The sequence below is a fragment of the Agelaius phoeniceus genome, chromosome 3, assembly GCF_051311805.1.
Source record: "Agelaius phoeniceus isolate bAgePho1 chromosome 3, bAgePho1.hap1, whole genome shotgun sequence".
Lineage (NCBI taxonomy): Eukaryota > Metazoa > Chordata > Aves > Passeriformes > Icteridae > Agelaius > Agelaius phoeniceus.
Genome location: NC_135267.1, coordinates 102,999,813 through 103,071,901, shown reverse-complemented (window position 1 = coordinate 103,071,901; position 72,089 = coordinate 102,999,813).

Below are 72,089 nucleotides of genomic sequence, written 5' to 3'. Positions count from 1 at the left end.
GCACACATGGCATCCTGCCCACAGGGCATCCTGCCCACCAAACTGCTCCGCTCAGGTGATGTCAAACAATATCAAAATACATTCAAACGATGTGTTTTCCACATTCTGGCAAAATCATGGCCATACAGTCCACATGTTGGAGGCAGACTGCTGTTGGCAGAATGGGGGAAGCCCCAGCAGCTGCTCTCCCCATGCCTGGATGGCCATGGCAGCAGAGGCAACTCTCCCACCGTGCCCACTGCTGAGGGACCCAGTGCTTTGGGCTTGTTCCCACTGAACTCGGCCTGCTGCTTCAGCAGCAACATCACTTCACACATTTGATAACAAAGAGTTGGAATGGCACACAGGACTTGCCCCAAGTGCTACAAAAAATTTTAAAAACAGGATGGGGCAGGGGAGTTAGAACAGTTAGTTCCTTTTAATACAAGCATACCTGGATTGAAGCAGGGACACTGGGCTAATCATACTGGGCACTGCTTTGTAAGCCTTGTCTCTAGTAATTCCCACCAGTCTGAAAGCATTTTTCACTACAAAGGGTAGCAAAGATTTTACAACACATCCATGAACAAGTCTGAACGAGAAGTCAAAGCACAAGGAAATACTCCCAAATCTGCCACTCATGGGGAAAGGAAGCAGAAAAGCAGATTAAACAAGTGCCCTTGCAGCTAAATTGCCTGCATTGATCCCATTTGTCCAACCTTCCTGTACAAAAGCACCTCAATTCAAGCATGCAGCTTAAGATCAAGGAATAAAAGTGTTTTGAGAGCATTTACCGCCTGATTCCTATTACTTTCAAGGAGAAGTCAATGCTAAATCCCTTAAAAACACAAATGCAGGTCTGTTTGGGACTGCATCCTTCAAAAGCACAAATGGAGGTGTGAATTGCAGAACTGTTTCCATTGGAAAAGACCTTTAGGATCATCAAGTCCTTCCAATAACCTGAGACCCCTGACACTGCCAAGGCCACCACTAAAGCATGACCCAGGACAGGATGCCATTGGCCTTCTTGGCCACCTGGGCACACCTGGCTCACCTTCAGCCACTGCCAACCAGCACCCCCAGGTCCTCTTCTGCTGGGCGGCTTTCCAGCCACTCTGCCCCCAGCCTGTGGCCTTCCATGGGGCTGCTGTGGCCCAAGGACAGGACGGGGCACTTCACCTTGTTCAACCTCATGCAAGTGGCCTCAGCCCATGATCCAGCCTGTCCAGATCTCTCTGCAGAGACTTCCTGCCCTCCAGCAGATCAACACTCCCACCCAGCTTGGCATCGTCTGTAAACTGCCTGAGGTGCCCTTGATCCTCCCCTTCACATCATTGACAAAGATGTGAATCACAACTGGCCCCAGTGCTGAGCCCTGGGGAGCACCACTTGTGACCAGGCACCAGCTGGATTTAATTCCACTGAATTCCACCACTCCCTGGGCCCAGCCATCCTGACAGTTTTTACCAGGGAAGAGTGCATTCAGTTCTTCAGTCTTTTCCTCAACCTTTGTTCTGTGTTTCCCCCCACATCCAGGAAAAGACAGAGATTCTCCTTAGCCCCCCATTTGTTGCTGATGTATTTACAGAAACATTTTTATCCTCTGAGCGATTTTCTTGGAAGAAATTCTCTACAGTGAGGCAGGTAAGGCACTGGGAACAAGTTGCCCAGAGGAGCTGTGGATGCCTAAGGAAGGGTGTTAGGTGAACATGGCTCAGCCTCACACAGAGGTGAGGTGGGAGCTGGGCTGCTCCCTGTTGGGAGGAGGGGTCTTGTGTCAGCCCAGAGAGGCTGTGCACATTGGCAGGGAACAGCTGTGGCCTGCATGTGCCCCCTGCAAGGAGCTGTGCTGCTGGCAGTGCCCCTGGAGCTGTAGGGCTGCTGAGCTGTGGGGCAGGGAGAGGAGCAGGAGGGTGCCTGTGCAGCTGAGGCATTCCTGTAGAGCACAGGGCTCTGGGCTCCCTCCTGTCCCAGAGCAGCCCAGAGGCCAGGCTGTGCCTGTGGCAGCTCTGGGGAAGTGGCTCAGGGTTTTCCCCTGGCCTGCCTCAAGTGTCTGCCAGCAGGAGCATGTTTCCCTGTGCAGCTCTTTGGAAGTTTCCACGGAATCTCTCCCATGAAATATGGAGCTTCAGATGCTTTGGGTTTGCATTGGAGCCTGTTATACTTTGTGTCTCCCCTTTGCAGATCTGACTGGCTTCAGTCTTATCAAGAAGTTTTCTCTGGACACTTCCAATGTTCTCCTTGCCTCCCATCCCCAAGAGCTCTCTTTCCTTCAAGCTCAGGAAGAAGCTGCTGCCAGTCTGAAGAGTGTCACAAGAATAGGATTTATGTCTTGGGCTTCATAGTTACAGATGGATTTATATTCTGATATTTAGATGTAATTTTGAATAAATATTTTGATTGTATCTTCAAATTTTGATGACATCTTTTTAATTGTATATCATTTATTTTGATGATTAAAGAATAAATAAAGAAATTAACTTTAAATAAACCAAAAGGAGAATGTGCAACCATGACCTGCTGGCCTAAGGGTTATAGGAGTGCAGCTCACTTGATGTGCCAGTGTCTTGCCACGTCCTTTCCTCACTGCGCATTCCCTCTTCCTCTTTTGCCATGTTTTCTTTGTGCCATTTGTCCTGCTCTTCTTACTTGGCATTACAACAGGGCCACCTGTTCACATGTTTGGAGGACAATGGATCCAAAGGATCCTGTCAAGTCAAAAGTTTTCTAGCTGGATGAGTTCTGTCCTCACCAAAGGCCTGAGCAAATAAACATAGAGAAGTGTGCCCAAATGGCAAAGCTTTGCTCCTTTGCAATCTCACACAGATCTGGCTCACAGGTGTCTTCAATCACAATTTCATAGGTAAGGAGAGGTTGTGTATTTCACTGGGAAATGGGGCACTGCTTTGGAAAAGTCATTTGTAGGTATATTTACCCAGGACAGCAGCCCAGCTGTGTTGTTTGCAAGTTGTTTGCAGAAGGATGAGTGGACTGTGAGGCCAATAACAAGTGGCAAGGGTTCCTCAAATCTATTTACACTCCAGCCTGGGTACCATTCAGCCCAGAGCTATGGGACAATGCTGTAGTGCATCCCACACACATTCTGCCTCCAAGAAAAGCTTGGCTTGGCTTATTAGAGTGAAAGAAATAGAAGAGTAATAAAATGGACAGTTAAACTCGTCCCTTTGGAATGACCCTCCTGCTTTACAGTGTCAACCCTGCCCCTCATGCTCCCAAGGCTTGTTACAAACAAGTATCTGAGATTGCTTAAAAATTCCCAGGCAAGCTTCAGTAAAAAACAGATTGAATATTAAGCAACAGCCCATGAAAATTCATTGGCAACATTCACACTATTACTTACTAGTTGGTTAGAGCACAACAAGGAAAAAAATAGCAAAAAACAAAATTCAGTCAATCAAATAAGAAACATTCTTAGAATTCTGTGTGTGTGTGTGTGTGTGTGTGTGTCTGTTTAGGTGCTTTTGACAAAGGGACAGAAAGGACAAGGCTAAAAAGGAATATGGCCTAAAAGTTTAACAGCACTCCAGCTTAACAGTGGTTAAACTGGAGCCTCCAGGAGTGGGGCTCTTGGCCCAGGATCCATTGCTGATCGGTGATCCTGACAGTGCAGCAAACTTGAGAGCTCGCTGCCCCTGAGAGGCCCCACTCAGAGGGAGGTTGCTGCTGGCAGCCACTGTGGTCCAGGAGAGCTCCAAGGGCCTCCTTTGGAGTGCTCTTTAGGGGCCACAAGAGAGTGGGCCTCGGCCATAAAATGCTTCCTCATGGCTGCACTGTGGGGCAGCAGCCTGTCTTGGAAAGCAGGAGAAGAAGGATGCCGTGCCATTCAGGCAAGAAAAGTGGTTTCCAAGGCTGTTCCCAGGACACCCCAGGAGCTCGTTAGACAGCACAAGTTCCTGGCAGCACTCCGTGTCCCTGATAAGCTCAGCAGGAGCTGAGCCCAGGGGCTGTTGAGCAAGGCCCAGGCCTGACAAGCGTTTCCCAGATCACCGTGGGGCCGGACAAGGCCGGGCCCATTCACCGCCGCATTCTGAAGCACCAAGTTTTGATGGAGGGGAAAAAGCCATGGCCCAGTGGAAGTGGGCCATGTCCTCAGGCCTGTGGGAGAATCACAATGCAGATCCTTGTGCTACTGATTCTATCTCTCCCCTTTTTTCTAAGTTCTTGGTGGCAAGGTCACTTAGGTTAGACACACAGCTCATAAGCAGTGCACCTGTAGTTTTCTGCACAAATATTTACTTCTTCCTCAAATATTTACTGTGTGTGGCACAGTGGAGAGATTTCATGTCAAAGGCATCGCCCAGGCAATGCTCTTTTGACAAGTTCTGCCCTGAGCTTTCCTTAGGAAGATCTGAAAGGTTCAATGTCACCAGCACGAGCTCCTGCAATGGCTGCTGGCCAGCAGAGCAGGGCTGTCAGCTGTGAAACAAGTGTTGCCACAAGCAGCAGCTCAGCCAGGGCAGCAAATCAAGAGCTGGGAAGGAGCTGATCTGAAGGCCAAAGCTCCTTAGCTCCTTCCAAGAGGGCTGGAACACTTCCTCATCCCAATGAGGTGCAGTGCTGGACACCACAGCTCTGTGGGAGCACTGGACACAAGTTGCTCCCACTGAGTGCTGTGATGGTTTCTGCAGGAGCTCTGGGCTCCTGTGTGTGCCGGACACAATGAGGAGAGAAGGAGCCAAGTGCCCTGTCACACCTTTGCCTTGAGCATAACCCGGCCTGGACCAAACACCCTGAAAGGTTTCCCCTTTGGCCCATGTCTCAAAATGTCAGGTCAGCTGTTTGATGACTCAGGTTGCTTTGGTGTCAAGGAATTTCCCTCAGAGATACTGGGTTTGTCTCCCTCTGTGCCTTCCCCTCAGCAGCTTTGGGGATGCTCCTGTGTGAAGCCATCTGTCTCACACAGTTGGAGACAACCTAAAACAGGACACTCTGCAATAAGTCGTCTCCTCTAATGTGTTCCAAAACTCCCCTTCCAGCAATAGGAAAGTAATATTAATAGATGAAAGAGGAAAGAAACCAACAGTTCATTAAGAAACAGCATGCCTACAAAGCAAGGAAAAAGGCCAGTGATTTCTAGATATCAAACTGTCAGACCTCACCATCCCCCCACTGGAATAAAGACCCAAAATGCCAGAGGAAAATCCCCCCAGGACACACATTCCAAGATGGCGCCGGGTTCTCCCTCAGGAAGAACAGGAGCTATCACGGAGTAGTTCCAGCAGCAGATGAACGTTCAGTGGCTTGTCCAGCGACGACTTTCTCCCAATGGCAGAGCTCCATGGAGCAGCCGCGGCAGGTGAAGCAGCTGGGCTGGAGCCCCTCGGTGTCTTTTCTCCCCGGTGTGGCTCAGCTCACAGACTCTCGGGCTGGGAGCGGGGCCGCTCCCCTTCTGCTGGCACCGTGTCCCTGGGCTTGGACAAACAGATTTCTGCCAGGAGAGCCCAGCAGACTGTTCCACATTTCTCTCATAATGGTCACAAAAACAACTACAAACACTCTGCCTCCAACAGCTTTCACAAAGGGCTGCAGAAATCCAGGACAGCCTAAAGTGAGAGGCAGAAGGCTTTTGTCTTGTTCCTGCCACCAGAATTCTTGATGATCTGATGCAATTTTATTCTGATGTAACATGGGATTTGAGTTTTTTAATTAAAATATTTCATGATGAGTGACAAGCCCTGGGAGCAAGAGGTGCAGGACTGATGTGTGAAAGCATAAGCATATCCTCCAAAATGACCAGTTTAATTGTCCATTTTATTACTCTTGTATTTATTGCACAACTAATCAGCAAAGCCAAGCTTTGCTTGGAGGCAAAACAGGCATGGGATAAACTACAGTCCCTTGCATGATCACCAGGGTTGGCAGAGACAAAGCAAGCAGTCTGCTTCATTGTGAACCATCACAGAGCTACATCCCAATGGGTTTTTAAGTAACACGGTATTATTAAGCCCCCTTTTTCTGCATGAGATACAAAAAGGAGGTCCCAAATGATTTTCATGCAAGCATGCAGTAAAGAAATGATCCTGCTCTCCTAAGGAAGCTTTGGCTTTGGAATTACACTCTTCCCATTCATCTTTTGACACAGACACTCCAGGTTTATCCCCACTCCCCTGCAAGGCTGGCAGTCGCTGTTTCCCATTTATGTTCTTCCCTAGAGCCAGGACAGTGGCTGCTTTGAGACTAAAAGCCCTGAGATCTGGATATCTTGAAGGAGCATGAAATGCTCATCAAGTGTTCCCATTGGTAATACCCAGCTCTGCACTCCCCAGAGCTCTGAAGCAGCAGCAGGAGGACCATGCATCATGGCTGTTTGTGGATGTTCATGTTTCTGGTGTGCAAGAGCAATGGCTTTGAGGAGGGACAAGAATGCCCCTCTTCCAACAGTGGCTGTGAAAGGAGATGTGAAGTTTCACTGCCTTTTCTAGGATATTTTTGAACGATATACAAGAATATTGCAGCATAGAACTGGGAGCTAATTTTGTCTCCAGAGAAATCCCCAAAGGACACATTCAATCTCCTGCTGATGCCAACCCCATAAGCTCATGAAGCAGTTTTCCCTGAAACATGCCACCCTGCCTGGGCTTTACTAGGCCAGGACTAGACCCATAGCTAAGCAAATGCATGCAGCCATGTGACATAGAGTTTTTCCATCAGAAAACCTAATTAACACATTCACATGCAGTTTCTTCTGTAACATCAGAAGCTGGCAACCATGAGGACTTTGCTGGCAAAAGGTTACAGTATGCACTGGGACCAGAAGTGGTTTTCCTTAAGGCAAAGCAAATTGAAATGTGAAGTTTAAAAGCTTCATAAATGATTATGAAAGAAAACTGCAAAATAATTTCTGGATAGGTGTTCTGGTTTGAAAGCAAAACCAGCGAGAGACTCCAAGTCAGAAATACAATTTATTAGAAAAAGGAAAAAATAAAAAACAAAACAAAACAAAAGAACGCCATCCAAATTACATGCAATAATACAAAAGAAAAAGCACTGACAGAATACAAGCTGACACCCTCTTGGTCAGGGTGTTGGTAGCAGTCCAGTTGGATTGGTGGCTGCACTCCTCCTGGAGTGGCAGATGTGATCCTGGAGAAGGGTGTAGTCTTCCTCTGAAGATCCAGTGGAAAAGGTGGCCATTCCTCTGGGAATCCAGTGGAAAGGCTGCTTGTTCTGTCCCCAAACTCCAGATTATATCCAGGTGGGGATGCTTAGTTCCTCCCCACTGGGCACAGCATCTCACAATGGGCTGTTATCATTTCATGAGTCATGGGGTGGGTCCATGAGACAGAAATGGCTCCCAGAGGGAATTACCTCTGAGTCATGGGGAAAGGCATTGATGGGCCCATTAACAGGAGATAAGGAAAAGAACAATGCCACTCCTGGTTTCAACAGCTCTTGAGGATGGGAATAGAATACATCTTTATATTGTAACCAAGGACAATAGGGAGCATTGTCAATGATCATGCAGCCCCCCAAGAGCTGGAGCTGAATCCAGAATTACTTGTTCCAGCTATGCAGGAATTCATTACCCTGGCAAGCACTGCTCCATGGGAACAAATGATGTCTCAGCACTGGACTGAATGGAACCCAGACTGGGGTTTAGATTTGTGGAACCCTTGTCACTTGTTATTGGCCTCACAGTCCACTCTTGTTCTGCAAACAAAGTTGCAAACAACACAGTTGGACTGCTGTCCTGGGTAAATATACATGCAGATGACTTTTGCAAAGCAGTGCACCATTTCCCAGTGAAATACACAACCTCTTCTTGCCTATGAAACTGATTGAAGACACCTGTGAGCTAGATCTGTGTGAGATTGCCAAGGAGCAAAGCTTTGCCATTTGGGCACAATTTGTTTCTTTGCTCAGGCCTTTGGTGAGCACAGAACACATCCAGGTAGAAAATTGTTGACTAGACAGGATCTTCTGGGTCCATGGTCCCCCAAACATGTCAATGTGTGCCCCTATTGTGATGAAACATTAAAAACAGCAGCACAAATAACACAAGGAAAACATGGCAAAAGAAGAAGAGGAGAGGCCCAGAGAGGAAAGCACGTGGTGAGACACTGGCACATTGAGTGAGTTGCACTCCCATAACCTCTAGGCTTGCAGGTCCTGGTGTCACAATCTCCTCTGGTTTATCTAAATTTTATTTATTTTGTTAGTTTTTTAAAATCATCAAAATAAAATATATACCATTAAAATTATGTCATCAAAATTTAAAGATACAATCAAAACACATTTATTCAAAACTACATATAATAATAATTTTAAAAATTAAATAGAATAAATAATAAATTAACAATAACAAATAATAAGAAGAAATAAATAATAAATAATAATAAATAAAAAGATATTTATAAATGTACATAAATAAATTACTACATCTAAATAACATATGTACAGTTGTAACTATGAAGCCTAAAACATAAATCCTATTGGTGGAACACTCTTCGGTCAGTCGGCGGCCTCTTCCTGATCTTCAAGGAAAGACAGCTCTTCTGGGCTGGAGGCAAGGATTTGGTGGATAAGGGAACATCGGAAAGCACCAGACAAAACCTCTTGGGAACATACTGGATCCAGTCAGGCCTGCAAAGTGGAGACACAAAATGGATCCAAGCCTGCAATGCAAACCTAAAGCATCTGAAGCTCCATATTTCATGGGACAGACTTCCTGGAAGCTTCTAAACAGCTGCACAGGGAAACATGCTCCTGCTGGCAGACACTTGATGCAGGCCAGGGGAAAACCCTGAGCCACTTCCCCAGAGCTACCACAGGCACAGCCTGGCCTCTGGGCTGCCCTGGGACAGCAGGGAGCCCAGAGCCCTGGGCTCTCCAGGAATGCCTCAGCTGCACATGCACCCTCCTGCTCCTCTCCCTGCCCCACAGCTCAGCAGCCCTACAGCTCCAGGGGCACTGCCAGCAGCACAGCTCCTTGCAGGGGGCACATGCAGGCCACAGCTCTTCCCTGCCAATGTGCACAGCCTCTCTGGGCTGACACAAGACCCTTCCTCCCAACAGAGAGTGGCCCTGCTCCCTGCTTACCTTTTTGGGAGGCTGAGCCATCCTTGGTCTTCACCTTGCCCTCAGTCTGGAGTTCCTTCAGGCCCCCCATGCCATGACTAGGAAGGGCGATGGAGAGAGCAGGGCTAGATGCACACCCTTCCTTAGTATTTTGTCATTTCTGGCACAGCTGAAAAGTCCCATCCGGAGGTGTCCAACTCAGCACTCGGTCAGCTTTCTGGAGAACATGAAACCTTCACCAGCCCAAGAGGCTGGAGAGGTTTTCCTGCACATGTGGAGGCTTGCTCTCAGCACACTTTATCAGCTGGGTGCCCATCACCTCGCAGAGGGCACAGGCAAGCTTGGTGACCACAGCGCAGACGTTGGCGCTTCGCACAGGCAGCGCCTTGTTCTCCAGGCAGCACCAGAGCACGGGCAGGGCGTAGCGCTGCACCACTTCAGGGCTCCTGGCATGGACCCATTCCACCAGCACTGCCGGGACAGAGACACAGCTCCTTACCCACCAGCCTCAATGCAAACAAGGATCCACCTCTGCTTTTGCTTCTGGCAAGCCTCTCTGGCCAAGAGCAGTGAAATAGCACTCAGAGCCCCATGACCCAGAAACGGGCAATGCAGCTGATCATCCTTGAAACAGAACCACCAACCCCTCAGGACTGATTTCTCCAACCAGAGCCTTGTATCTGCGGTAGACTTTGTACCTTTACTAAATCATTTCACTATTTGTTTCTGCATGAACAATGAATAAAATGTCAAATTGCCTTCTATTTCCATTAACAAGTTGTCTAAACCCACATGGAAGATTTGCAAATGCACCCTAGAGAGGCAATTCAGGGATTTCTAATAAAAGGAATGATTCCATTTTTGTAACTTTGATGTCAAGGGCCAGAGGTCTCATCTGGCTCTTCCCTTTGCTCCGTGGCACACAGCAAAGGGCAGTATTAGAACACACTCCAAAACTCCAGCCCACCAGAGATGGGTGCTGCTTGACAGCTGGATGAGAAACATCAGTGCCTAGCTGGTGTCTTTGGCAGAATGCTTTTGTGGCTGCCAACAAAGAGCTCTTTCACACCTCAGGGAGTCTTAGAGAATCACCCAGACCCCATTGCCCTGGCATTTGGGCATCTCCACATTTTAATGGCATTTCCCCTCTCAATGCTAATGGCATTTTTTCTTACAATGTGCACTGAAATAGAGGCATAGAGAGAGAAAAAGGCTACACAGGGGACTGAAATTTAGCCAGAACACAAGTGTTTCCTCACATTGTCCCTGGAATCTGCTCTCTGCTCATTTTCTGAACTGAACTATATCAAACACAAACAAAAATTTACTACCAACAGGCTCCTTGTATGGCAGATTTGGCTGAGAGATCAAAACCTGAAATGCTCAGGAGACCAGTCTTATTTTCTGATCAGTCAAAATGTTATGTAGTAGCTATTTATTATTCTGTGGTGGAAGAGACTTCATTTTCTCTATGCTATTAATCCACCAGCAGTCATCAACATTCAAACAGCTCCTGAATGCACCCAAAACCAATTCTGCTAAGCAGGAAAAGGGTTATGGCACCCATTTGACAATGGCACTTCATTTGAGTTTAAATGCAATTAAAGACATTGGTCACTATGGAACTTGAGAAGAGCCCCAGTGAGAGCTCAGCCCCGAGGCCGAGCGCTGCCCCCATCTCAGATGCTGCACAGCTCTGCAGCAGCCAGGGAAAGCCTGCCAAATACACCTGCCTTGGCTATTGGGCAGGAGGGACAAGCTCAGCACCTCCTGATGTGGAGGAGCTACTCTGCTGTCTGTCCACAGGCATTCCCTGTCAATACTCCCTCAGAGACCTCTTGGCTTAGAAAGGGAGGCCATACCTGTGATACACTCCGTGACTTCCAGCAGAGCTTCACCACTCAGTTGGCTCCATTGGTGGCTGAGCTCTTTCATCAGTGACACTTCATCTACAAGTGAAACACACATTTCTGCTCACTCTTCTGAGGGCATAGGAGAAAGCACAGTGCGGAGGGAAAGGGCAGGGGCAACCCCATTTTTTACAATAAAGTCAATTTCTGCTGATTTTTTAATCCTTTTCTTCTTTCCTTCCAGCCTTCTTGGCAGGGTTTAAAATTCCAAAAGAAAAGCTCTCCTTTCACATTTGTAAATCCAAAGTTGTCTGCTGGACCAGGATCTATGTTCAAACATTTCACATCAGGGACCTCAAGAGTCCAGTCACATGGAAGCAGTGGAAAGGTTTTGCATCCCAGAGCAAAAAGGAAGAAGCCCATACTTGGGACACAGAAAGGCACTGAGTCAGGCAGTTCATGACTCCACAGAGCAGCTGAGGTGGAGAAAGTGGAAACTGCCCCTGAAGACCTGCCTCTTCAACACTCCATTTTTCAGGCATTTTCAGAGCTGACATAATCTGTGTGGCAGAGGAATTTACAGCAGCCCTTGCCTGGGCAGGTATTTGCTATTGCCATCTTGCCCCATCCAAAACAACATGTGGACCAAGGCATCATTGACAGCTGGAGACTTAGATCCGTTTGTTCTAAAGAAATGAACTTGGTCAATCACAAGTTCCCCTTTGGAAAAGAAGACAATGAAGAAAGGTGGAAATAGGCAGCTAATGCCTCTAATGTAGAGCCTTCCAGGTGGCTGCTCTGCAGAAGCTCTGATGAGCCAGTGTCCCTTCATGCCAACAGCAAAGCTGTTCATTTGGGAAGTCAGACGGGGCCCAAGCAAACTCCAAAACCCCTTTGCCCCTGAATTGTAGCAAAGCTGGAGTCCAGGACTTGCTCTTCAGACCAGTGACTCAGAGCCAAGAGAGCCTGGGACTGTTGGAAAATGCTGCTGCACATTCCAGCCTGTTGGGGATGGTGCATAAGGACTGCACCTGCACAGCTTCTGGTGGGTGTCAGCTGCAGCCTTCCACGGACAACAACAGCTCCCAAGGCACTCAGCACTCTCTTGTGTGGGACAGACAGAGACACAGCTGAGGAGAGTCCATGCCAGGGCCCAGCCTTACCTAAATGAACAACAGATTGGTCCAGTGCGTTCACAGCTGCGGCATGGATCCCGGGATCCTTTGAGTTGAGGTTCTTTGTTATTCCCTCCACCAAACGGATCAGCACCGGGTTCAGGGCATCTTCCAGGAGTCCAAGCATTTCTGCCAGCACCTCCAGCGCCTGCTGCTTCACTTTCTTATGGGTGTCATTTATTCTCAGGACAAAATGATCAAAAATCTGTGAGGAGAACAAACAACATGAAAGCTGGATTAAAATGACCTTGTCTGAAGAGGGGATGCAGAAAGGAGCACTCAGCAATATAAAAGATGAAAGTGATCCCTTCTGTCAGGTCAGCACTTGCTTGCACAATTTCACTGTTTTCCTGTGGGCCACTCACAGGAATGGTTTCACAACCTGATGCTGCTTGAAAGATTTTCATCTGTTTTTAAGAGTTTTGGCTGGGGACAGAAATGTTCCTATGGCATTTCTCTCCACCTATAGATCATTAGATCAATTCCATTTATTGATTCAACAGTCTACCTTTACTTTTGAAGTATGGAAGCAGATATTTACCATGCCCATTTTTCTATACAGTTACCTCAAGTACTGAGGGCAGTTATGATTTTGCCAAAACTGTAGCGGGAGGAGATCTAAGTTTTATTTTGTCTGAATCAGAACCTGTGTCTGGAGAAGGGCAGGCCTCTGGTCAACTCTTCCAGGATCCAGACCATTTCTCTAACTAACAGGTAGATTTCTGAAATGTAATGTGCTGTAAGCTCTCATTAGAGCAGGCTCAGTCCCTTGACAGCCACAGCATAAGGCATCATTTTCTGGAAAAAGGGAAAAAGCTGCTCCTGGGAGGAGAAAGGATGGATCTGTCCTTAGCTGTTTTCCTCTTTTTCCAAAGAGAAAAAATGGCCCCCCAAGAAGGGTGAGCACCATCTTTACCAAGAGGAATAGGGATGAGGATGGACATGAGTAGCCAGAGTTGTGCCTGTGCAAGACAAGATGGAGTTTACGGAAGTATCCTTTTAAAAACATTTTGTTTAAACCAACCCAGCCTGATACTTCTCTTCCCCATGCAAACCTATTTTTTGTCTAGGGAATCATTGCCGTGCTTTCAATGGCTGGATTCCCTTCACTTAACCCAACTGGGAGCAGGAGACAGCAGCAGTTACACCAGCAGAACATTCTGCCATCATCTGATGAACAGCAGCAATAGGCACCTGCCAGACAAATACAGCTGGACTGAAAGAACTTGTCCTGAAGCCTGGACCTCAATTACATTTGTCTGGGTAAGAGGCACCAGCCTGTCCCAAACAGCCAGGATGTAGTGCCAAGACACACTGAATTCACTTCACTTCTACAGGCTTGGGAAAGCAGCTAAAGGAAAGGAACCATGAAGATACCCTACATACTTGGACAATGTTACTGGAGATCAGCTGGGGGCTGCTTTTGCACAGATCTAGGAGGAGTGCCACTCCTTCCATGCGTGTCTGAAACCCCTTGGCTTCCAGGAGATGGTAAAGCTTCTGGAGTGACTCCCTTCCTTCCACAGTTGCAGGTAACGTGACCTGGGCTTTTGGACGGTGGAGGAGGCGTCCACCAGGGGCAGACTTCACCCTGCAAAACAAAACCAAATTAGGACCTGTTGCTGGTAAGACCTTCAGTTAATTGTGAGCAAAACATCCTGAGGAGCTTTCCTAATGATGTGATTTCAAGCTAGAAAATCATGAGGCTCTGAAGGACAACTTCGACCTCATGACAGTCATGATGGGAGACAATCTGCAAGTGACATTCTCACCACTGCTCACTCAGGAAAACCAAGGATGAGATGCATCTGATCTATCTTCAGATGCCTTCCAAGGCACACATGGCTTTGTAGGGACACACTACTTCCAAGTTTAAATGCCTCCTCATATGGGATGAGTGTGTCTTATAATAAGGAAACTCATCACTTTAAAGAAGTATCTCTACACCAGGCATGACAACATGGGAAATTAGCTCAGATGCATCTGAACAGGTGAACAGGGGCATATCTGAAGCATCCAGAAAAGCAGGAAAAGACATAGAAACAGAAGCCAGACAGGCCTGAACTACACTCACATTTCATTTGCTTCCCTAGAGATTAGATGCACAGCTTAACAAACCCTCGGGAATAATCCTCTTGGATCAACCTGTCTCTTCCATGAGCACAGGAAGATGCTAGCCATGCTACTGAGGCATGTGGTCACTTTCCTGCCACCGCTGAGCAGGACAGAGCTCAATAAACCCCCTCTGGTATCTGAGGAGAAGAGGTACAAGTAACTCTGCCACTGGCATGGAAAGACAGCAAGGACCAAATCCCTCTCTTAAATGCTGATTGCAGCACAGGGGGAAATAAACCAAACACACTGTCCATCAAGCAAACTATATGAAGGACAGGAATAGCAAGACAAAAAGTCCACACTGAGACACCTGTTGACAAAAATGGCTCAGGAATTGCCTTGCGCCTTACTACTCAAACTTGGTACTGTTTGAGGGTAAGAAAACCATGAATCACCCAGGCCAAACCACATGGATGGGAACTGCTTGTTTAGGGAATTGGCATCCTGCTTCTAGACTGGGACATCTTGTTAAAACACCCATCTAAAAAAGACTCCACTTGGATGAAAAAAAACCCTGGTGGAATTTACTTGTCTCAAGTCAGGCAGCAGAGACTTGGCCCTTTCCTAGCCTCCACAACACTGCCCTTGCCACTGCTCTGGATTGTCAAGAAGTAGAATGCAGAAGTTGACAATTTTTATCCTAGGGGATTTGTAGGGAAGGGAAACAATCTCTGGCACTGGTCATCTCCAGCAGAAAGATTTGTCTGAGGAAGAGGCATGTAAAGCTTGTCATGTGCTTTCTCACATCTGACAAAAGTGCTCAGTACCGTTTGATAGAGGGCAATGTGGCCTGGGGCTTCTTCGGGCTGTCGTTCCTCTTCTCCACTGGCTCCTTGACAGAGGGGCATTCAGCCTTCTGGTTTCCCATCCCCTACAAAGACATAAAGAAACCCCCTGAATCTTCAGAATATAACATAGGAAATTCCCTCTTTAAAACACAAGTTAGAACCAGGATCACTGCTACCAAGGCTTAGGGAAACATTTCCTAACGTACAGAAAGAGACAGACCAGAGATTCAGTGATGCCAACTCTCTGGTTTCAATAGCCCAAGGCAGGTTATGGGTGCTACCACACTGAGCAGCAGTCTAAAATCCCAAATTCATTAGTCTTGAGCATAAATGGGAATAATGCAAACTGGTAAGCAATGAGTGGTCTTAAAGAAAGCAGCAGAAAAAATTGGACTCTTTCAGGGCAGGCCCATTGTGTTGGAAGTTGATTTGGTTCAAGGCTTACTCTCCCTGCTCCTGCACCAAGGCACACTCCCTTCTGTAATGTAGATGGAAAGAATAAAATCCCCCCAAACAAACAAATGGTTTTCCACTGGATGCTGCTGAATTGACCAAGCTTCTTCCAGATCCACAGGGCTTGACAGCAGGGCAGTATTCCCAAAAGACAGACAGCAATTGCAGTAACTAGGATTGACTTGGACATCTTTTGTATATTTGGAAATTTCCTTGGCACTACTACTTCCAGTCTCTTTTGCAAAGACTCTCTTATGTTCAGAAGCACTATTCTCACTTAGTTGCATTACTGGGGCAGAGTAGGGAGAGTGTGGTGGGGGCATACATGTGAGTGTAAACCCATTTTCTCCTCTTTCCCTTTCCTCTTTCTGACCAATATTCAAAGTATTCAAAACCCTACTTTCCCCCTAATAATAGCAGTTCCTCTGTGGTCTGCAGATGAACAGGCTGAGGATTAACAGCTCATTCTAAGGAGCAAAATGAATCAGCAGAAGTGGAATGAGATAAAGACACATCAGGCATGTTTGATCTCGTATTAGCAGTGGCAATACTTGCACAAAGGAGACATTTCTCCTGCCAAGCACTTACCTTCTTCTTAATTCTGGTCAGAATATCTTCCAGGTCATGTGGGGAAAGAGATTGCTCCAAAAGCTTTTTAAATTTTTGATTATTCAGCAACATCTTCACCATCTCCTGTCCATAATGCCTAAGGAAGGAAGGAAACAATAGAAAATGAACAAAGGAAGAGTGTTAACAGAAGAGGCTGATGCCTTAAACTCATCAGGTGCAATCCTTGCATGAGAAGCCATTACCTACTCAGCAAAGAGGGAGATTTACCTCACTTGACACTGCACAGTGCTGTAGCTGAACACAAGGGGCAAGAGGAGAATGTGGGGCAAGAGAAAAATACCATTTCTCTCTGAAACTGGGGATGTGCTTCTGTGGGATCAAAGGATCCCAGGGAACAAGCAAAACACATCTGCTTTGTTGTCAGAGCCTGTTAGCAGTGTCCTGCTGCCATTGCACAGTAATTTACCTTTCTCACCTCATGCTTGCTTTTGATTATTCTATACTATGTGGATGTACAGGGGCAGCTAGTTGTTCTGGTGTTCTTGGCAGCTATTAATGGGAATTTCATCATCAAAGTAAGGGGATTTTGGTGGTTTGGGGGGATTTTGCCACTAGGAAACCAAAGTTTTCTTCAAGAAGGAATTTGGAGGTCACTGAGCCACAGACAACAGCTTTCTAGAAATCTGCAGAAGACGTTTAGAAAGACTGAATACATTGGCTGAAGACCTCTGAAATATTTCTAGGGAAGTCTTAAGTTAATGTTTGGTGATGAGCATTAGCCAACACTTTGGCTTTCCTTGTGCACCTAAGGCCAATCAAAACTGTTGGATTGGCTAATCTGAGCTCTTTTGATTTCAGTAAAGAACCCTTCAAGTCACTGGAAGTTGGTAATGCTCCCTCTTGCTGGCCAGCCTCAGGTTACCCAGTACAGTCATTTCCCCAGGAAACCCAGAGCAGAAGTCACAGCACCAAGCCTGGCAGAGCTCAAGAAGCGTTTGGACAATGCTCTCAGGCACATGGAGTGACTCTTGGGCTGTCCTGCACATGGCCAGGAGCTGGACTGGATGACCCACATGGGTCCCTTCCAACTCAGCATATTCCATGATTCTATGCCCCGTAGCCACACAGTGACGTCACTCATTATTTCTTTTCCTTTCCACTCTTTTGTGGTTTTATCTTTAAAGCCAAACACAAAACAGTTTTCCTGGTTTTGGAGGTGAAATGAAGATCATTACCTTGTGTCCTTGTGACAGTCCTGAGCCAGTGTCCCTGCCACGTGTGCCAGCCTCTCAGCCCTGGGGGTGCCTGCGAGCGTGGTGACTCCCATTTTCTCCATCAAGGACAGGAGCAGTTCGGCCGCACACTTCCGCACCTGGACGTAGCGGCTCCTGGGAAGGAGAGAGCAAACCCTGGGGCACAGGGACAAGGAGCAGCAGCAGCAGCACAGGCCTTGGCCAGAGTGTGCTCCCTGGCCTTGCTGGGGGAAGGAGCCTGGGCTCTCCCTGCACCTTCCAACACCTGCACAAGGTTCTGTCCTCGGAGAAACACTAAGCTAGCACTGTACAGAAGGACTGCCTGCACGCAAGAGGGAAGAATTCAGTCTCCCTGCACTAGCTGATACTCTTTCCCAAAATATACTCAGGAAAAGACTAAAGTAATAGATCACATATGAATTATTTAGAAATTAAGGACAATTCATGTTGACCCATCAGAGGGCACCCAGTACACAGAGCTGCAGCAGGATGAGGCTCTTTCCACCCATTCATCCCCAAATCTGCAGACCTCTGGAAAGAAACAAATGCAGGGAAAACACGCTGTGGGCCGTGAAGTTGCAAAATATCCAGCAATGCAGCTTGTTTCTTTTGTAAAGATTGGCAAGGGATACATCTGAGTGTTTTCCCCTATTGCCAAGCTGAGGAAATGGTGGCAGTCAGTTTATCAAGGTTGTCCTGATCTAGAGACTGTCTCTTGGGAACTATCAGGCCCAGCACCAACACTTAGGGCAGCATTTGCTTCAGCTGTCCCATGGGCCTCGGCCTGTGAAGGTGCCTGGAAAGTGAATCATCATCTCAGGGCTAACATGAAACATCATTTTGAATAGAAAGCAGAGCTCGAAGGCAGGACACTCATAGAAGACTCCCTTTGGCAGCAGCTGCACCTGCTGTGCAGGCTGGGCCACACCCAGCACATTCTCCCCCATGTGCTCCACACTCCAGCAAGGACCCTCACTATTTCTCAGGTTAATGGCATCATGAGGATACGTGGTTTTCCCCAGGGCCTCTGTGCTTAGCACTGCAAAATACCAACAGTGCTCACAGCTGCAATTGCAATTGTCCCTCTTCCCACAAAAGCACAAGGCTCTACCCTTAGCCTTTGCAGGCATTTTCACTTCCCCTCCATTCACCATGTCTAGGAAACTCTGACAGACTGGGAGAACTCCAGGAAGCAGCAGGAAGCTGAGTCAGAGGAGCTTTAGTTTGGATGTCAGGAAAAAGTTTTTCACCCAGAGGGTGCTTGGGCCCTGCAACAGGCTCCCCAGGGCAGTGCTCACAGCACCAAGCCTGACAGAGTTGAAGAAGCATTTGGACAACAGTCACAGGCACACGCTGTGAGCCTTGGGTTGTTCTGTGCAAGGCCAGGAGCTGGACTGGATGGTCCTGATGGGACCCATCCAACTTCCCATATTCTACAGTTCTGTGACTCTGTAACCCAATGGGCTGCAGGAGGGCAGAAATAGGTGACAAGAGGAAAGAAATGAGGTTGATCAGAGAATCAAGTCCCTGAGTCCACAGAAGATGCTGGATATAGGACCCTTCCCTCCCCAGCATTCCCATTCTCTCTCTCATACCTTCTCCCACCCACACACTGGAAGGTGAAGAACATCACTAAAGAAGAAGAACCTACTTGACTCCCCTGTCCATGAGAACAGTCATTGCTCGGGCAGGAGTCACGTTCTCTACCATCATCCCCAGGCTCTGACAGGCTGCCTTCTGAATAAACTCTGGGGAGTTCCACACCATGGGGAGAAGGACCGCAGCAACCCCATCCGCCTCGGAGTCCATGTCCTTCTTCAAGATGGCAAAGAGCTCTCCCAGAGTGACGATTGCTGAGCAGGACACCTTGGACCGGAGGTTGGTCACCTGGGGAAGTCATGAGGGGAAACATAAGAATCACCTTCAAAAGTAAACCAGTTTCCTGAGACAAAACTCCCAGGAAATCACAGCATGTCCCACTGTGTATAGAGCAACATAAAAGCACAGGAAGAGCAGAAGAGCCCAAGACCAGAAAGGCACTTATTCTGGCACCAATTTCTGGCCTCACACCTGCTTACTGCAGGCATAAAAACATATGTTTCACTAAAGTGTTCTACTTAACCCTTCTATAATGTCAGATTTGCTGCTTTGATTTTAGGCCCTCTGATTTGAAAAACAAAGCAGCAAATTAAAGTAAGGGATGCTTTCAAACCATAAAGGCACAAGTCATAAAGATAAACCAGTCAGGTGCTCCTGTTCAAAAAAGAAACACCTGTAGTTGAAGCACTCAGACAGCAAACAGAAAACACAAGCTCAGATCTACAGACTCATTGCAGTGTTCAATGACAGCTTGGGCAGAGATTGGGACTCTGGCATATAATGTCATTAGTGTCCCCATTTCTGCCTTGCATTATAAAGGCACCACACTCAAAGACAAGTGCCAGATACCCAACCTGCCAGTAAATACAGCTGCACGTACACACAGACCCTACAGATAGCTGACAGACATTAGAAGGTCTAAAACCAGAAATAAGGCAGTCCCTGAGCACACATGGAGATGAACAAGCACATATCTACTCTACAAGCTGTGTATGAAGGATGGGGGACAGTTCAGACCAATGTTCTCACCTCGCTGGTAGCTGCCAAGCAAATCTCACGAAGTCGACCGAGCAGGACTTCTGGATGGGACTCAGCCAGGCGTGGGATGGTGAAGAGTCCCTTCTTCTTCAGTTCCCTGAAAGACAAGTACCAAAAAGACTGATTTTTCTCTCTACCCAAGAACTAGGCAGCACCCTCTGAAATGACCAGGCTGGCAGCTCAGTCAAAGCATGGGAGGTGCTTTTCAAGGAGCACTTAATGAAATCATGGAACACATTGCCACAGGATGCTGTGGCTGTCAAAAGCATACACAAATCCAAGAGGCAAAGAGAGGGCTTTCAGAGTCTTCATGTGTGGCCTTTCTGAAAATCTCTGCTATGAAGTCCCTCTGTCACTGCTTCCTAGAGCTGTGAGGCTGGGCCATGCTGCTGTTTCTTGTCACCTCCCTGTAGCTGTCCCTGAGACACAGTCCCATTGGGCTGTTACTGGGACAGGATTTTCCTTCTTTGTCAGCCCCAGCAAGCAGTGCAGCCCTGAGAGTCTGCACTGCCACTCTGGAGCTGAGTTTCCGCTCAACAGTCTAGGCCTGTGTGTCACCCACTCCACTCCACCTCACCCATTCCCCAAAAATGCAGCAGGATGTCATCCCAGAAAATTAAGATTCCACTCCTGGGCGAGAACTGTTGAAACTCTGGCTTTTCCCACAACACTCCTACCTAAGACAAGCCCCACAACAGCAACATGTTATTTAAAAGGTGCAAACAACTCCAGCTCTCAGCACTTGCTTTGTGCAGGCCCTCAGCCTCAGGAAGGTATGTGAGGCATCAGGGCTGCAGCACAGGGCTGCTGACTGATCCCACGGTCACCCTGAGTGTCATCAGGCCCCCCCACACCTGCAGAAGCTCTCTGCACCTCACAGGGCACCAAAGAGAAATGGGGAAGAGAAAGCACAAGAGAAAGGGCAAAGCAAAGCAGATGCATTGTTGCTGATTTTGCATGTTTATCCCTGTGAGAATGAAGCATCCACCAATGAGTGGATACTAACCCAGACATCAAAAAGACAACCAATATCACCTCACATTTATAGGGTTATCACCTCTGGGCCTCCTTCTGTCTGCGTAGAATTTTGGGACACATTGTGAGTGTTGACAAAACATCTCAGGCCCATATGAAGCAGTGAGAAGGAAAAGTTGTATTCCTAAAGTGCAAGATTCCTAGAGGATTTTATTTCTTTTTCTTTCTCTTCTGCTATGAGGCCTTCAAATAATAGCAGGCTGAGGGACTTGAAATCACAACAACTCAGTCCATTTCTCAAAAAGAGGAGCTCCCTGGAGCTGCTTCTGGGACTCACATGCACAAGTCCCTGCCATTGCTGACAGCAGTGGGAGCAGAGAGGAATCTTACTCAGTCCCACTGGGCCAGCGGCCCAAGGCACCCAAATCTCTACGCTCAAAACTGCTGCCATCCTGCTTCTGCCTTCAGCCAGCAAATCATCTCATCCCACAGCTTTCTCTCTTCCCTCCACATTTCCCTTGCAGCTCCATGGAGCAGCAGGCAAAGCGAGAAACAGCACGGACCTGCTGCAGCTGCAGCACTGCTGCAGAGCAAGGCCAAGAAAAGGCTGCTCTCCAATCTTTATGCTCTCCCTGCTCTGCAGGGCTTTCACCAGTGCCCTTTGGCCCTCTGGGCTCTCGGGGCTCCGAGGCACGAGCAAGACACGCTTCTGACCGACCTTAACGCTCCGAGGGACACAGAGGGAACGGCGGGCCTTTCTTACCAGTCATCGCTGCCCAGCATGGAGAGTGCCTCCTGCAAGGACTGCTGTGGCTCTGAAAATGCTCTGTCCTTCTGCCCACGCCCACGGAGCGGCTCCTCTCGCCGCTTGGCACCAGTGGCCGTCTGCGGGGTCACTGTAAGGAGAGGGTCGGCCATGGGCGCTGCTGCAGCCCCGGGCGAGGCACCCGCCATGGCGCGGCCTGCAGCCCCATCTCCCAGCCAGGCCTCCGTGTGGCACACACTGCCACTGGCTCAGAGACTTCCCTGCTGCCTGGATCCTGGGGCTCCTTGCTTGCTCCCAGCCTCCCCCAGCTGGCCACAGCTCCAGGCTGAACCTGACAATTGCCCCCACGGCGCCAGCTTCCAAGTGCCACAGGTGCCACAGCCAGCGGCAGCTTCCTGAGGCTGCAGAGCTCCCACTCCCTGTGAGACAGTGCCCACAGCAGCACTGGCCAGCCCAGGAGGGAACCCCTCAGGGGCCTCTCTTGTCTCAGCACCCTGATTTCCCCCAGCCATGAGGATAGGGCCACTCTGCACCTCCCTGAGGAAAGACCTGCAGCTGCCTTGTGACAGCACCAAGCCAAGCCTGAACAACCCAGCCCTGCTGGGCCTGGCTCAATCCCCATGGAGCAACAACCAGGGAACAGCCATACCTGACCCTTCCCACCTCACAGCACCTCTGTTTCCATTGACTTCAAATATTCTAGACTATCAACTTTTGGAGTAACTCAAAACTAGATTTGCTGTTCCTTCTCAGGACAGACTATGGACCCAAGATCCCGGCTGTGCTGGCTGAGGCCGGAGGCAGTTTGTGCTCCTTGTGCAAGGACAAACCCCTGCAGGAAAAAGCTGCCAGGGAGCAGACTTACCTGAGGAGCTGCGTGGGAAGCTGCCATCCCCATGGCGGGTGGGTGTACTGGGCAGTAAGGGAATGTTGTCCTGCTTCCTCACGACTGTTTTCTTCATGGCACTACCAGGGGGTTTCCTCTGCAGCCTAGGAGCTGTGCCATGGATAGGTGGTAGGCTAAAGGCTGCAGGGACCAGAGAGGAGCTTGTAAGTGGAGGGTGCTGGACCAGGCAATGATGGAAAAGGCCAGAAAACTTGCTGGAGCTTGGTAACATCTCTTTGTTATCCCAAAGAACTTCAAGTATAACAATGGCACACCAACATGGGACAGGGATCACAGAATGATAAAAACCTAGAGAGTTTGGGTTGGAAGGCACCTCTAACCACCATCTAGTCCAACCCCTGTGAGCAGGGACATCCTCATCTAGATCAGGTTCCACAGAAAGTGCAGATAGCCCTGCGTGATGCCCTCGGGCTGAGTGCTGCCTCCTGAGGGCCCTGCTGCCGCCCTCGGGCAGCGCTCACAGCCCTGCAGGCAGAGCCCCTCAGCCGGGATTCAGCCGGGAACGCCGCTTGCTCCTGGGGCTACAACAGAAGCCCTGCCTGGGGCTTCAGCACAGCTCTACAGCGCCAGCTCCTCAGCAGGGAGCGGCAGGAGAAGGATCTCTGGAGGTGAATTTTGTTTCTTCCAGCCTGGAATTTTGTTGCAGCCTGGTTGAAAAGCATTCTTTTGGCCTCACCTTCCCTGGAGACTGCTCTCCAGGAGACAGTCTGAAGCCCCAGTGTACTTTGCAAGACAGAATTTTCTACTCTGAAAGAATTTAGAGGTGAAGGTGGGAAGCTGATATTCTCTTACTGACTCAGTGAGGCCATGGGCACTTCATACCTCTTTCTTTGGGAAACAGAATTAAATCCTATGCAAGCTTCCACTCAGATGCAAGCAGAACGGCCCCCCAGTCTGATTGCAACATTGTGCAAAGGGCAAGCAAGTGCTCAAAAAGGACCACCACATGTGTAGCCACCACTTACTTGGTCCAGCTGCATGCCTGGGCTCAACTGCCTTAGAAAGAAGCTGCAAGGATGTTTCCTTTTGCTTCCTCCTCATCTCCTTTTCCAAAAGCTCCATTTTCTTCCTCTCAACATTCTTTTCAGCCAATTTTGCCAATGCATCACGGACCTAGGTGCAGTAGAAATACATCACAGACTGGAAGCAGAGACACACAAAGCAAACACAACACCTCATCAGGAGCACAGAGTCCACAGAGTGCCATAGGCTTCAAGGCAGCTCCATATACATTCCAATAGTTTCAGAGGAATGTCTCCAGTCCTCACCTTGGCAATTACACACAGTGAGGTGGAACACTGTAGTGCCACAACCTTCAACTGCTGCAACTGCAACCTATGTCAGGAAGCCCTGCTTGAAGCATGAAACTCATAGGAGTGCTCCAAGACAGATGAAGAGCTCACATGACAGTGAGCAGGCAGTTCAGTTCCTACAGGCCATGGCAGGAGAATAAAGACCATGTGCAATACCCAGCAAGGAGGCCTAATGAGCTGTTGCTTAACACTCATGGCCAGCAATTGCAGCTGTTTCTCACTTCCTGGCTTCTGAAGGCCTCAGCTCTCAAGGACTTGGTCTCTGAGACCAGCAGACCAAAAGGAGGAGTCTTGTGAAAACAAGTTGCAGAAGCACTGATGTTCATGAGCAGAAAACTTGAGAGTGAGAGGGCTGTGAGATGCAGCCACAAAGGTAACCAGGAAAAATCAAACTCTCCCATTTGATTTTGCAGCCTTGCTTACACTCAACATCAGAATCTTTGCTTCTCTACTTCAAAAGATGCACTTTGCCCACGTTCACTGATGTGTAGCTTGCTCTGCCATTCAGAACTTCTCTAAAACAGCCTTTGCACATAAAGAATGCTTCTGGCATGACCTTAGCACCATCTCCAAACCAGTGACTGTGGCACCACTGGAAATGGCCAAGCAATTGCCCTGGAGTTGTCAAATAAATTCCCAAGAGAATCCCCACCCCCCAAGGAGTGGAAGATTATGATTTTCAGGACATTTAGGGCATAAACAGCCACTGACAAGGAAGTCTGCTCATCCCTCTCCTTATCCCTTACCTTTCCAGAGCTGTCCCTCAGCTCTTGGTCCCTCGTAACACCTGCACTGCTGGGATGATCCATCTCCTTGGCCTGGCTCAGTGGGAGGCCTGGGAATGGAAGCAAAGGTTCCTGTAAATCTCTGGTGCATTTCAAGCCCCCAAAAATGACATGCTGGCCAACAGGCAAGACAGGTTCCAGACTGCAGAACCCCAGAGCTACCACAGGAACAGCCTGGCCTCTGGGCTGCCCTGGGACAGCAGGGAGCCCAGAGCCCTGTGCTCTCCAGGAATGCCTCAGCTGCACATGCACCCTCCTGCTCCTCTCCCTGCCCCACAGCTCAGCAGCCCTACAGCTCCAGGGGCACTGCCAGCAGCACAGCTCCTTGCAGGGGGCACATGCAGGCCACAGCTGTTCCCTGCCAATGTGCACAGCCTCTCTGGGCTGACACAAGACCCTTCCTCCCAACAGAGAGCAGCCCAGCTCCCACCTTACCTTTTTGTGAAACTGATCCATGCTCCTGGGGCTCCTGGGCCAAGGCCCCCTGAGCCAGCAGGGAGCCCAGACCTCCATTCCAAAGGCCGGGGTCCGGCACACGAGTCTCCAAACTGAAGGGCTCTGTGAGATCCCTTGGGAACAGAGGCATCCCAGGTCCTATCTTACATTGAGAGCTCTTTTCCTCCTTTCTCTGGGTTTTTGTTGTGGATTCAGAAGCTGTCAACCAGGTGCAAGAGAAGAAGTGAGTTAATTGAACACACGCCTTTATAATCAGCCCTTCTAACGGGTGAGGAATTCAAGTGTATTTTAGTTATTGAAAAGATGGCTTGGTTTTTTATTTTTCATGAAACTAGCAGCACTTTAATTTCTCTCAACAATATGGAGCTGCCAAGCCAAGAGAGAAGGGTTCTACTACTTCATGTGCTGCCCGTTGCCTCCCCACTACTACAGGATCCCTTTCCTTCCAAACACTTGGGAATTCACAGTGCTCTCTAGAATCTGACACTGGCAAGGAAGTCATTGTTTTCAAAAGGAGTTTTCAAGGCCTTGGTTTCTGTATTTCTCACTCAATTTTTGGTCAGGTTTTGCAGTTTTGGGGATTTTTTATATTACTCTTTACAACAAAAGAAGGTCTGGGACACAAACAATGGCACCCCATGTTAGACGTAAAAGCAGCTTTGCTTTCTCCATTAGATGTGCCCAGTATTCTGCAGACCTATATTTGTAAGGAACAAAGTGCTCATCCCAAAGTTCCCCTTGTGCTCTACTTACTTCTTCCAGGGGTTTATTCCTTTCTTTCTTTTCAGCAGACACACCCAAATCCAAAAAAATGCAACCTATCTCACAACAATTCTGATCTTGGCTAATACTGACAATTGCAAATGTCCTTAATGGAAATAGCTGATGGCCAGTCATTCTGAACTACCTCTCAACACAGGTGTTAGAGCTAGGAGAACTAATTCTTTACATGGTTTCACAGAGGATAAAATCCTGTGCCAGCCAAGTACTATGAGAGGAAAATCTGTCTCAAAACTCAATTCTTTCACCCTGCAGAATGCTTGGGTCAGTGACAAATACAAGACAGGAAAGGATTAATGATATAAGTCAAACTAGACCTGAATTAATCCAGAAAAAATGTCACCTTACTTACTGAGTAATGCTACTCTCTAGCTGCATTCAGCATTCCAGCAGCAGATCAGCAATGAAGGAGTCATTCCAAAGGGGCCATACCCAGGATTTGGCAGAACTAACCCTAAGCCAAGGAACCAGGGGATCTGATCCTTTTCTCTGCATCAGCACAATTATTTCTTCAAGTCTCATCTCTCCTATCATTACATGCCCAGAGATGCCAAAGGAACAGCAACAGTGTCAATGAGGCTTTCAACTTGAAAGCATTCCCTGAACCAGTTTTTTGTCTGGCACAATTCCACTTGTCAGGGATCAGGCAAGGCAGGGACAGGCACCAGGCACAAGGCATCTCCTGCCCCAGCCTCAGCCTGCAACACTGACACAGGCAGAGACAGCCTGGGAAGAGATTTGTCACTGTGACCCTGCCATAGGTGGCTTTGGGACTGTGCTGTCAGAGGATGACAAACTCACACCCTGCCTAGGCTGCATCCATTTGGAAGTCTCCTTCTCCTTCATTGGAATAGTCAAAAGGACTTTTTTGTCATAGGAGGTTCCCCTATTTCTGACAGTGTCTAACCAGGCAATACCCTTGAATCTCCTTCAAATCTCAAAGGGTTCAGATCAGAAACAGTGGCAAGGAAAGCTTTTCTCCTTCAAAAGCAGGAGGAATTAGTGGGAACATTTCTCATTTCCTGATAAATTCCTTCCATTACTAGTCTCATTTTGACAATAGAAGGATGCAGGTGATAAAAGGCATGTGCAGGATGGACAGGAATGTTTTTTTTTAAGCAGTTCATTTCCAGGACCACAAGGTACCACTCCAGCTCCTGCCATTCAACACTTCACACTGAAGGAATTTTCACTGGTCCACCAGAGAACACTCCCAAGGGGACTGGGTTCTGGGAGAATCCACTGTGCCCATCAAGGAATTGAAATGAATTCAAATAAATTTTCAAAAGTTTGGCTTTTAACCAAGCTTTAAGAATGTCACCTCAGAGTCAAGATCCCAAGGGTCATTTTAGGACAGACATGCCCTGTACATACCTGTGTGTTCAGAGGACTTCTCTTGGCTTCTGCTGCTGGATCTTGCCCTGGAGAAAATGGAGGACAAAAGAACATATGAGGAGGTAGAAAGAGAAGGGAGGGATTGGGCATCCCATCAAAGGAGGCAAACCTACTTAGCATGGTCACTTCCATGAAGGAGGGAATGCAACACATAAACCCAAAAGGATGCAAAGATGATTAATTGTCCTTAAGCTTTCAGTTGCTACAGTCACACAGAATTGGCCAAGCTCTGGCTGAAATAATAGCCAAGTCCAGCACAGGGCCCTTCTGGAGGTGCTTTCAAGCCCTGCATCCTCTTCCCCACCACAGCCTCTGCTCTTGGGGCATTGCTGTTGGGCTTGACATTGTGCTGGATCATCATATGGGGGAAATTGCTGAATACACCGGGGTTTGCCAAAACACATGGGACAGGTGACAATCACCACAGGAGATGGGAAGAGTGAGGTGAACAGCACACTGGAGCAGCAGACACCTTGGCTTACCTCATCTCCCGGGACTCCTGCAAATTCTGCTTGGGAGAGCTTGGCAGAGACCCTGCAGCACTGTCAACAGGGAGACCGCCTGCCTTGCGTATTGGGGGTATCAAAGGGAGTCTCAATGACCCCTTCTTCATTTCCTCACCACTGGGATATGGCAAGGTGGTCTGGAAAGAGTAGAACACAGTGCTCAGATCAAGCAAACAGCCTTGGCCCCAGTCCTGCCTCAAGATTATTTAGATATGCCCTCAGCAGGGACCTGTCAGGAAAGTGGTGGAGCAGATTGGCAAAGGATGGGGAATGCAAAGGGAAGGGGTGAGGGACAGACCATGTCCCACGTTTGACACCTATGCCCGCATGCTCTCTCCTCTGCAAGTGTGGCTAAGTGTGCCTGCATTCCCAATGACATCAAGATGTTCTGGGGTGCCACTGCCCCCACTGGCCTTTGGAATGGCATGGCAGTGGCTTTAGATCACTGTTCTCTCCCTGCCCCTAAGGTGTCTCACGGCCACTGCTGAGCTCCAGCCATGGCCCCACAAAGCCATTCTGCAGGATGTCCAAACCTGCTTTTCTCAAGGCCCTCAGTTCTGCTGCTGCTGCCCTTCCCTCCTACAGTTCCCCAGCAGCCTCTGAGCCCAGATGCTGCTCAGCTCTCGGCATGCTCACTGCTCTCCAGCTCCCACACATCCATCAGCTCAGGCTCACTGGCATTTGGGAAGTTCAGCAGAGCTCCCTGCCCTGCTGCTCTCTGCAAGCTCTCTGCCTGCCCAAGCTGCTCCAGGGCCCCCATGCCATGGCCAGGAATGAGGCTGGAGGCACTGGGCATAGATGCACACCCATCCTTAGTATCCCATCATTTCTGGCCCAGCTAAAGAGCCAAATCGGGACCTGTTCAAACTTCACTGAAAGGGTCAGTTCCTGTCAAGGATACCTTGGGCCCTTTCTCTGCAAGGCTGAAATCAAGTACCCCAGCCTTCGATTGCACATTCTCCCTACCAAAGCTGTTGCTCATCTGCCTCCTCCTGCACCCCACAGCAAACCCAAAACAACTGCAGGTCCTGGCCCTGCTGCAAAGGCAATCATGTGCCTGGACTCTGGGCTGCTCTCCCCATGGCCACTTCCCATCCCTTCCCTCTGGACAAAGCCATGCCAGAGCACACAGCTGCCCAGCACCTGATGGAGTCTGGAAATAGCATCAGAGACAACTGTGCAGAGGGCATGACTGTACAACTCACAAGCTGAGACAACCTGACTTGCCAGCTTCCTGCAAACACCTTTTTCCAACCAAAGCAGACACAGCTGACACAGAAAACACCACCAAGACATAGAGGTTCTTCATGGATATATGTAGGTTACTGAATGGAGGAGGATTGCTTTTCCAGATTGGACAACTTGAGCTGCTCTGACTGCTTGTTGGTGTTTTCTCAGCCGTAAGACTGACAAGGAACCATGACACAGCCCAGAAACCATTCTGAGACCTCTCCTGTTATTGATACATGCTGAGGACATGAAGTCTGCCCTGCACACCCATTGCAAAGACAGCCTGAAGCCCAGTGTCCAGCTGAGCTCTTCCTTGGCTCAGCTGCTTCCCTGGGCTCCCAGCACAGGAAAAGGTCTCCAAGCTCTGCCAACAGCACATAAACTGAACATCTACCATACAGGACTTTGCTTGGTCTCCTTACCATACATCCTTTTCCCTCTGAACTCTCCGCCAGGATGCTTCTTCTGATATCATTGTAGCCAGTGCTCATTTTCCCTTTCTCTTTCTCTCTGTCATACGTAGCACTTGGCTTGTTGGAAGAAGAGCTCTCTCGGATGGGAGGCAGGGGCTTATATGGAAGGAGTGTAGAGGGACGTGTCTGGGGAAGACTCTTGGAAATACTGGACTCAGTCAGGCCTGCAAAGTGGAGACACAAAATGTATCAGAGCCCACTAAGTAAATCTAAAGCATCTGAAGCTCCATATTTCATGGGACAGACATCCTGGAAACTCCTAAACAGCTGCACAGGGAAACATGCTCCTGCTGGCAGACACTTGAGGCAGGCCAGGGGAAAACCCTGAGCCACTTCCCCAGAGCTACCACAGGAACAGCCTGGCCTCTGGGCTGCCCTGGGACAGCAGGGAGCCCAGAGCCCTGGGCTCTCCAGGAATGCCTCAGCTGCACATGCACCCTCCTGCTCCTCTCCCTGCCCCACAGCTCAGCAGCCCTACAGCTCCAGGGGCACTGCCAGCAGCACAGCTCCTTGCAGGGGGCACATGCAGGCCACAGCTGTTCCCTGCCAATGTGCACAGCCTCTCTGGGCTGACACAAGACCCTTCCTCCCACCAGAGAGCAGCCCAGCTCCCACCTCACCTCTGTGTGAGGCTGAGCCATGCTCACAAGGCAAGAAGTGAGTTGGGTGAACTCCCACCTATACAATCAATCCATCTCATGGATGAGGAATACAAGGCGTCTTTTCATTATTCACAAGATCATTCTGGTTTTAGTTTTCATGAAACCAGCCTCACTACAATTCCTCTGAACTGTATGGAGCTGGCAAGCCAGCAATGAAAGCTTCTACAGCTTTGCTTATGTGTTGCTCCTTGCTCATCTACTACTTTGAAATTCCTTTTCATCAACACTGTTGGCAATCCACAGTGGTCTCCAGAATTTGACAATTACACCTTACACCTAAGCTGCTGTTCATGGCCTTTGTTTCTGTAATTGCCACTCAGTTCTGGGTTGGGTTTTGTTTGTTGCTTTTATTTCTCTTCACAACAGAGGAAGTGCTGGCACATAAGCAATGGCACCTCATGTTGGAAGAAGACTTGCAATCCACATTACATATCCCCAGTATTCAAGGAGTCTGTATCTACAGGGGAAAAAAAGTGGCCATCCAATTGCAAATTGCCACTTTTGCTCTGCTTCACTATTCCATGGGCTTTTTCTCTCTACTTTCTTTCCCACAGATACAACCAAAACCAACATAAAACATGACCTGCCTCAAAACATTTCTGATCTTGGCTAATACTGACAATTCAAAATTTTCTTAATGGAAATTGCAGAGGGGAAGTCATTCTGAAATACTCTCCAACTCAGCTGTTAACACTCAGAGAGTTAATTTTTTATATGGTTCTACAAAGGATAAAATCATGTGGCCTCCAAGCCATTAGAGAGGAACACCTATCATAAAACTGAATTTCTTTCCCTCTGTAGGATGTCCCGATAAGTAATAAAGAAGAGACAGGTAAAGGATAATGAGATAGGTCATTCCTGGTCCAGAATTAATCCAGCAAAACAGGCAACTTCTGTAATGAGCAATACTCCTCTCTAGCTGCATTCAATATTCCAGTTGCATACCAGCATAAAAGGAGTCATTCCAAAGGGGCCATACCCAGGATTTGGCAGAACTAACCCTAAGCCAAGGAACCAGGGGATCTGAACCCTTTTTCCGCATCAGCAGAATTATTTCTCCAAGTCTCATCTCTCCTATCATTACACGCCCAGAGATGCCAAAGGAACAACAACAGTGTCAAGGAGGCTTCCAACTTGAAAGCATTCCCTGAACCAGATGCACCTGACCCAGCATTATTTTGTCTGGCACAATTCCACTTGTCAGGGATCAGGCAAGGCAGGGACAGGCACAAGGCACAAGGCATATCCAGCCCCAGCCTCAGCCTGAAACACTGACACAGGCAGAGACAGCCTGGGAAGAGATTTGTCACTGTGACCCTGCCATAGGTGGCTTTGGGACTGTGCTGTCAGAGGATGACAAACTCACACCCTGCCTAGGCTGCACCCATTTGGAAGGCTCCTTCTCCTTCACTGGAAAAGTCAAAAGGACTTTCTATCATAGGAGGTTTCCCAATTCCTCCCAGTGCAAAACCAGGCAATGTCCATGAATCGCCTTCACATCTCATAGGGTTCAGATCAGAAACTACGCCAAGGAAAGGTTTTCGCCTTCAAAAGCAGAAGGAAGGAATGGGAAAATTTCTGATTTCCTACTAATTGCCTTCTTCTTCTATTCTCATTTTGACACTAGGAAGTCAACAGGGAAATAAAAGGCATGTGCAGGATGGACAGGAATGTTTTCTTTTCAACGCTGTATTTCCAGGACCACAAGGTAACACTCCAGCTCCTGCCACTCAACACTTCACACTGGAGGAATTTTCACTGCACCACCAGAGAACACTCCCAAGGGGACTGGGTTCTGGGAGAATCCACTGAGCCCATCAAGGAATTGAAATGAATTTAAAGAAATTTTCAAAAGAATGGGTTTAAACAGAGCTTTCAGAATGCCACCTCAGAGTCAAGATTCCAATGGTCCTTTTAGGACAGACATGCCCTTCACCTACCTGCATGTTCAGAGGACTTCTCTTGGCTTCTGCTGCTGAATCCTGGCCTGGAGAAAATAGAGGACAAAAGCACATATGAGGAGGTAGAAAGAGAAGGGAGGGAATGGGTGTACCATGAAAGGAGACAAACCTTCTTATCATGAAGGAGGGAATGCAACACATAAACCCAAAAGGATGCAAAGATGATTAATTGTCCTTAAGCTTTCAGTTGCTGCAGCCACACAGAACTGGCCAAGCTCTGGCTGAAATAATAGCCAAATCCAGCAGACGACCCATCATGAGAATCTTTCAATCCCTGCCTCCTCTTTCCCACCACCACCGTCTCTGCCCTTGCAGCATTGCTGTCAGGTTTGACATTGAGCTGGATCATCATAGATGGGAAAAATGCTGAATACAGAGAAGTTTGCCTGATTACATAGGACAGCTGACTGTGGAAAATCAGCACAGGAGACAGGAAGAGTGAGGTGAACAGCACACTGGAGCAGCAGACACCTTGGCTTACCTCATCTCCCGGGATTCCTGCAAATCCACCGGGAGAGATCTACGCATAGACCCCGCAGCTCTGCCAACATGGAGACTGCCTGCCTTGCGCATTACGGGGATCAAAGATTTTCCAAATGCCCCCTTCTTCATTTGCCCAATGCTGGAATAACGCAAGGAGGTCTGGAAGGAATAAAAACAGCATGCTCATATCAAGCATCCAGCCTTGCCCCCATCCATGCCTCAAGACATTTAGATATGCCCTCAACTGGCACCTGGCAGGAATAAACAAGTCAAACTGATGGAGCAGATTGGGAAAGGTTGCGGAATGCAAAGGGAAGTGGTGAGGAAGAGACCATGTCCCATATTTCCGAGCACTCCCTGCCTTCTCAATTCCCTAGAAATGTGGCTACATTTCCAGCTGCCATCCACATGTTGGACATCAAGATGTTCTGGGGTGCCACTGCCCCCACTGGCCTTTGGAATGGCATGGCAGTGGCTGTAGATCACTGTTCTCTCCCTGCCCCTAAGGTGTCTCACAGCCACTGCTAAGCTCCAGCCATGGCCCCACAAAGCCATTCTGCAGGATGTCAAAACTGGCTTTTCCCAAGGCCCTCATTTCTTCTGCTGCTGCCCTTCCCTCCTACAGTTCCCCAGTAGCCTCTGAGCCCAGATGCTGCTCAGCTCTCGGCATGCTCGCTGCTCTCCAGCTCCCACACATCCATCAGCTCAGGCTCACTGGCATTTGGGAAGCTCAGCAGCGCTCCCTGCCCTGCTGCTCTCTGCAAGCTCTCTGCCTGCCCAAGCTGCTCCAGGGCCCCCATGCCATGGCCAGGAATGAGGCTGGAGGCACTGGCCGTAGATGCACACCCATCCTTAGTATCCCATCAATTCTGGCCCAGCTAAAGAGCCAAATCAGGGCCTTGCCAAACTTCACTGCAAGGATCTGTTCCTTTCAGTAAAAAGGTCTCAGAGCTCTGCCAACAGCACATAAACTGAAAATTTACCACACTGGACTTAGCTTGGTCTCCTTACCTTACTTCCTTTTCCCTCTGAAGTGAGCTGTTTCTTTTTAATCTCCTCATCCCCACCGTTGCCAGGTTTCCCAATCTCCTGCTCTCCACTGCATGTCTTGGTAGAAAGAGAGCTCTTGGGGATGGGAGGTAACGGCTTGGAGGGAAGGAGCATGGAGGGACTGGCCAGAGAAAACCTCCTGGCAAGAGGGTAGCCAGTCAGGCCTGCAAAGTGGAGACACAAAATGGATCAGAGCCTGCAAGGCAAACCTAAAACATCTGAAGCTCCGGATTTCATGGGACAGATTCCTTGGAAACTTCTAAAGAGCTGCACAGGGAAACATGCTCCTGCTGGCAGACACTTGAGGCAGGCCAGGGGAAAACCCTGAGCCACTTCCCCAGAGCTACCACAGGCACAGCCTGGCCTCTGGGCTGCCCTGGGACAGCAGGGAGCCCAGAGCCCTGGGCTCTCCAGGAATGCCTCAGCTGCACATGCACCCTCCTGCTCCTCTCCCTGCCCCACAGCTCAGCAGCCCTACAGTTCCCTTCTATCCACACCTTTTCCTGCCATGGCCTTTCCTTTTCTAGTAGAATCCATCTTCAAACCCATGCTTCTGCCAGGCAGAAGTGTCAGGGTTCGAATCTGGGATGGCTCTGGGAGGTGGCAGTGACGGGAGCTTGGTACCCAGCCTTAGAACAAGGCCTAAGGGTGACTCCAATCGCCAGCGCTCGGCACACAGAGGCAGAGCCAGACGCGTCTGCTGCCACTGGGGCCGTGTCAAGCACAACCTGCACCAGCCCAGCCTGGGGCTGCCCCTTTGTGACACGCTCCCCATGCTTCTCTCGTTTCCATGGCTGCAAAACCCCACCCCAACTCCATCCCCTTCCATTCCTTCCCAAGCCCAGACAGCTCTAAGCCCAGCCAGGCCAGGCCTGAGGCTTTCACACTGTCTAGGATGTAGACCTTTCCAAAGCTACTTTTCAAGGCCTTTCATTCTGGAATTCCCATGCAGTTCTGGGTTGCAGCTTGTTGGTGAGGGATTGTAATTCTCTTCACATCAAACAAAGTGATGGGACAGAGACAATGGCACTGGGGAGTGGAAGTCGAAGCAGCTTTGCACTCCCCAGTCGATGACCCCAGAATTCTATTGGCCAAGAGCTGTAGGCTCTCTGAGTATCTAAATGTTCCTCTTTTGCTGTGCATCATTGTTCTAGGGGTTCATTCTCTGCTTTCTTTTCAGCAGACACACCCAAACCCAAATAAACACGACCTATCTGAAAACAATTCTGATCTTGGCTAATAGTGACAATTCAAAATGTCCTTAATGGAAATAGCTGATGGACGGTCATTCTGAAATATTCCTCAACACAGCTTTTGGAACTTGGAGAACCAATTCCTTACATGGCTTCTCAAAAGATAAAATCATGTGGCAGCCAAGCACTATGAGAGAAAATCCTGTCGAAAAATGGGATTTCTTGCCCTTTGTAAAATGTCCCGATAAGTAATAATAGAGACAGAGGTAAGGAATAATGAGATAGGTCATTTCTAGTCCAGAATTAATCCAGAAAAAAATTTTAAATTCTTCAACACTTTTCCCGAGCTGCATTAAGCATTGCAGCTACAGATCAGCATAAAAGGAGTCATTCCAAAGGGGCCATACCCAGGATTTGGCAGAAATAACCCTAAGCCAAGGAACCAGGGGATCTGAACCCTTTTTCCGCATCAGAAGAATTATTTCTCCAAGTCTCACCTCCCCTATTGTTACACACCCAGAGATGCTAAAGGAACAACAACAGTGTCAATGAGGCTTTCAACTTGAAAGCATTCCCTGAACCAGATGCACCTGACCCAGCATTATTTTGTCTGGCACAATTCCACTTGTCAGGGATCAGGCAAGGCAGGGACAGGCACAAGGCACAAGGCATCTCCTGCCCCAGCCTCAGCCTGCAACAGTGACACAGGCAGACACAGCCTGGGAAGAGATTTGTCACTGTGACCCTGCCATAGGTGGCTTTGGGACTGTGCTGTCAGAGGATGACAAACTCACACCCTGCCTAGGCTGCACCCATTTGGAAGGCTCCTTTTTAAAAGGAAAAGTCAAAGAGACTTTTTGTCATAAGAGGTTTCCCTATTCCTTTCATTGCAAAACCAGGCAATGTCCATGAATCTCCTTCACATCCCATAGGGTTCAGCTCAGAAACACCCCAAGGAAAGATCTTTTCTACTACACGGGCAGCCAGAAGGATTCAGAACATTTCTCATTTCATGCTAAATGCCTTCCTGTTCTCTACTAATTCTGACATTATAAAAGCAACAGGAAGATAAAAGGCATGTGCAGGATGGACAGGAATGTTTTCTTTTCAGCGCTGCATTTCCAGGACCCCAAGGTACCACCCCAGTTCCTGCCACTCAACACTTCATTCACACTGGAGGAATTTTCACTGCACCACCAGAGAACACTCCCAAGGAAACTGGGCTCTGGGAGAATCCACTGAGCCCATCAAGGAATTGAAATGAATTTAAAGAAATTTTCAAAAGTTTGCGTTTTAACCAAGCTTTAAGAATGTCACCTCAGAGTCACGATTCCAATGGCCATTTTAGGACAGACATGCCCTGTACACACCTGCATGTTCAGAGGTCTTCTCTTGGCTTCTGCTGCTGGATCTTGGCCTGGAGAAAATGGAGGACAAAAGAACATATGAGGAGGTAGAAAGAGAAGGGAGGGAATGGGTGTACCATGAAAGGAGACAAAGCTACTTCGCATGGTCACTTCTTTGAAGGAGGGAATGCAACACATAAACCCAAAAGGATGCAAAGATGATTAATTGTCCTTAAGCTTTCAGTTACTGCAGCCACACAGAGCTGTCCAAACTCTGGCTGAAACATAGACTTGCTGAAACTTCAACTTGCACCAGAACTCCCCAATTCTGCTGCCTCTCCTTTCAGAGCCAAGTATCTCCTGCAGCCTCTCTGAAGCAGCAAGAGCTGCTGGGCTGAGACACCAGCCTGGATGGAGGGCAGCTACTTTTGTACTGCTCACAAAGTTTGACTTTGCCTGCTCGTGCCTTGCACTGGTGGCAGCCCCGTGCTACACGTGGGCAGAGTGCTGCTGCCTCCTGAGAATGATATTACACCTCCTGGCTCTTTCCAGAACAAAATGGCCTTTTCCAACTCAGCTGCTAGGGAAGGACATTCACTTTGCACTTTCAAAGCCCTACCAAAGATTTTCAATTGGAATGATACTTCTGTGGCTCCCTCTTTATGGTTATCACTTGGATAAGCTTCACAGCTTCCTTTTCTCACACCTATCCCAAGCCAATATCTTTCCATCAGGTACAGTCCTAGAACTCTTCTCTAGCACCTTGACCTCTTTGATCTTAAGCCCAGATCTAAACATTAGTCAGATTATACATTTATATCCCAAAACTTATCAGGGATCTCATTTCACAGTGGAGGCCCAGGCACAGAGAAATTACACCTGATGTTTGCAGAAGCAGCACCTGAATTTGCAGACACCTCTCCAGGAGCCAATATTTGCCCATGCATATTCTCCTGGCTGCAGAATTTAACAGTTAAGGATCTCAGCATTCAAACTTCTGCAGGATCCAGGCCCATGCAAAACACTTATCAAATGACCCCACAACAATTACAGAGGGAATCAAAAACCAAATCCATCAGAGGATGCTTCTGGAGGTGCTTTCAAGCCCTGCCTCCTCTTCCTCACCACTATCTCTGCTCTTGGGACATTGCTGTTGGCTTTGACATTGGATGGGCAAAATGGTGAATACACAGAGTTTTGCCTAAATGGGAGACTGTGCAAAATGACCACAGGAGATGGGAAGAGTGAGGTGAACAGCACACTGGAGCAGCAGACACCTTGGCTTACCTCATCTCCCTGGACTCCTGCAAATCCAGCAGGGGAGAATTTCCGACAGACCCCGCTGCATTCCCAACATGGGGGCGGCCTGCCTTGCGAACTGGGGGGATCAAAGGCAGTCCAAATGATGCCTTCTTCATTTCCCCACCACTGGGATATGGCAAGGAGGCCTGGAAAGAGTAGAACACAGTGCTCAGATCAAGCAAACTGCCTTGCCCCCAATCCTATCTCAGGACATTTAGATAGGCCCTCAACTGGCACCTGGCAGGAATAAACAAGTCAAACTGATGGAGCAGATTGGGAAAGGATGGGGAATGCAAAGGGAACTGGTGAGGGAGAGACCATGTCCCACATTTCCAAGCACTCCCTGCCTTCTCACTTCCCTGGAAATGTGGCTACATTCCCAGCTGCCATCCCCATGTTGGACATCAAGATGTTCTGGGGTGCCACTGCCTACACTGGCCTTTGGGATGGCATGGCAGTGGCTGTAGATCACTGTTCTCTCCCTGCCCCTAAGGTGTCTCACAGCCACTGCTAAGCTCCAGCCATGGCCCCACAAAGCCATTCTGCAGGATGTCCAAAGCTGCTTTTCTCAAGCCCCTCAGTTCTGCTGCTGCTGCCCTTCCCTCCTACAGTTCCCCAGCAGCCTCTGAGCCCAGATGCTGCTCAGCTCTCGGCATGCTCGCTGCTCTCCAGCTCCCACACATCCATCAGCTCAGGCTCACTGGCATTTGGAGCAGAGCTCCCTGCCCTGCTGCTCTCTGCAAGCTCTCTGCCTGCCCAAGCTGCTCCAGGGCCCCCATGCCATGGCCAGGAATGAGGCTGGAGGCACTGGGCATAGATGCACACCCACCCTTAGTATCCCATTATTACTGGCCCAGCTAAAGAGCCAAATCAGGACCTGTTCAAAGTTCACTGAAAGGGTTCAGTTCCTCTCAGGAAAAAGGTCTCAGAGCTCTGCCAACAGCACATAAACTGAAAATTTACCGCACTGGACTTAGCTTGTTCTCCTTACCGTACATACTTTTCCCTCTGAATTAAGCTGTTTCTTTTTAGTCTCCTCATCCCCGCCGATGCCAGGTTTCCCAATCTCCTGCTCTCCACTGCATGTCTTGGTAGAAAGAGAGCTCTTGGGGATGGGAGGTAACGGCTTGGAGGGAAGGAGCATGGAGGGACTGGCCAGAGAAAACCTCTTGGCAAGAGGGTAGCCAGTCAGGCCTGCAAAGTGGAGACACAAAATGGATCAGAGCCTGCAATGCAATCCTAAAGCATCTGAAGCTCCATATTTCATGGGACAGATTCCTTGGAAACTTCTATACAGCTGCACAGGGAAACATGCTCCTGCTGGCAGACACTTGAGGCAGGCCAGGGGAAAACTCTGAGCCACTTCCCCAGAGCTACCACAGGCACAGCCTGGCCTCTGGGCTGCCCTGGGACAGCAGGGAGCCCAGAGCCCTGGGCTCTCCAGGAATGCCTCAGCTGCACATGCACCCTCCTGCTCCTCTCCCTGCCCCACAGCTCAGCAGACCTACAGCTCCCTTCTATCCACACCTTTTCCTTCCATGTTCTTTCCTTTCCTAGTGAAATCCATCTTCAAACCCATGCTTCTGCCAGGCAGAAGTGTCTGGGTTTGAATCTGGGATGGCTCTGGGAGGTGGCAGCGACAGGAGCTTGGTACCCAGCCTTAGAACAAGGCCTAAGGGTGACTCCAATCGCCAGCGCTCGGCACAGAGAGGCAGAGCCAGACGCGTCTGCTGCCACTGGGGCCGTGTCAAGCACAACCTGCACCAGCCCAGCCTGGGGCTGCCCCTTTGTGACACGCTCCCCATGCTTCTCTCGTTTCCATGGCTGCAAAACCCCACCCCAACTCCATCCCCTTCCATTCCCTTCCCAAGCCCAGACAGCCCTAAGCCCAGCCAGGCCAGGCCTGAGGCTTTCACACTGTCTAGGATGTAGACCCTTTCCAAAGCTACTTTTCAAGGCCTTTCATTCTGGAATTCCCACGCAGTTCTGTGTTGCAGTGTGTCAGGGTTTGTGGGTGTCAGATGTTGTTTATTTCTCTTCACATCAAACAAAGTGGTGGGACAGAGACAATGGCACCAGGCACTGGAAGTAAAAGCAGCTTTGCACTCCCCAGTACATCACCCCAGAATTCAGTTGTCCAAGAGCTGTAGGCTCTCTGACCATCCAAACGTTCCTCTTTTGCTGTATCTCTTTGTACCAGGGGTTTGTTTTCTGCTTTCTTTATTGCAGAGACACCCAAACCCAACATAAACCTGATCTGCCTTGAAACATTTCTGATCCTGGCAGCTCCTGACAACTCCAAATTTTTCTTAATGGAAATAGCACGGGGCAGGTAATTTTAAAATACTCCCCAACAGAGCAGATAAAATTAATCATCCTTGTGTTGGCAGAACTAAGCCTGAGCAATGGGACCCATGGGTCTGTTCCCTTTTTCTGCATCTGCAGAATTATTTCTTCAAGTCTCATCTCTCCTATCTATTCTAAGAACCTTTGCACTCTGCAGTAGGTGCCCCCAGTGTTCAGTGGGCCTATATAATCAGCTTTTGTACACACTCTGCCCCCTGAGCTGAGCAGCATCCCTGGGACCCTGCAGCACCACTGCAGGCCAACATGCTCCAGGCACAGCTGCAGGAAGGAGATTGCAACAAGTCCTGGCTGAAGGAGTCTCCAGGCTGCTGCAGCCCTTCCCCTGTGGCGGAATCATCCCTCGCTGCCATGGGGGAGCAATGGGGGTGACGGGCTCTGTGCAGATGAGGGTCTCCTCCATGTGCTGCTGCTGGCTGCGCTGATACAGCTGCTGCTGCCTTCCCCCACAGCTGGATCAGCAGCCTGCCTGGGAAAGTAACACTGCCAGTGCCAGTGCCAGCCACCCATCCCTGCCATGGCCCTTGCACACACGGCATCCTGCCCACAGGGCATCCTGCCCACCAAACTGCTCCGCTCAGGTGATGTCAAACAATATCAAAATACATTCAAACGATGTGTTTTCCACATTCTGGCAAAATCATGGCCATACAGTCCACATGTTGGAGGCAGACTGCTGTTGGCAGAATGGGGGAAGCCCCAGCAGCTGCTCTCCCCATGGCTGGATGGCCATGGCAGCAGAGGCAAGTCTCCCACCGTGCCCACTGCTGTGGGACCCAGTGCTTTGGGCTTGTTCCCACTGAACTCGGCCTGCTGCTTCAGCAGCAACATCACTTCACACATTTGATAACAAAGAGTTGGAATGGCACACAGGACTTGCCCCAAGTGCTACAAAAATTTTAAAAACAGGATGGGGCAGGGGAGTTAGAACAGTTAGTTCCTTTTAATACAAGCATACCTGGATTGAAGCAGGGACACTGGGCTAATCATACTGGGCACTGCTTTGTAAGCCTTGTCTCTAGTAATTCCCACCAGTCTGAAAGCATTTTTCACTACAAAGGGTAGCAAAGATTTTACAACACATCCATGAACAAGTCTGAACGAGAAGTCAAAGCACAAGGAAATACTCCCAAATCTGCCACTCATGGGGAAAGGAAGCAGAAAAGCAGATTAAACAAGTGCCCTTGCAGCTAAATTGCCTGCATTGATCCCATTTGTCCAACCTTCCTGTACAAAAGCACCTCAATTCAAGCATGCAGCTTAAGATCAAGGAATAAAAGTGTTTTGAGAGCATTTACCGCCTGATTCCTATTACTTTCAAGGAGAAGTCAATGCTAAATCCCTTAAAAACACAAATGCAGGTCTGTTTGGGACTGCATCCTTCAAAAGCACAAATGGAGGTGTGAATTGCAGAACTGTTTCCATTGGAAAAGACCTTTAGGATCATCAAGTCCTTCCAATAACCTGAGACCCCTGACACTGCCAAGGCCACCACTAAAGCATGACCCAGGACAGGATGCCATTGGCCTTCTTGGCCACCTGGGCACACCTGGCTCACCTTCAGCCACTGCCAACCAGCACCCCCAGGTCCTCTTCTGCTGGGCGGCTTTCCAGCCACTCTGCCCCCAGCCTGTGGCCTTCCATGGGGCTGCTGTGGCCCAAGGGCAGGACAGGGCACTTCACCTTGTTCAACCTCATGCAAGTGGCCTCAGCCCATGATCCAGCCTGTCCAGATCTGTCTGCAGAGACTTCCTGCCCTCCAGCAGATCAACACTCCCACCCAGCTTGGCATCGTCTGTAAACTGCCTGAGGTGCCCTTGATCCTCCCCTCCACATCATTGACAAAGATGTGAATCACAACTGGCCCCAGTGCTGAGCCCTGGGGAGCACCACTTGTGACCAGGCACCAGCTGGATTTAATTCCACTGAATTCCACCACTCCCTGGGCCCAGCCATCCTGACAGTTTTTACCAGGGAAGAGTGCATTCAGTTCTTCAGTCTTTTCCTCAACCTTTGTTCTGTGTTTCCCCCCACATCCAGGAAAAGACAGAGATTCTCCTTAGCCCCCCATTTGTTGCTGATGTATTTACAGAAACATTTTTATCCTCTGAGCGATTTTCTTGGAAGAAATTCTCTACAGTGAGGCAGGTAAGGCACTGGGAACAAGTTGCCCAGAGGAGCTGTGGATGCCTAAGGAAGGGTGTTAGGTGAACATGGCTCAGCCTCACACAGAGGTGAGGTGGGAGCTGGGCTGCTCCCTGTTGGGAGGAAGGGTCTTGTGGCAGCCCAGAGAGGCTGTGCACATTGGCAGGGAACAGCTGTGGCCTGCATGTGCCCCCTGCAAGGAGCTGTGCTGCTGGCAGTGCCCCTGGAGCTGTAGGGCTGCTGAGCTGTGGGGCAGGGAGAGGAGCAGGAGGGTGCCTGTGCAGCTGAGGCATTCCTGGAGAGCACAGAGCTCTGGGCTCCCTCCTGTCCCAGAGCAGCCCAGAGGCCAGGCTGTGCCTGTGGCAGCTCTGGGGAAGTGGCTCTGGGTTTTCCCCTGGCCTGCCTCAAGTGTCTGCCAGCAGGAGCATGTTTCCCTGTGCAGCTCTTTGGAAGCTTCCAGGAAGTCTGTCGCATGAAATATGGAGCTTCAGATGCTTTGGGTTTGCATTGGAGCCTGTTATACTTTGTGTCTCCCCTTTGCAGATCTGACTGGCTTCAGTCTTATCAAGAAGTTTTCTCTGGACACTTCCAATGTTCTCCTTGCCTCCCATCCCCAAGAGCTCTCTTTCCTCCAAGCTCAGGAAGAAGCTGCTGCCAGTCTGAAGAGTGTCACAAGAATAGGATTTATGTCTTGGGCTTCATAGTTACAGATGGATTTATATTCTGATATTTAGATGTAATTTTGAATAAATATTTTGATTGTATCTTCAAATTTTGATGACATCTTTTTAATTGTATATCATTTATTTTGATGATTAAAGAATAAATAAAGAAATTAACTTTAAATAAACCAAAAGGAGAATGTGCAACCATGACCTGCTGGCCTAAGGGTTATAGGAGTGCAGCTCACTTGATGTGCCAGTGTCTTGCCACGTCCTTTCCTCACTGCGCATTCCCTCTTCCTCTTTTGCCATGTTTTCTTTGTGCCATTTGTCCTGCTCTTCTTACTTGGCATTACAACAGGGCCACCTGTTCACATGTTTGGAGGACAATGGATCCAAAGGATCCTGTCAAGTCAAAAGTTTTCTAGCTGGATGAGTTCTGTCCTCACCAAAGGCCTGAGCAAATAAACATAGAGAAGTGTGCCCAAATGGCAAAGCTTTGATCCTTTGCAATCTCACACAGATCTGGCTCACAGGTGTCTTCAATCACAATTTCATAGGTAAGGAGAGGTTGTGTATTTCACTGGGAAATGGGGCACTGCTTTGGAAAAGTCATCTGTAGGTATATTTACCCAGGACAGCAGCCCAGCTGTGTTGTTTGCAAGTTGTTTGCAGAAGGATGAGTGGACTGTGAGGCCAATAACAAGTGGCAAGGGTTCCTCAAATCTATTTACACTCCAGCCTGGGTACCATTCAGCCCAGAGCTATGGGACAATGCTGTAGTGCATCCCACACACATTCTGCCTCCAAGAAAAGCTTGGCTTGGCTTATTAGAGTGAAAGAAATAGAAGAGTAATAAAATGGACAGTTAAACTCGTCCCTTTGGAATGACCCTCCTGCTTTACAGTGTCAACCCTGCCCCTCATGCTCCCAAGGCTTGTTACAAACAAGTATCTGAGATTGCTTAAAAATTCCCAGGCAAGCTTCAGTAAAAAACAGATTGAATATTAAGCAACAGCCCATGAAAATTCATTGGCAACATTCACACTATTACTTACTAGTTGGTTAGAGCACAACAAGGAAAAAAATAGCAAAAAACAAAATTCAGTCAATCAAATAAGAAACATTCTTAGAATTCTGTGTGTGTGTGTGTGTGTGTGTGTGTGTGTGTGTCTGTTTAGGTGCTTTTGACAAAGGGACAGAAAGGACAAGGCTAAAAAGGAATATGGCCTAAAAGTTTAACAGCACTCCAGCTTAACAGTGGTTAAACTGGAGCCTCCAGGAGTGGGGCTCTTGGCCCAGGATCCATTGCTGATCGGTGATCCTGACAGTGCAGCAAACTTGAGAGCTCGCTGCCCCTGAGAGGCCCCACTCAGAGGGAGGTTGCTGCTGGCAGCCACTGTGGTCCAGGAGAGCTCCAAGGGCCTCCTTTGGAGTGCTCTTTAGGGGCCACAAGAGAGTGGGCCTCAGCCATAAAATGCTTCCTCATGGCTGCACTGTGGGGCAGCAGCCTGTCTTGGAAAGCAGGAGAAGAAGGATGCCCTGCCATTCAGGCAAGAAAAGTGGTTTCCAAGGCTGTTCCCAGGACACCCCAGGAGCTCGTTAGACAGCACAAGTTCCTGGCAGCACTCCGTGTCCCTGATAAGCTCAGCAGGAGCTGAGCCCAGGGGCTGTTGAGCAAGGCCCAGGCCTGACAAGCGTTTCCCAGATCACCGTGGGGCCAGACAAGGCCGGGCCCATTCACCGCCACATTCTGAAGCACCAAGTTTTGATGGAGGGGAAAAAGCCATGGCCCAGTGGAAGTGGGCCATGTCCTCAGGCCTGTGGGAGAATCACAATGCAGATCCTTGTGCTACTGATTCTATCTCTCCCCTTTTTTCTAAGTTCTTGGTGGCAAGGTCACTTAGGTTAGACACACAGCTCATAAGCAGTGCTCCTGTAGTTTTCTGCACAAATATTTACTTCTTCCTCAAATATTTACTGTGTGTGGCACAGTGGAGAGATTTCATGTCAAAGGCATCGCCCAGGCAATGCTCTTTTGACAAGTTCTGCCCTGAGCTTTCCTTAGGAAGATCTGAAAGGTTCAATGTCACCAGCACGAGCTCCTGCAATGGCTGCTGGCCAGCAGAGCAGGGCTGTCAGCTGTGAAACAAGTGTTGCCACAAGCAGCAGCTCAGCCAGGGCAGCAAATCAAGAGCTGGGAAGGAGCTGATCTGAAGGCCAAAGCTCCTTAGCTCCTTCCAAGAGGGCTGGAACACTTCCTCATCCCAATGAGGTGCAGTGCTGGACACCACAGCTCTGTGGGAGCACTGGACACAAGTTGCTCCCACTGAGTGCTGTGATGGTTTCTGCAGGAGCTCTGGGCTCCTGTGTGTGCCGGACACAATGAGGAGAGAAGGAGCCAAGTGCCCTGTCACACCTTTGCCTTGAGCATAACCCAGCCTGGACCAAACACCCTGAAAGGTTTTTCCCCTTTGGCCCATGTCTCAAAATGTCAGGTCAGCTGTTTGATGACTCAGGTTGCTTTGGTGTCAAGGAATTTCCCTCAGAGATACTGGGTTTGTCTCCCTCTGTGCCTTCCCCTCAGCAGCTTTGGGGATGCTCCTGTGTGAAGCCATCTGTCTCACACAGTTGGAGACAACCTAAAACAGGACACTCTGCAATAAGTCGTCTCCTCTAATGTGTTCCAAAACTCCCCTTCCAGCAATAGGAAAGTAATATTAATAGATGAAAGAGGAAAGAAACCAACAGTTCATTAAGAAACAGCATGCCTACAAAGCAAGGAAAAAGGCCAGTGATTTCTAGATATCAAACTGTCAGACCTCACCATCCCCCCACTGGAATAAAGACCCAAAATGCCAGAGGAAAATCCCCCCAGGACACACATTCCAAGATGGCGCCGGGTTCTCCCTCAGGAAGAACAGGAGCTATCATGGAGTAGTTCCAGCAGCAGATGAACGTTCAGTGGCTTGTCCAGCGACGACTTTCTCCCAATGGCAGAGCTCCATGGAGCAGCCGCGGCAGGTGAAGCAGCTGGGCTGGAGCCCCTCGGTGTCTTTTCTCCCTGGTGTGGCTCAGCTCACAGACTCTCGGGCTGGGAGCGGGGCCGCTCCCCTTCTGCCGGCACCGTGTCCCTGGGCTTGGACAAACAGATTTCTGCCAGGAGAGCCCAGCAGACTGTTCCACATTTCTCTCATAATGGTCACAAAAACAACTACAAACACTCTGCCTCCAACAGCTTTCACAAAGGGCTGCAGAAATCCAGGACAGCCTAAAGTGAGAGGCAGAAGGCTTTTGTCTTGTTCCTGCCACCAGAATTCTTGATGATCTGATGCAATTTTATTCAGATGTAACATGGGATTTGAGTTTTTTAATTAAAATATTTCATGATGAGTGACAAGCCCTGGGAGCAAGAGGTGCAGGACTGATGTGTGAAAGCATAAGCATATCCTCCAAAATGACCAGTTTAATTGTCCATTTAATTACTCTTGTATTTATTGCACAACTAATCAGCAAAGCCAAGCTTTGCTTGGAGGCAAAACAGGCATGGGATAAACTACAGTCCCTTGCATGATCACCAGGGTTGGCAGAGACAAAGCAAGCAGTCTGCTTCATTGTGAACCATCACAGAGCTACATCCCAATGGGTTTTTAAGTAACACGGTATTATTAAGCCCCCTTTTTCTGCATGAGATACAAAAAGGAGGTCCCAAATGATTTTCATGCAAGCATGCAGTAAAGAAATGATCCTGCTCTCCTAAGGAAGCTTTGGCTTTGGAATTACACTCTTCCCATTCATCTTTTGACACAGACACTCCAGGTTTATCCCCACTCCCCTGCAAGGCTGGCAGTCGCTGTTTCCCATTTATGTTCTTCCCTAGAGCCAGGACAGTGGCTGCTTTGAGACTAAAAGCCCTGAGATCTGGATATCTTGAAGGAGCATGAAATGCTCATCAAGTGTTCCCATTGGTAATACCCAGCTCTGCACTCCCCAGAGCTCTGAAGCAGCAGCAGGAGGACCATGCATCATGGCTGTTTGTGGATGTTCATGTTTCTGGTGTGCAAGAGCAATGGCTTTGAGGAGGGACAAGAATACCCCTCTTCCAACAGTGGCTGTGAAAGGAGATGTGAAGTTTCACTGCCTTTTCTAGGATATTTTTGAACGATATACAAGAATATTGCAGCATAGAACTGGGAGCTAATTTTGTCTCCAGAGAAATCCCCAAAGGACACATTCAATCTCCTGCTGATGCCAACCCCATAAGCTCATGAAGCAGTTTTCCCTGAAACATGCCACCCTGCCTGGGCTTTACTAGGCCAGGACTAGACCCATAGCTAAGCAAATGCATGCAGCCATGTGACATAGAGTTTTTCCATCAGAAAACCTAATTAACACATTCACATGCAGTTTCTTCTGTAACATCAGAAGCTGGCAACCATGAGGACTTTGCTGGCAAAAGGTTACAGTATGCACTGGGACCAGAAGTGGTTTTCCTTAAGGCAAAGCAAATTGAAATGTGAAGTTTAAAAGCTTCATAAATGATTATGAAAGAAAACTGCAAAATAATTTCTGGATAGGTGTTCTGGTTTGAAAGCAAAACCAGCGAGAGACTCCAAGTCAGAAATACAATTTATTAGAAAAAGGAAAAAATAAAAAACAAAACAAAACAAAAGAACGCCATCCAAATTACATGCAATAATACAAAAGAAAAAGCACTGACAGAATACAAGCTGACACCCTCTTGGTCAGGGTGTTGGTAGCAGTCCAGTTGGATTGGTGGCTGCACTCCTCCTGGAGTGGCAGATGTGATCCTGGAGAAGGGTGTAGTCTTCCTCTGAAGATCCAGTGGAAAAGGTGGCCATTCATTGGGGAATCCAGTGGAAAGGCTGCTTGTTCTGTCCCCAAACTCCAGATTATATCCAGGTGGGGATGCTTAGTTCCTCCCCACTGGGCACAGCATCTCACAATGGGCTGTTATCATTTCATGAGTCATGGGGTGGGTCCATGAGACAGAAATGGCTCCCAGAGGGAATTACCTCTGAGTCATGGGGAAAGGCATTGATGGGCCCATTAACAGGAGATAAGGAAAAGAACAATGCCACTCCTGGTTTCAACAGCTCTTGAGGATGGGAATAGAATACATCTTTATATTGTAACCAAGGACAATAGGGAGCATTGTCAATGATCATGCAGCCCCCCAAGAGCTGGAGCTGAATCCAGAATTACTTGTTCCAGCTATGCAGGAATTCATTACCCTGGCAAGCACTGCTCCATGGGAACAAATGATGTCTCAGCACTGGACTGAATGGAACCCAGACTGGGGTTTAGATTTGTGGAACCCTTGTCACTTGTTATTGGCCTCACAGTCCACTCTTGTTCTGCAAACAAAGTTGCAAACAACACAGTTGGACTGCTGTCCTGGGTAAATATACATGCAGATGACTTTTCCAAAGCAGTGCACCATTTCCCAGTGAAATACACAACCTCTTCTTGCCTATGAAACTGATTGAAGACACCTGTGAGCTAGATCTGTGTGAGATTGCCAAGGAGCAAAGCTTTGCCATTTGGGCACACTTTGTTTCTTTGCTCAGGCCTTTGGTGAGCACAGAACACATCCAGGTAGAAAATTGTTGACTAGACAGGATCTTCTGGGTCCATGGTCCCCCAAACATGTCAATGTGTGCCCCTATTGTAATGACACATTAAAAACAGCAGCACAAATAACACAAGGAAAACATGGCAAAAGAAGAAGAGGAGAGGCCCAGAGAGGAAAGCACGTGGTGAGACACTGGCACATTGAGTGAGTTGCACTCCCATAACCTCTAGGCTAGCAGGTCCTGGTGTCACAATCTCCTCTGGTTTATCTAAATTTTATTTATTTTGTTAGTTTTTTAAAATCATCAAAATAAAATATATACCATTAAAATTATGTCATCAAAATTTAAAGATACAATCAAAACACATTTATTCAAAACTACATATAATAATAATTTTAAAAATTAAATAGAATAAATAATAAATTAACAATAACAAATAATAAGAAGAAATAAATAATAAATAATAATAAATAAAAAGATATTTATAAATGTACATAAATAAATTACTACATCTAAATAACATATGTACAGTTGTAACTATGAAGCCTAAAACATAAATCCTATTGGTGGAACACTCTTCGGTCAGTCGGCGGCCTCTTCCTGATCTTCAAGGAAAGACAGCTCTTCTGGGCTGGAGGCAAGGATTTGGTGGATAAGGGAACATTGGAAAGCACCAGGCAAAACCTCTTGGGAACATACTGGATCCAGTCAGGCCTGCAAAGTGGAGACACAAAATGGATCCAAGCCTGCAATGCAAACCTAAAGCATCTGAAGCTCCATATTTCATGGGACAGACTTCCTGGAAGCTTCTAAACAGCTGCACAGGGAAACATGCTCCTGCTGGCAGACACTTGATGCAGGCCAGGGGAAAACCCTGAGCCACTTCCCCAGAGCTACCACAGGAACAGCCTGGCCTCTGGGCTGCCCTGGGACAGCGGGGAGCCCAGAGCCCTGGGCTCTCCAGGAATGCCTCAGCTGCACAGGCACCCTCCTGCTCCTCTCCCTGCCCCACAGCTCAGCAGCCCTACAGCTCCAGGGGCACTGCCAGCAGCACAGCTCCTTGCAGGGGGCACATGCAGGCCACAGCTGTTCCCTGCCAATGTGCACAGCCTCTCTGGGCTGACACAAGACCCTTCCTCCCAACAGAGAGTGGCCCTGCTCCCTGCTTACCTTTTTGGGAGGCTGAGCCATCCTTGGTCTTCACCTTGCCCTCAGTCTGGAGTTCCTTCAGGCCCCCCATGCCATGACTAGGAAGGGCGATGGAGAGAGCAGGGGCAGATGCACACCCTTCCTTAGTATTTTGTCATTTCTGGCACAGCTGAAAAGTCCCATCCGGAGGTGTCCAACTCAGCACTCGGTCAGCTTTCTGGAGAACATGAAACCTTCACCAGCCCAAGAGGCTGGAGAGGTTTTCCTGCACATGTGGAGGCTTGCTCTCAGCACACTTTATCAGCTGGGTGCCCATCACCTCGCAGAGGGCACAGGCAAGCTTGGTGACCACAGCGCAGACGTTGGCGCTTCGCACAGGCAGCGCCTTGTTCTCCAGGCAGCACCAGAGCACGGGCAGGGCGTAGCGCTGCACCACTTCAGGGCTCCTGGCATGGACCCATTCCACCAGCACTGCCGGGACAGAGACACAGCTCCTTACCCACCAGCCTCAAGGCAAACAAGGATCCACCTCTGCTTTTGCTTCTGGCAAGCCTCTCTGGCCAAGAGCAGTGAAATAGCACTCAGAGCCCCATGACCCAGAAACGGGCAATGCAGCTGATCATCCTTGAAACAGAACCACCAACCCCTCAGGACTGATTTCTCCAACCAGAGCCTTGTATCTGCGGTAGACTTTGTACCTTTACTAAATCATTTCACTATTTGTTTCTGCATGAACAATGAATAAAATGTCAAATTGCCTTCTATTTCCATTAACAAGTTGTCTAAACCCACATGGAAGATTTGCAAATGCACCCTAGAGAGGCAATTCAGGGATTTCTAATAAAAGGAATGATTCCATTTTTGTAACTTTGATGTCAAGGGCCAGAGGTCTCATCTGGCTCTTCCCTTTGCTCCGTGGCACACAGCAAAGGGCAGTATTAGAACACACTCCAAAACTCCAGCCCACCAGAGATGGGTGCTGCTTGACAGCTGGATGAGAAACATCAGTGCCTAGCTGGTGTCTTTGGCAGAATGCTTTTGTGGCTGCCAACAAAGAGCTCTTTCACACCTCAGGGAGTCTTAGAGAATCACCCAGACCCCATTGCCCTGGCATTTGGGCATCTCCACATTTTAATGGCATTTCCCCTCTCAATGCTAATGGCATTTTTTCTTACAATGTGCACTGAAATAGAGGCATAGAGAGAGAAAAAGGCTACACAGGGGACTGAAATTTAGCCAGAACACAAGTGTTTCCTCACATTGTCCCTGGAATCTGCTCTCTGCTCATTTTCTGAACTGAACTATATCAAACACAAACAAAAATTTACTACCAACAGGCTCCTTGCATGGCAGATTTGGCTGAGAGATCAAAACCTGAAATGCTCAGGAGACCAGTCTTATTTTCTGATCAGTCAAAATGTTATGTAGTAGCTATTTATTATTCTGTGGTGGAAGAGACTTCATTTTCTCTATGCTATTAATCCACCAGCAGTCATCAACATTCAAACAGCTCCTGAATGCACCCAAAACCAATTCTGCTAAGCAGGAAAAGGGTTATGGCACCCATTTGAAAATGGCACTTCATTTGAGTTTAAATGCAATTAAAGACATTGGTCACTGTGGAACTTGAGAAGAGCCCCAGTGAGAGCTCAGCCCCGAGGCTGAGCACTGCCCCCATCTCAGATGTTGCACAGCTCTGCAGCAGCCAGGGAAAGCCTGCCAAATACACCTGCCTTGGCTATTGGGCAGGAGGGACAAGCTCAGCACCTCCTGATGTGGAGGAGCTACTCTGCTGTCTGCCCACAGGCATTCCCTGTCAATACTCCCTCAGAGACCTCTTGGCTTAGAAAGGGAGGCCATACCTGTGATACACTCTGTGACTTCCAGCAGAGCTTCACCACTCAGTTGGCTCCATTGGTGGCTGAGCTCTTTCATCAGTGACACTTCATCTACAAGTGAAACACACATTTCTGCTCACTCTTCTGAGGGCATAGGAGAAAGCACAGTGCAGAGGGAAAGGGCAGGGGCAACCCCATTTAATACAATAAAGTAAATTTCTGCTGATTTTTTAATCCTTTTCTTCTTTCCTTCCAGCCTTCTTGGCAGGGTTTAAAATTCCAAAAGAAAAGCTCTCCTTTCACATTTGTAAATCCAAAGTTATCTGCTGGACCAGGAGCTGCATTAAAATATTTCACATCAGGGACCTCAAGAGTCCAGTCACATGGAAGCAGTGGAAAGGTTTTGCATCCCAGAGCAAAAAGGAAGAAGCCCATACTTGGGACACAGAAAGGCACTGAGTCAGGCAGTTCATGACTCCACAGAGCAGCTGAGGTGGAGAAAGTGGAAACTGCCCCTGAAGACCTGCCTCTTCAACACTCCATTTTTCAGGCATTTTCAGAGCTGACATAATCTGTGTGGCAGAGGAATTTACAGCAGCCCTTGCCTGGGCAGGTATTTGCTATTGCCATCTTGCCCCATCCAAAACAACATGTGGACCAAGGCATCATTGACAGCTGGAGACTTAGATCCGTTTGTTCTAAAGAAATGAACTTGGTCAATCACAAGTTCCCCTTTGGAAAAAGAAGACAATGAAGAAAGGTGGAAATAGGCAGCTAATGCCTCTAATGTAGAGCCTTCCAGGTGGCTGCTCTGCAGAAGCTCTGATGAGCCAGTGTCCCTTCATGCCAACAGCAAAGCTGTTCATTTGGGAAGTCAGACGGGGCCCAAGCAAACTCCAAAACCCCTTTGCCCCTGAATTGTAGCAAAGCTGGAGTCCAGGACTTGCTCTTCAGACCAGTGACTCAGAGCCAAGAGAGCCTGGGACTGTTGGAAAATGCTGCTGCACATTCCAGCCTGTTGGGGATGGTGCATAAGGACTGCACCTGCACAGCTTCTGGTGGGTGTCAGCTGCAGCCTTCCACAGACAACAACAGCTCCCAAGGCACTCAGCGCTCTCTTGTGTGGGACAGACAGAGACACAGCTGAGGAGAGTCCATGCCAGGGCCCAGCCTTACCTAAATGAACAACAGATTGGTCCAGTGCGTTCACAGCTGCGGCATGAACCCCGGGATCCTTTGAGTTGAGGTTCTTTGTTATTCCCTCCACCAAACGGATCAGCACCGGGTTCAGGGCATCTTCCAGGAGTCCAAGCATTTCTGCCAGCACCTCCAGCGCCTGCTGCTTCACTTTCTTATGGGTGTCATTTATTCTCAGGACAAAATGATCAAAAATCTGTGAGGAGAACAAACAACATGAAAGCTGGATTAAAATGGCCTTGTCTGAAGAGGGGATGCAGAAAGGAGCACTCAGCAATATAAAAGATGAAAGTGATCCCTTCTGTCAGGTCAGCACTTGCTTGCACAATTTCACTGTTTTCCTGTGGGCCACTCACAGGAATGGTTTCACAACCTGATGCTGCTTGAAAGATTTTCATCTGTTTTTAAGAGTTTTGGCTGGGGACAGAAATGTTCCTATGGCATTTCTCTCCACCTATAGATCATTAGATCAATTCCATTTATTGATTCAACAGTCTACCTTTACTTTTGAAGTATGGAAGCAGATATTTACCATGCCCATTTTTCTATACAGTTGCCTCAAGTACTGAGGGCAGTTATGATTTTGCCAAAACTGTAGCGGGAGGAGATCTAAGTTTTATTTTGTCTGAATCAGAACCTGTGTCTGGAGAAGGGCAGGCCTCTGGTCAACTCTTCCAGGATCCAGACCATTGCTCTAACTAACAGGTAGATTTCTGAAATGTAATGTGCTGTAAGCTCTCATTAGAGCAGGCTCAGTCCCTTGACAGCCACAGCATCAGGCATCATTTTCTGGAAAAAGGGAAAAAGCTGCTCCTGGGAGGAGAAAGGATGGATCTGTCCTTAGCTGTTTTCCTCTTTTTCCAAAGAGAAAAAATGGCCCCCCAAGAAGGGTGAGCACCATCTTTACCAAGAGGAATAGGGATGAGGATGGACATGAGTAGCCAGAGTTGTGCCTGTGCAAGACAAGATGGAGTTTACGGAAGTATCCTTTTAAAAACATTTTGTTTAAACCAACCCAGCCTGATACTTCTCTTCCCCATGCAAACCTATTTTTTGTCTAGGGAATCATTGCCGTGCTTTCAATGGCTGGATTCCCTTCACTTAACCCAACTGGGAGCAGGAGACAGCAGCAGTTACACCAGCAGAACATTCTGCCATCATCTGATGAACAGCAGCAATAGGCACCTGCCAGACAAATACAGCTGGACTGAAAGAACTTGTCCTGAAGCCTGGACCTCAATTACATTTGTCTGGGTAAGAGGCACCAGCCTGTCCCAAACAGCCAGGATGTAGTGCCAAGACACACTGAATTCACTTCACTTCTACAGGCTTGGGAAAGCAGCTAAAGGAAAGGAACCATGAAGATACCCTACATACTTGGACAATGTTACTGGAGATCAGCTGGGGGCTGCTTTTGCACAGATCTAGGAGGAGTGCCACTCCTTCCATGCGTGTCTGAAACCCCTTGGCTTCCAGGAGATGGTAAAGCTTCTGGAGTGACTCCCTTCCTTCCACAGTTGCAGGTAACGTGACCTGGGCTTTTGGACGGTGGAGGAGGCGTCCACCAGGGGCAGACTTCACCCTGCAAAACAAAACCAAATTAGGACCTGTTGCTGGTAAGACCTTCAGTTAATTGTGAGCAAAACATCCTGAGGAGCTTTCCTAATGATGTGATTTCAAGCTAGAAAATCATGAGGCTCTGAAGGACAACTTCGACCTCATGACAGTCATGATGGGAGACAATCTGCAAGTGACATTCTCACCACTGCTCACTCAGGAAAACCAAGGATGAGATGCATCTGATCTATCTTCAGATGCCTTCCAAGGCACACATGGCTTTGTAGGGACACACTACTTCCAAGTTTAAATGCCTCCTCATATGGGATGAGTGTGTCTTATAATAAGGAAACTCATCACTTTAAAGAAGTATCTCTACACCAGGCATGACAACATGGGAAATTAGCTCAGATGCATCTGAACAGGTGAACAGGGGCATATCTGAAGCATCCAGAAAAGCAGGAAAAGACATAGAAACAGAAGCCAGACAGGCCTGAACTACACTCACATTTCATTTGCTTCCCTAGAGATTAGATGCACAGCTTAACAAACCCTCGGGAATAATCCTCTTGGATCAACCTGTCTCTTCCATGAGCACAGGAAGATGCTAGCCATGCTACTGAGGCATGTGGTCACTTTCCTGCCACCGCTGAGCAGGACAGAGCTCAATAAACCCCCTCTGGTATCTGAGGAGAAGAGGTACAAGTAACTCTGCCACTGGCATGGAAAGACAGCAAGGACCAAATCCCTCTCTTAAATGCTGATTGCAGCACAGGGGGAAATAAACCAAACACACTGTCCATCAAGCAAACTATATGAAGGACAGGAATAGCAAGACAAAAAGTCCACACTGAGACACCTGTTGACAAAAATGGCTCAGGAATTGCCTTGCGCCTTACTACTCAAACTTGGTACTGTTTGAGGGTAAGAAAACCATGAATCACCCAGGCCAAACCACATGGATGGGAACTGCTTGTTTAGGGAATTGGCATCCTGCTTCTAGACTGGGACATCTTGTTAAAACACCCATCTAAAAAAGACTCCACTTGGATGAAAAAAAACCCTGGTGGAATTTACTTGTCTCAAGTCAGGCAGCAGAGACTTGGCCCTTTCCTAGCCTCCACAACACTGCCCTTGCCACTGCTCTGGATTGTCAAGAAGTAGAATGCAGAAGTTGACAATTTTTATCCTAGGGGATTTGTAGGGAAGGGAAACAATCTCTGGCACTGGTCATCTCCAGCAGAAAGATTTGTCTGAGGAAGAGGCATGTAAAGCTTGTCATGTGCTTTCTCACATCTGACAAAAGTGCTCAGTACCGTTTGATAGAAGGCAATGTGGCCTGGGGCTTCTTCGGGCTGTCGTTCCTCTTCTCCACTGGCTCCTTGACAGAGGGGCATTCAGCCTTCTGGTTTCCCATCCCCTACAAAGACATAAAGAAACCCCCTGAATCTTCAGAATATAACATAGGAAATTCCCTCTTTAAAACACAAGTTAGAACCAGGATCACTGCTACCAAGGCTTAGGGAAATATTTCCTAACGTACAGAAAGAGACAGACCAGAGATTCAGTGATGCCAACTCTCTGGTTTCAATAGCCCAAGGCAGGTTATGGGTGCTACCACACTGAGCAGCAGTCTAAAATCCCAAATTCATTAGTCTTGAGCATAAATGGGAATAATGCAAACTGGTAAGCAATGAGTGGTCTTAAAGAAAGCAGCAGAAAAAATTGGACTCTTTCAGGGCAGGCCCATTGTGTTGGAAGTTGATTTGGTTCAAGGCTTACTCTCCCTGCTCCTGCACCAAGGCACACTCCCTTCTGTAATGTAGATGGAAAGAATAAAATCCCCCCAAACAAACAAATGGTTTTCCACTGGATGCTGCTGAATTGACCAAGCTTCTTCCAGATCCACAGGGCTTGACAGCAGGGCAGTATTCCCAAAAGACAGACAGCAATTGCAGTAACTAGGATTGACTTGGACATCTTTTGTATATTTGGAAATTTCCTTGGCACTACTACTTCCAGTCTCTTTTGCAAAGACTCTCTTATGTTCAGAAGCACTATTCTCACTTAGTTGCATTACTGGGGCAGAGTAGGGAGAGTGTGGTGGGGGCATACATGTGAGTGTAAACCCATTTTCTCCTCTTTCCCTTTCCTCTTTCTGACCAATATTCAAAGTATTCAAAACCCCACTTTCCCCCTAATAATAGCAGTTCCTCTGTGGTCTGCAGATGAACAGGCTGAGGATTAACAGCTCATTCCCAGGAGCAAAATGAATCAGCAGAAGTGGAATGAGATAAAGACACATCAGGCATGTTTGATCTCGTATTAGCAGTGGCAATACTTGCACAAAGGAGACATTTCTCCTGCCGAGCACTTACCTTCTTCTTAATTCTGGTCAGAATATCTTCCAGGTCATGTGGGGAAAGGGATTGCTCCAAAAGCTTTTTAAATTTTTGATTATTCAGCAACATCTTCACCATCTCCTGTCCATAATGCCTAAGGAAGGAAGGAAGGAAACAATAGAAAATGAACAAAGGAAGAGTGTTAACAGAAGAGGCTGATGCCTTAAACTCATCAGGTGCAATCCTTGCATGAGAAGCCATTACCTACTCAGCAAAGAGGGAGATTTACCTCACTTGACACTGCACAGTGCTGTAGCTGAACACAAGGGGCAAGAGGAGAATGTGGGGCAAGAGAAAAATACCATTTCTCTCTGAAACTGGGGATGTGCTTCTGTGGGATCAAAGGATCCCAGGGAACAAGCAAAACACATCTGCTTTGTTGTCAGAGCCTGTTAGCAGTGTCCTGCTGCCATTGCACAGTAATTTACCTTTCTCACCTCATGCTTGCTTTTGATTATTCTATACTATGTGGATGTACAGGGGCAGCTAGTTGTTCTGGTGTTCTTGGCAGCTATTAATGGGAATTTCATCATCAAAGTAAGGGGATTTTGGTGGTTTGGGGGGATTTTGCCACTAGGAAACCAAAGTTTTCTTCAAGAAGGAATTTGGAGGTCACTGAGCCACAGACAACAGCTTTCTAGAAATCTGCAGAAGACGTTTAGAAAGACTGAATACATTGGCTGAAGACCTCTGAAATATTTCTAGGGAAGTCTTAAGTTAATGTTTGGTGATGAGCATTAGCCAACACTTTGGCTTTCCTTGTGCACCTAAGGCCAATCAAAACTGTTGGATTGGCTAATCTGAGCTCTTTTCATCTCAGTAAAGAATCCTTCAAGTCACTGGAAGTTGGTAATGCTCCCTCTTGCTGGCCAGCCTCAGGTTACCCAGTACAGTCATTTCCCCAGGAAACCCAGAGCAGAAGTCACAGCACCCAGCCTGGCAGAGCTCAAGAAGCGTTTGGACAATGCTCTCAGGCACATGGAGTGACTCTTGGGCTGTCCTGCACATGGCCAGGAGCTGGACTGGATGACCTGCATGGGTCCCTTCCAACTCAGCATATTCCATGATTCTATGCCCCGTAGCCACACAGTGACATCACTCATTATTTCATTTCCTTTCCACTCTTTTGTGGTTTTATCTTTAAAGCCAAACACAAAATGGTTTTCCTGGTTTTGGAGGTGAAATGAAGATCATTACCTTGTGTCCTTGTGACAGTCCTGAGCCAGTGTCCCTGCCACGTGTGCCAGCCTCTCAGCCCTGGGGGTGCCTGCGAGCGTGGTGACTCCCATTTTCTCCATCAAGGACAGGAGCAGTTCGGCCGCACACTTCCGCACCTGGACGTAGCGGCTCCTGGGAAGGAGAGAGCAAACCCTGGGGCACAGGGACAAGGAGCAGCAGCAGCACAGGCCTTGGCCAGAGTGTGATCCCTGGCCTTGCTGGGGGAAGGAGCCTGGGCTCTCCCTGCACCTTCCAACACCTGCACAAGGTTCTGTCCTCGGAGAAACACTAAGCTAGCACTGTACAGAAGGACTGCCTGCACGCAAGAGGGAAGAATTCAGTCTCCCTGCACTAGCTCATACTCATTCCCAAAATATACTCAGGAAAAGATTAAAGTAATAGATCACATATGAATTATTTAGAAATTAAGGACAATTCAAGTTGACCCATCAGAGGGCACCCAGTACACAGAGCTGCAGCAGGATGAGGCTCTTTCCACCCATTCATCCCCAAATCTGCAGACCTCTGGAAAGAAACAAATGCAGGGAAAACACGCTGTGGGCCGTGAAGTTGCAGAATATCCAGCAATGCAGCTTGTTTCTTTTGTAAAGCTTGGCAAGGGATACATCTGAGTGTTTTCCCCTATTGCCAAGCTGAGGAAATGGTGGCAGGCATTTGAGCCAGGTTGTCCTGATCTAGAGACTGTCTCTTGGGAACTATCAGGCCCAGCACCAACACTTAGGGCAGCATTTGCTTCAGCTGTCCCATGGGCCTCGGCCTGTGAAGGTGCCTGGAAAGTGAATCATCATCTCAAGGCTAACATGAAACATCATTTTGAATAGAAAGCAGAGCTTGAAGGCCAGGACACTCATAGAGGACTCCCTTTGGCAGCAGCTGCACCTGCTGTGCAGGCTGGGCCACACCCAGCACATTCTCCCCCATGTGCTCCACACCCCAGCAAGGACCTTCCTTATTTCTCAGGTTAATGGCATCATGAGGATACGTGGTTTTCCCCAGGGCCTCTGTGCTTAGCACTGCAAAATACTAACAGTGCTCACAGCTGCAATTGCAATTGTCCCTCTTCCCACAAAAGCACAAGGCTCTACCCTTAGCCTTTGCAGGCATTTTCACTTCCCCTCCATTCACCATGTCTAGGAAACTCTGACAGACTGGGAGAACTCCAGGAAGCAGCAGGAAGCTGAGTCAGAGGAGCTTTAGTTTGGATGTCAGGAAAAAGTTTTTCACCCAGAGGGTGCTTGGACCCTGCAACAGGCTCCCCAGGGCAGTGCTCACAGCACCAAGCCTGACAGAGTTGAAGAAGCATTTGGACAACAGTCTCAGGCACACGCTGTGAGCCTTGGGTTGTTCTGTGCAAGGCCAGGAGCTGGACTGGATGGTCCTGATGGGACCCATACAACTTCCCATATTCTACAGTTCTGTGATTCTGTAACCCAATGGGCTGCAGGAGGGCAGAAATAGGTGACAAGAGGAAAGAAATGAGGGTGATCAGAGAATCGAGTCCCTGAGTCCACAGAAGATGCTGGATACAGGACCCTTCCCTTCCCAGCATTCCCATTCTCTCTCTCAGATCCCTTCACCCACCCACACACTGGAAGGTGAAGAACATCACTAAAAGAAGAAGAACCTACTTGACTCCCCTGTCCATGAGAACAGTCATTGCTCGGGCAGGAGTCACGTTCTCTACCATCATCCCCAGGCTCTGACAGGCTGCCTTCTGAATAAACTCTGGGGAGTTCCACACCATGGGGAGAAGGACCGCAGCAACCCCATCCGCCTCGGAGTCCATGTCCTTCTTCAAGATGGCAAAGAGCTCGCCCAGAGTGACGATTGCTGAGCAGGACACCTTGGACCGGAGGTTGGTCACCTGGGGAAGACATGAGGGGAAACATAAGAATCACCTTCAAAAGTAAATCACTTTCCTTAGACAAAACTCCCAGGAAATCACAGCATGTCCCACTGTGTATAGAGCAACATAAAAGCACAGGAAGAGCAGAAGAGCCCAAGACCAGAAAGGCACTTACTCTGGCACCAATTTCTGGCCTCACACCTGCTTACTGCAGGCATAAAAACATATGTTTCACTAAAGTGTTCTACTTAACCCTTCTATAATGTCAGATTTGCTGCTTTGATTTTAGGCCCTCTGATTTGAAAAACAAAGCAGCAAATTAAAGTAAGGGATGCTTTCAAACCATAAAGGCACAAGTCATAAAGATAAACCAGTCAGGTGCTCCTGTTCAAAAAAGAAACACCTGTAGTTGAAGCACTCAGACAGCAAACAGAAAACACAGGCTCAGATCTACAGACTCATTGCAGTGTTCAATGACAGCTTGGGCAGAGATTGGGACTCTGGCATATAATGTCATTAGTGTCTCCATTTCTGCCTTGCATTATAAAGGCACCACACTCAAAGACAAGTGCCAGATACCCAACCTGCCAGTAAATACAGCTGCACGTACACACAGAGCCTACAGATAGCTGACAGACATTAGAAGGTCTAAAACCAGAAATGAAGAAAGTCCCTGAGCACACATGGAGATGAACAAGCACATATCTACTCTACAAGCTGTGTATGAAGGATGGGGGACAGTTCAGAACAATGTTCTCACCTCGCTGGTAGCTGCCAAGCAAATCTCACGAAGTCGACCGAGCAGGACTTCTGGATGGGACTCAGCCAGGCGTGGGATGTTGAAGAGTCCCTTCTTCTTCAGTTCCCTGAAAGACAAGTACCAAAAAGACTGATTTTTCTCTCTACCCAAGAACTAGGCAGCACCCTCTGAAATGACCAGGCTGGCAGCTCAGTCAAAGCATGGGAGGTGCTTTTCAAGGAGCACTTAATGAAATCGTGGAACACATTGCCACAGGATGCTGTGGCTGTCAAAAGCATACACAAATCCAAGAGGCAAAGCAAGGGCTTTCAGAGTCTTCATGTGTGGCCTTTCTGAAAATCTCTGCTATTAAGTCCCTCTGTCACTGCTTCCTAGAGCTGTGAGGCCGGGCCATGCTGCTGTTTCTTGTCACCTCCCTGTACCTGTCCCTGAGACACAGTCCCATTGGGCTGTTACTGGGACAGTATTTTCCTTCTTTGTCAGCCCCAGCAAGCAGTGCAGCCCTGAGAGTCTGCACTGCCACTCTGGAGCTGAGTTTCCGCTCAACAGTCTAGGCCTGTGTGTCACCCACTCCACTCCACCTCACCCATTCCCCAAAAATGCAGCAGGATGTCATCCCAGAAGATTTGGATTCCACTCCTGGGCGAGAACTGTTGAAACTCTGGCCTTTCCCACAACACTCCTACCTAAGACAAGCCCCACAACAGCAACATGTTATTTAAAAGGTGCAAACAACTCCAGCTCTCAGCACTTGCTTTGTGCAGGCCCTCAGCCTCAGGAAGGTATGTGAGGCATCAGGGCTGCAGCACAGGGCTGCTGACTGATCCCACGGTCACCCTGAGTGTCATCAGGACCCCCCACACCTGCAGAAGCTCTCTGCACCTCACAGGGCACCAAAGAGAAAAGGGGAAGACAAAGCACAAGAGAAAGGGCAAAGCAAAGGAGATGCATTGTGGCTGATTTTTCATGTTTATCCCTGTGAGAATGAAGCATCCACCAATGAGTGGATGCTAACCCAGACATCAAAAAGACAACCAATATCACCTCACATTTATAGGGTTATCACCTCTGGGCCTCTTCCTGTCTGCGTAGAATTTTGGGACACATTGTGAGTTTTGACAAAACATCTCAGGCCCATATGAAGCAATGAGAAGGAAAAGTTGAATTCCCAAAGTGCAAGATTCCTAGAGGATTTTATTTCTTTTTCCTTCTCTTCTGCCATGAGCCATTCAGGAATAATGGTGGGCTGAGGTACTTGAAATCACAACAACTCAGTCCATTTCTCAAAAAGAGGAGCTCCCTGGAGCTGCTTCTGGGACTCACATGCACGAGTCCCTGCCATTGCTGACAGCAGTGGGAGCAGAGAGGAATCTTACTCAGTCCCACTGGGCCAGTGGCCCAAGGCACCCAAATCTCTACACTCAAAACTGCTGCCATCCTGCTTCTGCCTTCAGCCAGCAAATCATCTCATCCCACAGCTTTCTCTCTTCCCTCCACATTTCCCTTGCAGCTCCATGGAGCAGCAGGCAAAGCGAGGAAACAGCACGGACCTGCTGCAGCTGCAGAACTGCTGCAGAGCAAGGCCAAGAAAAGGCTGCTCTCCAATCTTTATGCTCTCCCTGCTCTGCAGGGCTTTCACCAGTGCCCTTTGGCCCTCTGGGCTCTCGGGGCTCCGAGGCACGAGCAAGACACGCTTCTGACCGACCTTAACGCTCCGAGGGACACAGAGGGAACGGCGGGGCCTTTCTTACCAGTCATCGCTGCCCAGCATGGAGAGTGCCTCCTGCAAGGACTGCTGTGGCTCTGAAAATGCTCTGTCCTTCTGCCCACGCCCACGGAGCGGCTCCTCTCGCCGCTTGGCACCAGTGGCCGTCTGCGGGGTCACTGTAAGGAGAGGGTCGGCCATGGGCGCTGCTGCAGCCCCGGGCGAGGCACCCGCCATGGCGCGGCCTGCAGCCCCATCTCCCAGCCAGGGCTCCGTGTGGCACACACTGCCACTGGCTCAGAGACTTCCCTGCTGCCTGGATCCTGGGGCTCCTTGCTTGCTCCCAGCCTCCCCCAGCTGGCCACAGCTCCAGGCTGAACCTGACAATTGCCCCCACAGCGCCAGCTCCCAAGTGCCACAGCTGCCACAGCCAGCGGCAGCTTCCTGAGGCCGCAGAGCTCCCACTCCCTGTGAGACAGTGCCCACAGCAGCACTGGCCAGCCCAGGAGGGAACCCCTCAGGGGCCTCTCTTGTCTCAGCACCCTGATTTCCCCCAGCCATGAGGACAGGGCCACTCTGCACCTCCCTGAGGAAAGACCTGCAGCTGCCTTGTGACAGCACCAAGCCAAGCCTGAACAACCCAGCCCTGCTGGGCCTGGCTCAATCCCCACGGAGCAACAACCAGGGAACAGCCATACCTGACCCTTCCTTCCTCACAGCACCTCTGTTTCCATTGACTTCAAATATTCTAGACTATCAACTTTTGGAGTAACTCAAAACTAGATTTGAAATTCATTCACAGGACAGACTATGGACCCAAGATCCTGGCTGTGCTGGCTGAGGCAGGAGGCAGTTTGTGCTCCTTGTGCAAGGACAAACCCCTGCAGGAAAAAGCTGCCAGGGAGCAGGCTTACCTGAGGAGCTGCGTGGGAAGCTGCCATCCCCATGGAGGGTGGGTGTACTGGGCAGTAAGGGAATGTTGTCCTGCTTCCTCACGACCGTTTTCTTCATGGCACTACCAGGGGGTTTCCTCTGCAGCCTAGGAGCTGTGCCATGGATAGGTGGTAGGCTAAAGGCTGCAGGGACCAGAGAGGAGCTTGTAAGTGGAGGGTGCTGGACCGGGCAACGATGGAAATGACCAGAAAACTTGCTGGAGCTTGGTAACATCTCTTTGTTATCCCAAAGAACTTCAAGTATAACAATGGCACACCAACATGGGACAGTGATCACAGAATGACAGAAACCTAGAGAGTTTGGGTTGGAAGGCACCTCTAACCACCATCTAGTCCAACCCCTGTGAGCAGGGACATCTTCATCTAGATCAGGTTCCTCAGAGCCCCATGAAAACTGGTATTGAACACCCTAAGGATAGACCAACAACAGCTTCTCTGGGCAAATCCTGCCAGCTTTTCATCCCCTCCATTAAAAAAAAATCTCCCTAATATCTAATCTAAATCTACCCTCTTCTAGCTTAAAAGCAAACTGCAGTGATGCTTCCCCTGAGAAACAAGAAAAACCCAGTATTGCTTTGCTTTTGCTCTGTTCCAGAGGCAGGCAGGGGCAGTTCCCACAGAAAGTGCAGATAGCCCTGCGTGATGCCCTCGGGCTGAGTGCTGCCTCCTGAGGGCCCTGCTGCCGCCCTCGGGCAGCGCTCACAGCCCTGCAGGCAGAGCCCCTCAGCCGGGATTCAGCCGGGAACGCTGCTTGCTCCTGGGGCTACAACAGAAGCCCTGCCTGGGGCTTCAGCACAGCTCTACAGCGCCAGCTCCTCAGCAGGGAGCGGCAGGAGAAGGATCTCTGGAGGTGAATTTTGTTTCTTCCAGGTTGCAGCCTGGTTGAAAAGCATTCTTTTGGCCTCACCTTCCCTGGAGACTGCTCTCCAGGAGACAGTCTGAAGCCCCAGTGTACTTTGCAAGACAGAATTTTCTACTCTGAAAGAATTTAGAGGTGAAGGTGGGAAGCTGATATTCTCTTACTGACTCAGTGAGGCCATGGGCACTTCATACCTCTGTATTTTTCTTTGGGAAACAGAATTAAATCCTATGCAAGCTTCCACTCAGATGCAAGCAGAACAGCCCCCCAGTCTGATTGCAACATTGTGCAAAGGGCAAGCAAGTGCTCAAAAAGGACCGCCACATGTGTAGCCACCACTTACTTGGTCCAGCTGCATGCCTGGGCTCAACTGCCTTAGAAAGAAGCTGCAAGGATGTTTCCTTTTGCTTCCTCTTCATCTCCTTTTCCAAAAGCTCCATTTTTTTCCTCGCAACATTCTTTTCAGCCAATTTTGCCAATGCATCATGGACCTAGGTGCAATGGAAATACATCACAGACTGGAAGCAGAGACGCACAAAGCAAACACAACACCTCATCAGGAGCACAGAGTCCACAGAGTGCCATAGGCTTCAAGGCAGCTCCATATACATTCCAATAGTTTCAGAGGAATGTCTCCAGTCCTCACCTTGGCAATTACACACAGTGAGGTGGAACACTGTAGTGCCACAACCTTCCACTGCTGCAACTGCAACCTATGTCAGGAAGCCCTGCTTGAAGCATGAAACTCATAGGAGTGCTCCAAGACAGATGAAGAGCTCACATGACAGTGAGCAGGCAGTTCAGTTCCTACAGGCCATGGCAGGAGAATAAAGACCATGTGCAATACCCAGCAAGGAGGCCTAATGAGCTGTTGCTTAACACTCATGGCCAGCAATTGCAGCTGTTTCTCACTTCCTGGCTTCTGAAGGCCTCAGCTCTCAAGGACTTGGTCTCTGAGACCAGCAGACCAAAAGGAGGAGTCTTGTGAAAACAAGTTGCAGAAGCACTGATGTTCATGAGCAGAAAACTTGAGAGTGAGAGGGCTATGAGATACAGCCACAAAGGTAACCAGGAAAAATCAAACTCTCCCATTTTGCAGCCGTGCTTACACTCAACATCAGAATCTCTGCTTCTCTGCTTCTAAGGATGCACTTTGCCCACGTTCACTGATGTGTAGCTTGCTCTGCCATTCAGAACTTCTCTAAAACAGCCTTTGCATATAAAGAATGCTTCTGGCATGACCTTAGCACCATCTCCAAACCAGTGACTGTGGCACCACTGGAAATGGCCAAGCAATTGCCCTGGAGTTGTCAAATATATTCCCAAGAGAATCCCACCCACCAAGGAGTGGAAGATTATGATTTTCAGTGACATTTTGGGCATAAACAGCCACTGGAAAGAAGTCTGCTCATCCCTGTCCTTATCCCTTACCTTTCCAGAGCTGTCCCTCAGCTCTTTGTCCCTCGCAACACCTGCAGTTCTGGGATGATCCATCTCCTTGGCCTGGCTCAGGAAGCCTGGGAATGGAAGCAAAAGTTCCTGTAAATCTCTGGCGCATTTCAAGACCCCAAAAATGACATGCTGGCCAACAGGCAAGACAGGTTCCAGACTGTAGAACCCCAGAGCTACCACAGGCACAGCCTGGCCTCTGGGCTGCCCTGGGACAGCAGGGAGCCCAGAGCCCTGTGCTCTCCAGGAATGCCTCAGCTGCACAGGCACCCTCCTGCTCCTCTCCCTGCCCCACAGCTCAGCAGCCCTACAGCTCCAGGGGCACTGCCAGCAGCACAGCTCCTTGCAGGGGGCACATGCAGGCCACAGCTGTTCCCTGCCAATGTGCACAGCCTCTCTGGGCTGACACAAGACCCTTCTTCCCACCAGAGAGTGGCCCAGCTCCCACCTTACCTTTTTGTGAAACAGATCCATGCTCCTGGGGCTCCTGGGCCAAGGCCCCCTGAGCCAGCTGGGAGCCCAGACCTCCATTCCCATGGCCGGGGTCCAGCACATGAATCTCCAAACTGAAGGGCTCTGTGAGATCCCTTGGGAACAGAGGCATCCCAGGTCCTGTCTTACATTGAGAGATCTTCTCATTCTTCCTCTGGGTTTTTGAGATAGATTCAGAAGAAGCTGTCAACCAGGTGCGAGAGAAGAAGTGAGTTAATTGAACACACGCCTTTATAATCAGCCCTTCTAATGGGTGAGGAATTCAAGTGTATTTTAGTTACTGAAAAGATGGCTTGGTTTTTTATTATTCATGAAACCAGCATCAGTTTAATTTCTCTCAACAATATGGAGCTGCCAAGCCAAGAGAGAAGGGTTCTACTACTTCATGTGCTGCCCGTTGCCTCCCCACTACTACAGGATCCCTTTCCTTCCAAACACTTGGGAATTCACAGCGCTCTCTAGAATCTGACACTGGCAAGGAAGTCATTGTTTTCAAAAGGAGTTTTCAAGGCCTTGGTTTCTGTATTTCTCACTCAATTCTTGGTCAGGTTTTGCAGTTTTGGGGATTTTTTATATTACTCTTTACAACAAAGGAAGTTCTGGGACACAAACAATGGCACCCCATGTTAGACGTAAAAGCAGCTTTGCTTTCTCCATTAGATGTGCCCAGTATTCTGCAGACCTATATTTGTAGGGAACAAAGTGCTCATCCCAAAGTTCCACTTGTGCTCTACTTACTTCTTCCAGGGGTTTATTCTCTTCTTTCTTCTCAGCAGACACACCCAAATCCAAAAAAATGCAACCTATCTCACAACAATTCTGATCTTGGCTAATACTGACAATTGCAAATGTCCTTAATGGAAATAGCTGATGGCCAGTCATTCTGAACTACCTCTCAACACAGGTGTTAGAGCTAGGAGAACTAATTCTTTACATGGTTTCACAGAGGATAAAATCATGTGGCAGCCAAGCACTATGAGAGGAAAACCTGTCTCAAAACTCAATTCTTTCAGCCTGCAGAATGCTCGGGTCAGTGACAAATACAAGACAGGAAAGGATTAATGATATAAGTCAAACTAGACCTGAATTAATCCAGAAAAAATGTCACCTTACTTACTGAGTAATGCTACTCTCTAGCTGCATTCAGCATTCCAGCAGCAGATCAGCAATGAAGGAGCCATTCCAAAGGGGCCATACCCAGGATTTGGCAGAAATAACCCTAAGCCAAGGAACCAGGGGATCTGATCTTTTTCTCTGCATCAGCAGAATTATTTCTTCAAGTTTCACCTCTCCTATCATTAACATACCCAGAGATGCCAAAGGCACAACAACAGTGTCAATGAAGCTTTCAACTTGAAAGCATTCCCTGACCCAGCATTTTGTCTGGCACAATTCCACTTGTCAGGGATCAGGCAAGGCAGGGACAGGCACCAGGCACAAGGCATCTCCTGCCCCAGCCTCAGCCTGCAACACTGACACAGGCAGAGACAGCCTGGGAACAGATTTGTCACTGTGATCCTGCCATAGGTGGCTTTGGGACTGTGCTGTCAGAGGATGACAAACTCACACCCTGCCTAGGCTGCATCCAATTGGAAGGCTCCTTCTCATTCATTAAACTAGTCAAAAGGACGTTTTTGTCATAGGAAGTTCCCCTATTTCTGAAAGTGTCTAACCAGGCAATACCCTTGAATCTGCTTCACATCTCATAGGGTTCAGATCAGAAACAGCCGCAAGGAAAGCTTTTCTCCTTCAAAAGCAGGAGGAATTAGTGGGAACATGTCTCATTTCCTGATAAATTCCTTCCTTTACTAGTCTCATTTTGACACTAGAAAGGATGCAGGAAGATAAAAGGCATGTGCAGGATGGACAGGAATGTTTTCTTTTCAGCGCTTCATTTCCAGGACCCCAAGATACCACTCCAGCTCCTGCCATTCAACACTTCACACTGGAGGAATTTTCACTGCTCCACCAGAGAACACTCCCAAGGGAACTGGGTTCTGGGAGAATCCACTGAGCCCATCAAGGAATTGAAATGAATTTAAAGAAATTTTCAAAAGTTTGCGTTTTAACCAAGGTTTAAAAATGTCACCTCAGAGTCAAAATTCCAATGGTCCTTTGAGGACAGACATGCCCTTCACCTACCTGCAAGTTCAGAGGACTTCTCTTGTCTTGTGCTGCTGGATCCTGGCCTGGAGAAAATGGAGGACAAAAGAACAAATGAGGAGGTAGAAAGAGAAGGGAGGGAATGGGCATCCCATCAAAGGAGACAAACCTACTTAGTATGGTCACTTCTATGAAGGAGGGAATGCAACACATAAACCCAAAAGGATGCAAAGATGATTAACTGTCCTTAAGCTTTCAGTTGCTGGAGACACACAGAGCTGGCCAAGCTCTGGCTGAAATAATAGCCAAGTCCAGCAGAGGACCCATCATGAGATGCTTTCAAGCCCTGCGTCCTCTTCCCCACCACAGCCTCTGCTCTTGGGGCATTGCTGTGGGGTTTGACATTGAGCTGGATCATCATACATGGGAAAAATGCTGAATACACCGGGGTTTGCAAGAACACATGGGACAGGTGACAATCACCACATGAGATGGGAAGAGTGAGGTGAACAGCACACTGGAGCAGCAGACACCTTGGCTTACCTCATCTCCCGGGACTCCTGCAAATCCAGCTGGGGAGAGCTTGGCACAGACCCTGCAGCACTGTCAACAGGGAGACTTCCTGCCTTGCGTATTGGGGGTATCAAAGGCAGTCCAAATGATGCCTTCTTCATTTCCCCATCACTGGGATATGGCAAGGAGGTCTGGAAAGAGTAGAACGTAATGCTCCAATCAAGCAAACAGACTTCCCCCAGTCCTGCCCCAAGATTATTTAGATATGCCCTCTGCAAGGACCTGGCATAAAAGGACACGTCAAAGTGGTGGAGCAGATTGGCAAATGATGGGAAATGCAAAGGAAACTGCTGAGGGACAGACCATGTCTCACATTTGACACCTTTCCCCGCATGCTCTCTCCTCTGCAAGTGTGGCTAAGTGTGCCTGCATTCCCAATGACATCAAGATGTTCTGAGGTGTCACTGCCCCCACTGGCCTTTGGGATGGCATGGCAGTGCCTTTAGATCATCACTGTTCTCTCCCTGCCCCTAAGGTGTCTCACAGCCACTGCTGAACTCCAGCCATGGCCCCACAAAGCCATTCTGCAGGATGTCCAAACCTGCTTTTCTCAAGGCCCTCACTCCTTCTGCTGCTGCCCTTCCCTCCTACAGTTCCCCAGTAGCCTCTGAGCCCAGATGCTGCTCAGCTCTCGGCATGCTCGCTGCTCTCCAGCTCCCACACATCCATCAGCTCAGGCTCACTGGCATTTGGGAAGCTCAGCAGAGCTCCCTGCCCTGCTGCTCTCTGCAAGCTCTCTGCCTGCCCAAGCTGCTCCAGGGTCCCCATGCCATGGCCAGCAATGGGGCTGGAGGCACTGGGTGTCGTTGCACACCCACCCTTAGTATCCCATCATTGCTGGCCCAGCTAAAGAGCCAAATCAGGACCTGTTCAAAGTTCACTGAAAGGATCTGTTCCTGTCAGGGATACCTTGAGCCCTTTCTCTGCAAGGCTGAAATCAAGTACCCCAGCCTTGGATTGCACATTCTCTCTACCAAAGCTGTTGCTCATCTGCCTCCTCCTGCACCCCACAGCAAACCCAAAACAACTGCAGGTCCTGGCCCTGCTGCAAAGGCAATTGTGTGCCTGGGCTCTGGGCTGCTCTCCCCATGGCCACCTCCCATCCCTTCCCTCTGGACAAAGCCATGCCAGAGCACACAGCTGCCCAGCACCTGATGGAGTCTGGAAATAGCATCAGAGACAACTGTGCCAAGGGCATGGCTGTACAACTCACAGGCTGAGACAACCTGACTTGGCAGCTTCCAGCAAAAACCTTTTTCCATCCAAAGCAGACATAGCTGACAGAAACCACCACCAAGACATAGAGGTGCTTCATAGATATATGTAGGTTACTGAATGGAGAAGGATTGCTTTTCCAGATTGGACAACTTCAGCTGCTCTGACTGCTTGTTGGTGTTTTCTCAGCCATAAGACAGACAAGGAACCACGAGTCAGCCCAGAAACCATTCTGAGACCTCTCCTGTTATTGATACATGCTGAGGACATGAAGTCTGCCCTGCACACCCATTGCAAAGGCAGCCTGAGGCGCAGTGTCCAGCTGAACTCTTCCTTGGCTCAGCTGCTTCCCTGGGCTCCCAGCACAGGAAAAGGTCTCCAAGCTCTGCCAACAGCACATAAACTGAACATCTACCATACAGGACTTTGCTTGGTCTCCTTACCATACATCCTTTTCCCTCTGAACTCTCCGCCAGGATGCTTCTTCTGATATCATTGTAGCCAGTGCTCATTTTCCCTTTCTCTTTCTCTCTGTCATACGTAGCACTTGGCTTGTTGGAAGAAGAGCTCTCTCGGATGGGAGGCAGGGGCTTATATGGAAGGAGTGTAGAGGGACGTGTCTGGGGATGACTCTTGGAAATACTGGAGTCAGTCAGGCCTGCAAAGTGGAGACACAAAATGTATCAGAGCCCACTAAGTAAATCTAACACATCTGAAGCTCCATATTTCATGGGACAGACATCCTGGAAACTTCTATACAGCTGCACAGGGAAACATGCTCCTGCTGGCAGACACTTGAGGCAGGCCAGGGGAAAACCCTGAGCCACTTCCCCACAGCTACCACAGGCACAGCCTGGCCTCTGGGCTGCCCTGGGACAGCAGGGAGCCCAGAGCTCTGTGCTCTCCAGGAATGCCTCAGCTGCACATGCACCCTCCTGCTCCTCTCCCTGCCCCACAGCTCAGCAGCCCTACAGCTCCAGGGCCTCTGCCAGCAGCACAGCTCCTTGCAGGGGGCACATGCAGGCCACAGCTGTTCCCTGCCAATGTGCACAGCCTCTCTGGGCTGACACAAGACCCTTCCTCCCAACAGGGAGCAGCCCAGCTCCCACCTCACCTCTGTGTGAGGCTGAGCCATGCTCACAATGCAAGAAGTGAGTTGGGTGATCTCCCACCTATACAATCAATCCATCTCATGGATGAGGAATACAAGGCGTCTTTTCATTATTCAGAAGATCACTCTGTTTTTAGTTTTCATGAAACCAGCCTCACTACAATTCCTCTGAACTGTATGGAGCTGGCAAGCCAGGAGAGAAAGCTTCTACAGCTTTGCTTATGTGTTGCTCCTTGCTCATCTACTACTTTGAAATTCCTTTTCATCAACACTGTTGGCAATCCACAGTGGTCTCCAGAATTTGACAATTACACTTAGGAAGTAATTGCTTTCCCAAGCTGCTGTTCATGGCCTTTGTTTCTGTAATTGCCACTCAGTTCTGGGTTGGGTTTTGTTTGTTGCTTTTATTTCTCTTCACAACAGAGGAAGTGCTGGCACATAAGCAATGGCACCTCATGTTGGAAGAAGACTTGCAATCCACATTACATATCCCCAGTATTCAAGGAGTCTGTATCTGCAGGGAAAAAAACGTGGCCATCCAATTGCAAATTGCCACTTTTGCTCTGCTTCATTATTCCATGGGTTTTTTCTCTCTACTTTCTTTCCCACAGATACAACCAAAACCAACATAAAACATGACCTGCCTCAAAACATTTCTGATCTTGGCTAATACTGACAATTCAAAATTTTCTTAATGGAAATTGCAGAGGGGAAGTCATTCTGAAATACTCTCCAACTCAGCTGTTAACACTCAGAGAGTTAATTTTTTATATGGTTCTACAAAGGATAAAATCATGTGGCCTCCAAGCCATTAGAGAGGAACACCTATCATAAAACTGAATTTCTTTCCCTCTGTAGGATGTCCCGATAAGTAATAAAGAAGAGACAGGTAAGGGATAATGAGATAGGTCATTCCTGGTCCAGAATTAATCCAGCAAAACTGGCAACTTCTGTAATGAGCAATACTCCTCTCTAGCTGCATTCAATATTCCAGTTGCATACCAGCATAAAAGGAGTCATTCCAAAGGGGCCATACCCAGGATTTGGCAGAACTAACCCTAAGCCAAGGAACCAGGGGATCTGAACCCTTTTTCCGCATCAGCAGAATTATTTCTCCAAGTCTCACCTCTCCTATCGTTACACACCCAGAGATGCTAAAGGAACAACAACAGTGTCAATGAGGCTTTCAGCTTGAAAGCATTCCCTGAACCAGATGCACCTGACCCAGCATTATTTTGTCTGGCACAATTCCACTTGTCAGGGATCAGGCAAGGCAGGGACAGGCACAAGGCATCTCCTGCCCCAGCCTCAGCCTGCAACACTGACACAGGCAGAGACAGCCTGGGAACAGATTTGTCACTGTGACCCTGCCATAGGTGGCTTTGGGACTGTGCTGTCCCAAAGGATGACAAACTCACACCCTGCCTAGGC